This window comes from Fundulus heteroclitus, chromosome 15, assembly GCF_011125445.2.
Source record: "Fundulus heteroclitus isolate FHET01 chromosome 15, MU-UCD_Fhet_4.1, whole genome shotgun sequence".
Classification (NCBI taxonomy): Eukaryota; Metazoa; Chordata; class Actinopteri; order Cyprinodontiformes; family Fundulidae; genus Fundulus; species Fundulus heteroclitus.
This window is the reverse complement of record NC_046375.1, coordinates 7,641,428-7,713,157: the sequence shown is the minus strand read 5'-3', so window position 1 is coordinate 7,713,157 and position 71,730 is coordinate 7,641,428. Positions and strand designations below refer to the sequence as shown.

At 39.5% G+C, this 71,730-nt stretch overlaps 1 protein-coding gene across 1 annotated transcript; it reads right to left on the bottom strand.

Moving 5' to 3' along the window:
• Nucleotides 1-44,305: 44,305 nt before the first annotated feature.
• dusp10 (dual specificity phosphatase 10) lies at nt 44,306-64,114 on the bottom strand. Its single transcript, XM_012869108.3, has 4 exons — nt 63,851-64,114; nt 62,077-62,906; nt 52,603-52,971; nt 44,306-48,775 (listed from the first exon to the last, which is right to left on the bottom strand). The coding sequence occupies exons 2-4, from the start codon at nt 62,858-62,860 to the stop codon at nt 48,510-48,512; spliced, it is 1,419 nt and encodes a 472-aa protein (XP_012724562.1). The 5' UTR covers nt 62,861-62,906; nt 63,851-64,114; the 3' UTR covers nt 44,306-48,509.
• Between the last annotated feature and the right edge of the window lie 7,616 nt (nt 64,115-71,730).

Sequence of the window (71,730 nt, the reverse complement as noted above, 5' to 3'; positions counted from 1 at the left end):
TAGAAAGGACAGTTGCCTCTCCTCTTAAAGAGAAAACTAGCAGTAACTACAAGGCTTACATGCAATGCCTTGCACATACACGCATACACCATTCAAACTTTCTTCCCATTTAGTTTATTTCATAAAGTGTGTGACAGAAAAACACAAAGCGACTTTGCTGTGAAGTAGAAGGAAAATGTGAAATGGTTTCAAAATGTTAACAAATAAAAAAAAATGCCCCTTTATTTTGAGACTCCAAAAGCAAATTGCCTCCAGGAGCCTCCTAATTAGTGAATGGAGTCCACCTGTGAGTAATTTAATCTCAGCATAAATGCAGCTGCTCAGTGAAAACCTCAGAGGTTGGTGAGAGGAATATTAGTGAACAAACAGCGTCGTTAAAACCAAGAAACATCAGATGGATCTGGAATAAAGTTGTGGGGAAAAGCAGGGTTAGGTTCCATGTTTTGAACATCTCGCCGTATGCTACAAAGAGCGTATGCTACAACTGTCGGGCAAGCAGAGCATTTATCAGAATTGCAGCCAAGAGGCCTATGGCAACTCTGGAGGAGCTGCAGAGACCCACAGCTCAGGTGGGACAAACTCTTGAAAGGGAAACCTAAAGTCATGCAGTCCACAAATCCTTGGTCTCCATTGAAGAGCAGCAATAAGAAAGCTTCTGTTAAAAAAAAAAAGCCCAACAGGAGTCCCATTTTCAGTTTCTTTCAAATCCAAATGAAAAGCTGTTCAGGAAGATACTTTTAATACAATTTAACTAAGGTTGAACTGTTTTGAGAAGAAGAATAAGCAGAGCTGGTAGAGGCAAACCCAAAAGCAAACTTTGGTTGTGCAGGTACAAGGCAACAAAATGCAGTTTAGGTCTAACCAGAAGTGCAATAGCAGCAGTGCAGGATAAACAATGGTTCCATAAGTACAGGACATGGATTATTACTGAATAAATGTAGAGATATATACTACTATAGACAGAATTTTACTGATAGATTTGTCCTATGAGTTTTTTTTTGTTTTTTGTTTTTGTATTCATTATCTCTTAAAACAGATTTTTTTTAAAGAACGTTTTTTATACATCTTTATTTATTTATTATCATCATTATTATTTTTATTTTTTTTCTATTCCTTCAAATTTTTATTGTGAATATGATGTAACATGCTCCTTTATGTATCTATTTATTGTCTTATAATGGAATTTTTATAGTAGTGTTTTATGTGTGAATGCAGTGTGACGCATTGTTTGGACTATGTAGCAGCCAGAGTCTGTAACCCAAATCAAATTTCCTTTGGGACAATAAAGTTAATCTAATCTAATCTATAATATATAGACAACTAGTATTGTGAACTAAATTTACAGCTGGATATGTACCGAATATAATATACAGGTGGATATTACTATGAGTAAAGTTTTACAGATCTGTACAAAAGCATAATATACAGATGATTGTTATTATAACAGAGTTTGCATGTACTATGAATAAATGTACAGATGGCTATTACTATAGGCAGAATTGTGAGCATAATATACAGGTAGCTATTACTATAAAATGTATAAATAAAGTTTGGACAGAAGCTATTTAAATTAAAGTGCAGTGGAAGGTAATTGCATATTACAGTTAAAGTATGGTATTGCAAATGTATATGTAAACAATTGGTACTGTGAATAAACAGTCAGCAGAGCAAATCAATATTCAGTCAAGGTGAATAGTGCAAGATGCATGTAAACAGTTGTTGCAATAGTAACAGTCAGGAGTGCAGGTGAACATTACAGTCTTGTAAATAACAGAATAACAAAACTATTACCTGAGGGGGTCTGAATTAAAATGAAAAACACAATTTGCAATATTTTACTCTTTTATATTATAAAAGAATGTTTTGTTTTCCTTCCACTTCACATTTATGCACTACTTTTTGTTGGTCCATCGCATAAAAGCCCAATTAAACCCTTTAAAGTGTGTGATTGTCACATGAAAAATGTGGAAAAGTCCAATGGGATAATAATTTGCATGGAATTGTATATTTTTGGGGTATTCGCCTGAACAATCCGGTTTCATCTTTTGGTGTTATACATTTTTCAGGAGAAATCTCCTAGATGCTTTGTAGTGCTGGAAGCCCTGTAGATTGAGTCATCTTTAATATCAGTGGCTGACCATTGCTCTGCACATCCAAATCTCCTGAATCCTGTGCAGGGCGGGTGAACGGGGTGCGTTGCTGTTGAGGTATGCGTGTGAAGAGTCTTCTGAGACCACTCAGCTCCAGGCTGCCGGTTCACTGTCATATAATGGATCATTAGGGGCAAAAGGAACCAGGAAAAAATTATGCATGCGTTGAAATTTACGGCCTTTCCCTGAAACGTGTGGAACCGATTGGGGCTAGTATACAATGTTCATTTTCCCCGACCATTGCTTTTTTAATTTGGCCTGCCTGTCGAGCAGAAGATGTGCAACAGTGCGCTTTTTCGGAGAAGACGACCCGTTCGCTCGCCACAGAGCGCATTCTTTGAAAACGTCAGCGGGTGCCCTTCCCGTGCCCTAGTCTGTGGTCGGTTAAGTCCAGCTGATCCACGGAGGAGTGCCTCTGAATTTAGGAGCATGATCCTTTCTGGTCAAGCTGCAGCCTTGGGTTTTAGCGTAATTGTCACCATGCACGTTGCTTTTAAAGCTTAACCTAGCCTTAACCCCAGATCTCACTGTCTTTAGAGGCTTAAAGGCCAACCCTGGCTTTAAAAACATATCACAACAAGTTTTAGACTTGCAAATTTTCAGATGTGTTTTCTATTTCTCCTTTTTAGCCGTGGCAAACATGTTGGCTATACTTTGTGGGAAAGTTGAGCACTAAATGGGTCGCTGAGAATAATGTGGTTCAGGGTCATGCTGCCTCATGTTGGTGTTGATTTGGTGATTTTGGTAGCATCACAAGGTGCTTGAATTAAAGAATGTCTAACCAGACAACAGCCCGTATATGGGGTCAGAAATCAGAAACAAAGACACTATGTTTGACTGCCCACCACAGCTGAAAGCCTCTTTTAAAACGTGATGGAGCCTCTTGTTAAATAGCCTGCAAGTCTGTTCACTATTTTTAGTGTCACACACACTGTAAACAGTCAAGGGATATTTTCTCACATCATTGCTTCTCACTTGCGTGCCCTCTTCTCTGAAAGGATTCGGCTCATTTTCTCTGCGGCGGAGTTGCTTCGCAGTCCTCAGGTTGCTGCGGCTGTAACTGAGACGCCGCGCGGCTCCATTGCTCTGCAAATTAGGCATCGCGTTTGACGTTTGGGTTTATAAAGCACTCAGCTCAGTTATCATACCCATGCTCTTACCTGTAAGATGTAGAGGGGGGAAAAATGTATGTAAATTATTTGTTCAAATAGCCGACTTAAATCGTGATCAGAGCTCTCATTTTTTCCCGTTTCATTTTCAAGAAAGAAAACTGTCTAGGTTGGGTCCACATCCCTTTTAAGTTCTGGAGAAAAACGTTCAGAAATGCATAGCTGAAATGGATCTTTTGCAGTTGATGATTCAGTGCTGGCCATTGAAGCTCTTCCCCATCAAACTCACTCATCTATGTCTTTATGTACCTTTCTTTGTGCACTGGTGAAGTCATGAACAGGAAAGGGTCCATTCACCAACTATTCCCTGAGCATGACTCAAGCCTCAGGTTCCTTTCACTGGAACTAACGGTTCCCACAACATAATCCATTCTGCACCAAAGTTTACACTTCACAGAAATCGTTTTTACCCATGGAGCTGACCTAGACTCCTCTGTTGCCCCAAGAGAGAGACACGGTTCGTAACTCTAGAGGACGCGTCTCCAGTGCCTCAGTGTCCAGTGGTGGTGTGCTTTACTCCACTGCATTCGGTGCTTTGCATTGCAGGTGGAGAGTCGAGGCTTCAATGAAGATGCTCCACCATCTAAATCCATCCCATTAAAGCTATTCTTCAGCTAATCTGATGGCCGCATCAAGTTTAGAGTTTTGTGACCTGGAAATTGATGACCTCTGCAAACCTTGTCCCTCAGCAGCTTTTGACTCTGTTCTGGGATTCTTTGCTATTTTTTATTTTATTTTTGTGGCTGCTGTCATTCTCCTTCACTTTTACTTTTGTTATAATCCCAATAACGGTTGACCGTGAAGTACATAATGGCAGTTGTGAAATTTCACACAACAGTAAAGCTTCTCCACATGAAATTTTATGAATGGACCTGGATTTCACTGAGCTCCTCAAAGCAACCCAATTTAAAAAGAAACGTTTTTAGAAGCAGTCTCCATCCCTGGGTGCTGTATTTTATACAACCGGGCATGGAAGCTCTTGAGATACCTGAATTCAATGATTTCAGAGGGTAAGTGAATATCTTTGACAGTATTTCCTGATATCTAACACAGTTTTGTCATGATCTGTGCCTGCCTGCTTTCTGCATTCCACCACGTCCACCTGCTCTGCTATAATCAGCCTCATGTCTCACACCTGTAACCATTTCCACTGCTCCGCTGCACTCAGCTCCATGCATTGCACCTGGTTCCTTCACTGTCTAAGCACTTTGCAGCTAACTGGCAGATTACTGAATGCTCTTGCTAGTAGATGTCCAGTAAAATCCCCAAACGAATACATTGAATTGTATGGTGCTACTGGGATGAAAAAGGTAAAGGAGTATCAACAGTTTCACAGGCACTGTATTATTTTTAGTTTTCCAATTTAAACCAACATGAAGGCACTTTTAAACAGTAAAAAAAAAGCTGACTGAAATCTCAATAAAATGTCTGTCTTCAGCATAATTTACAAGCTTTCTTCTAAAAGAGTAATAAAAATGAACACATTATAACCCATGCATCGTCGATGGATGGATGGATGGATGGATGGATGGATGGATGAATGGATGGATGGATGGATGGACCTTTTTTTTTTACTTTAAATTAGCTTTTCACATTGAATTATTTTTTTTGTTGTAATTTAACACATTTGCAAAAAGTTCAAGTCTCAAATTATAAAGACTTTTGTAAGACGTATTTCCCCTTTGACAAATATTGCGAGGTTAAAGAGGAGAATGACTCTTGCCTATGCCTCACACTTTCAAGAAGACATTCATGTTTGAATCTTGGACTCTGTGTGAAAAGTAACTTTGCTCCATGTAACCAGAAACCTTGAGGCTGATATGGACAGAACCATAAAGCTATGGTAATCTCTGTGTTAAAGGAATTAGTACTTTTTTTGTGGCTCTTAGAACCTCCTTAAGTCCAGAAGCCTTCATCCTCCTAAATCTGATCTATCTGTGCCACAGTGCTTGGACTTTTCTGACGATTAAATAAAAAGTACAAAATACCATGTTTTTCTATTTTTTACATTATGGTTTTAACATAAGCCGGCTGTCATCAGTCCTTTTGTTACTTCTGGGAACTTGTCCCTTTCCTGACATGTTGGTTTCAGTTTGTTTAGGGTTTTTTTTTTACCTTTTTTATATTGCATGTCCTGTGTTTCCTGAAATATCTCTGACTCCATAGGTGATGAATACGTTTCCTTCTCTGTCAGAAAACCGCAGGTCTAAATTTGTCTCTTTGTCTTTGAGTCTGAATCCCGTCCAAAACCTCTGACGTCTGCAAGCTCCAAAGAATATTGCCCTGTCATTGTCTGAGGCAGTTGGCAAGATATTTATTACTAGCACACACACGGACACACAATAGTTTACTAATCCATCTTAAGGCCGCTTTTCATGATGACGCTCAGGAGAAAAGCCGGTTGTTTGACATTTACTTCTTAGCGTTACGTCGAATAGCAAAATAAGAGCTAGTTTGATATTGACTGAAGAATTGTAGGTCATTAGCAATGAAGGTGTATCACAACTTAAACATGTAAGAATTTAATACACTGGACTGATCTGGTAAAGACAAGAATCTCATTCTTGAAAAGATTCACAGGGAATCCCATAACTCTTTCTATATCAATGTTATTTATCTTTACTGTCACTTCTGTATCATTTTTTACAATGTCCAGATAGCATACATTTTTCCTTTAAATAAATGTAATAATTATTTATTTAATTAAGTAATAGGTTTTCTGAAATTGTTCTCTTGTTGATTTGAAATACTTTAAAGATCAAATTAACCCAATGAAACAGGAGATTTTCTCTCCTACATCTAATTTTGTCTTTAACAATCAGAATGGCAGGAGTTTCCTCCATCTCGCTGAAAGTAACAGGAGTTCTGGCCCGGACAATATCACCTCGCCTAGTCTTGTGCCGACCAACTCTCCAATGCTTTTTTTGGTAAATTTTTTATTAGTCTTAAGAGCAGCTGAAAAACAATTTTAGATCCTTGGCTCTAATTTGTCCCTAGTCCTGAAAACGTTTGAAAAATCGATCAAGAGAAAGTTAGTAAAAAACGTTGATGTGAAATTAGACTCTGCAATTTGCCTACAGGTGGGACAGAGCGCTTGAATGTGCAGTGTTAAAACTTATTGAGTTAATTTTAAACACACCAATGGCCTCGGTTCTCATGTGCACTTGCTGGTTTTAGATCGTTCCTCTGCTTTCATTATAACCCAGCCTTACGTTTTGGCTCATAAATTACTGACCGGTTTTAGCCCGTGTCCAGGGTTTGCTGGATGGGTTTCCATTTACTGGTTGACAGATCCAAGAGAATGGTCCTATTTCATATGAGACAGATTTTCTCCGGGCTGTTTTCTCTCTCACTTATTGTGGAAGATTGAGAGGATTTTCTTTTGTGACGTGACAACTCCTGCTTAAAACTGTCATTTTAGAAAAAAAAAAGTATTATTCATTAAATGGGAAGAAGTGTGTGTTCCGGATTATAGGTATCTGGGTGCTGTCATTGACAAGAAGCTGATATCCAGTGAAACTTTTGATAAGGTCGGCAATTTAGGGTGTGTAAAAATTTGATGACCAAAATCTACAATTCCATGATAGAATCTGGCCGACAAAGTTATTGGTACTGAATTGGCTGATCTAACAGAGGAGAGTCTTTAAAGAGAGTCATACAAAAGGCAAATTATATTCTCCACTTCCCTTATCATCCAATTCATGGCAAATTTGAGCTCCTACCATCTGGAAGGCGATTCAGGCAGCCTAAAGCAAGGCTCAACAGATGGAAAAACTGTTTTATTACTTAGGCCAAGATCCAGACAACTTGAAAATGTGACAGGGTATGATTACATTGTCGTTTTAGTATGATTGTTTTTAATTAATATTGGTAGTGAGGTTTTCCCTGGAACATTTGTCGTTCTTTTTTTTTTTTTTTCTCGAAGTTGTAGAGTGATTACATATGGAAATGGAGTGATTGTGTCTGTGTGTTCTTATTCTTTTCACCTGGCTGCAGGGAAAATTACCAATAATAAAGTCACACTGATACTTATACTGAAAGTATGCTTTGACTTAACAGTGCTGCAAAAAATAAAATAAAATCCCTTCACCTTTAGCTTTGTAGCAGAAACCCGAAGGTTTTGAATCTAAACTTGAAAGGTGTTAAGAACTGGTCATAGTTTCATACAAGCTACCAAAAAGTCCCAAAGTTAGATGCTGCCACCAACGTAAACTACTGTGGCTTTCAGTTTGGCTTCGTCACGCCATTACCCATTCTAACGCAAAGTTTTGAAACCCTAGATGTTTTCTTTGGACTTCTGTCTTGCAATCCTACTCCTGCTTTTAAGGCACATGGTGAATAATACCAGCGATTATTGTCACAAGTAAAAGACGACCAGTCCTTGGCAGAAATGTCTGCAGTTCCTTGCTGCTGTCAGCCTCTTGGTGTCCCCACAGATTGTTAGGAAATATGATATAACTTACCTTTCTTGTCGGAACAATTGCTGAATTTGTTCTGCATCATAGCACTATTGCTTGCAGACATATTCACAAACAGAATCAAAAAGTACACATTGTAAGACTCTGGTTACTGATCCGTGTTCAATTTAAGGATTGACTGATGTACAAAATAATGTTTTTTACTGTTGAACCCTGTAGCTTTGACCTAAAAGTAACCATCTGTATTTATGATTCAGAGCATAGTCAGGCTTAGAGATGATATTATTAGCTAATCTCATCATATCATTACAATAGGAGGATTTATAAAGTTTCCCGACTGGATGTCTCAGTCTTGGAGCAAATTTTCATTTGGCGAAACAACAGCTTAGATTTTCCTTGACGCAATGTGTGTCATATTAAAGGTGGGGAGAAAAAACTTTCAACATATTTATCATCATTTACTTCAGTTATATCTAAACCCAAGCATTTACCAGGGGTGTATACATTTTGTGACATCCAATGTATATAGTTTTATCTCAATAAATTGACACTAGTATAAAAAAATGACACATTTGATGTTATAGGATTCGTTTTAATTTACAAAAAAAATCTTTCTGTGCTGCCAATACAGAAACACAGGAAGTGTGTAGATTTAATATTATATAGAAAAATATATATATTTACCTTTAAAAATGTAATTGTTTTATTATCTGTTTAGAATAAACTAACTTGGCCAGCCAGACTGATAATGTGCAGCACTCTACATTCTGCACATTATTAATCTGGGACTGCTCCCATTGAATCTGTTCTCCAAGCTGATTGGGTGAAGCAACACCTAGTGCCCTAAGGTTTTAACCAATCACGGTATCAAATTAAAACATAAGCAGCACCGTCATGCGAAACCAGAAGAAGATAAGCTAGTAAAGGCACTTCTTGCTGTTCTTCTTTCAAAGATAAATTTGCAGATTCTGACCAAACAGATGTGATGGCAGCAGCTGTGCGTGTCTTCCTGCTCTGCCATGGTTATTTTGGTTTGGCTGTGGCCTCGTCAGCTCTTTCTTTTGTCGCACTGGTATATCCTGCTTCAAACCACAATACTGCTATGTGATTGGCCCGAACCGTTTTTTGGTTCGGACACAAACGGTTCAACATGGATTCTCGTGCGTTTGTAAACGCACAAATTACTGCGAGAATTCATCTTGCAGGCAAGATTAAGAATAAACTGCAGAATTGAAAAATAATCACCACTTTCTATCTGATCTTCACCAGAATATTTCCACTTCCTAAAACTTGTTTACATAAAATTACGTTTAAAACCACAGTATAGTTTCATAAAACCTTTATTCTGAGACTAATGAAGCCAATAAATCCTCTCTATACCCTATTGCAGCAAATGCTAAAATATCATCCTCATCAATGTTGTCTGGCATTTTAATTTCAAACTTTGCTTTGCTGCAGAATTACAAACTCTAGCAGCTGTCCTATAAGTGGCTCACCCACAGGAGATCCATGAAGGCAGTGATCATTATTAGATTTCATCCAAATCCCAATTTGGTGAGGCCATTTCATCCTGCCACAAACAGATAATCATGATGAAATCTGCCGCTCGGAGGATAACAAAGACAGGAAGATTAAATAATACATTCATCACATTCTGAGAGGCCCAGGGCCAAGTTCATGTCAAACCCATAACGAGCAAAGTATCCTCGGCCCAGCTCATTTCCCTCCATGCACGTCACTCTCTGTTGGAAATCTGCGTAGAGGATGTATTGATCTTACTGGCGCTTCCTTTCTCACAAGCTCACAAACAGAGCTTGAGTATCACAGGCAGCGCTGCAAAACAACCTCACCCCCCACCTCCAAGCCCCATAAAACAAAATAATAAACTCACTGCTTGCCAAAACAATCCAAGTACCTTTGTCTGTGCAGAGACTTCTTGTGTGCGTGCAGCTTGTCGGGCAATGCTCTGTTATTTGCTTCCTGTCACTTCAATGGATGAAAATAGCTCTCTTTTTATATGTCCACTTTGCTAAGATAAAATTGGCCATAGCGGTGATGCAACATGATTGGATAAGTTTAGTTGTTAAACTAAAAGACAGCTCAAAATCTAACAAAATATAATTTAGGAAAATTTTAAAATCCACACAAAAAAACATTTGTAAATATCCTCTATTAGGTTTGGAACAGTAATTTAAAATAAAAAGGAAACTGTTATATATCCATTGCAATGACTGACTTAGACAGCCAATTCTTTATTAAGTGTTTTAATTGTCTGAGGTAGTGTAGATTAAGTGGGATTTTGTGGAGTAGATATCAAAAGTCAGTATCATACTAGAAACAACCTCAGGTTGTTAAAACCAAAGCAAAAAAAAAAAAAAAAACATTAAAAAAAACAACTCCACCCTGAAAACTAACAACGTATGGAGCTAAACCAGTGACACAGCTTGCAATGACATCGAAAAAGAGATTTGGCATTGTAAAATCAAACATTGAAAAATTAAACTGAGAAATATTAAACACTGGAAATTCAAACACTGGAAAGTCAAACACTGAAAAGTCAAACATTAGAGAGTAAAAACTTGATATTAGTCTAATTTTTATGCTGCAGCTTTTCTTTCAATGAGAGATGTTTTCGGTGTCACTGCAGATTTCCTTCAGCTACTATGTCACTACAAGCTCATACTGTTTTGCCATCGGGGGCGGGGCTAAATTCAAGGCCCCTTCATGGGCCGTCCGTTTTTGTAGTACTCCTCGTCATCTACCTGTAGTGAACTTATGAAGGCTCCAGTTCAAGTACCGCTTCTTGATCACAAGAAAGGGTATTATTTCCATTAATACTATCTTCATTAGCTTATACAGCTAATGACTGTATTGACATTGTAGCTGAAGGAACTCTGGAAGCGACACTGCAGCATAAAATGAGAATATCATAATTTTTTACTTTCTAACAATGTTTGATTATTCAATGTCTGATTTTTTTCAATGTTTAACTTTTTCACTTTTAATTTTTCAAAGTTTAATTTGTCAGTGCCAAATCTCTTTTTCAGTGTCATTGCAAGCTGTTATTCGTTTAGTACCATTACAAAGCACTTTGTCTTTATTCAGAGTATTGTCTTTCCTAAAATATAGGTCCTCTGTCCAATTATACTTACCACTTTTTGCATGTTTAACATTGAGTAGCATTGGTAATGGACCACAAACTAACATTCTAAAGTAAAGTTAAAAAAATGTTTACACTTTTACTTGATAGACATCTGATGGCGTAAATGTTAGCTGCATTAGCTGCATTGCTGCTCACCTGGCTCAGTATGGGCATCATTCACTTGTGTTTCCTGTCCTGCACCACTTGTTTCTGTCTCATCCCCAGATTTGTTTTTATTTACTCATAAAATCTCTCAAGGCTCTGCTTCCATGCTCTCTCATTATCTTTTCTTTCAAAACAAGTTTCAGTCAAAACTCGTCTTAATGGCCAAGCCATTCTTGTGTTGGGGTGGGAGGAGTTCTGGGCCCCAATTTAATATTAAAAACATACTACATATATATAAATATTCATGTAAAGTTTGTATTAACTAAATTATTAAATGTTTTTCACATAAATAAAAATTTGAAAATATATACCTGCCTATAATCTAAGGATTAGAGCCCCAGTTCTGGGCCTCCCCTTCTTTGCTGGGCCCTGGACAGCTGACCTGTTTGTTCCCCCTTGTCAGCGGGTCTCACACCACATACGCGTACGTGGCTGTAAAAATTTTGCTTTGCGGATACCTTTCCGCGTGGACTTTGCGTGGACTAATATCAGTGCAAGTATCTGGGAGCCTTAAGACATCTGCTGATCTTAATGGATCACATTTCTGAACAAATCAACCAATTCTCTCCAAATGCCCTGCCCGTATGGTTTTACCCATGATATTTAGCCACAGCTATGACTAATTATTTCTCAGTGTCTGAGCCAAAGGAATGAAATTTAATTTGCATAGCATTAGCTTGAAGTGACATTTTCACGACATTTTGTAAAAATTATCAACCATCCCAGGATTGCAGTTTGACGGGTTTGACAGACGGTGTCTTCAGAATAAATATGTGTTTTTTTTAGGTAGAACAGTTAAACAATCAAAAGTAAAACACAAACTGAATACTTTTAGGAAAATTTTACTTTCAGCTGCTTTCATTCACTAGTGCTATGTTTTTACAAACCACTGGATGGCTTGCTGACATAAAATGTCCAAGTGCTGGTTAGGTGGACACTGAGCAGAACTTCTATTTCTTTCCACATACAGAGACAACTTTGAGAAGTACAAGTAAGATAATTTTTCAATAAAACCACGCAGCAGATTTTCTTCCCACAGTCAAAACTAATATAAGTTAGATTTTCTTTGGTAGTCAGTTTAGTTTCATTTATATTTTCTTGGCTCTGAAACAACATGGTAGTACTTTGGCTTTCTATACATTTAATACAATCAAAGATCGTAAATTTAAACCTTTTAAAAGTTCTGTTTCTTTCCAGTACTGATCACTTGCATTTATAGTGTTGACATTGTTTGCTTCTTTTCTTTCCTTTTGAAAGTCGTTATAACATAAGAAATGGATGTCAACACATAAAAATCAATAGAGCCATAAACCAAGTCAGTAAGTCTAAGTCAGTATTATTCCCAGCACATAGAAATCTTTGAGCAGCTTTGCTCCAATTGTGTTTTTTCCCCTTGTAATCAGCCAAGCTGTGCTTGATGATTGTTTGTCCTCAAACAGGAAATCTGCTTGTTATTTGCTCCTCACGAATATTACCTCGATTGCTCCTCTTCCAGTTGCACAGCCCTGATCTGAAGATATTTGGGAGTGAACCTACTTAACTGTAGCATCATCAGGAGTGTCATAATCAGAGCAGAGTTCACTTAGCCATTTTATCAACTAAAAATTCCTGAACAATCGGATCATTTCAAACTTGGTGTAATTAAGAGGGAAGCGCCCCTCCACTAGTGTAGCTGTTTGGGGCTTCATCATGTGCTGTCTCCTGTTTATAACAATCATCAGGACAAAACAATGATGCTGTGGAAGTTACAAGGACATCAGGGTTGAGCATATTTTATCTCTTCCTCTGGAATGTTTGTTAATACGTTTAATTTTGTGGACATAAATAGAAGATGCATTTTTTTTTTTTTGTCAGTTCTGCACGTCTGGGACAGTATACACTATTTGCTTCAACTCATGTTTATACCCCACAGAGCTAAAGCTAATGATATCATTCTAAAACATGTGTTATTTGTACAAGTTACAGCACATAGTCTCAGTGAACGGTCATTTTACTGCATGGATCAAATATTCCATTTGATGAGGTGTGCCTTTGATATATTGATACAACACTTCACAGTTTCTGTTCCAGATTATGTATTTGATTAATTTCTGGACATTTTCTTCAGAAAAAGCCAGAGAAGTAAAATCCTATTTGATTACAATCACAGAAAAAACGCCTGAAACATGACCCCTGGAGGGGAAGCTACAGGGATTTGAAGGGTGAGGGGGAAAGTTGATGCCCACTCGGTTACAATTTGCGTTCATTTTGCGACAGCAACTCAACGACACCTGCCAGCTGGGCTGCCTTACGCCTTTTAATAACAAAAACCTTAGAGTTCATGTGTTAGTTGAAAATAAGACATTTTCATGCACTTTGGAATCTTTGCTAATCTACTTTGCTTATCATGAAAATGTCCTCAGCAGGAGCAGGACGGCATTTCAGCTCAGCATTCAACACCATGCTTCCAGTCATGCTGGTTATGAAGCTCCACAACGTGGGATGCTCCTGGATCAGTGACTTCACCATCAACAGGTCCCTGGTGGTGAGGAGAGGGAACATTCCACTGATCCTCAACACAGGAATACCACAGGGTTGTGTCCTCAGCCCTGTTCTCTTCACTCTTTTCATCCAGGACTGCTCTGCTGTCCACCCCACAAATACGATGGGGAAGTTTGAGGACGACGCCACTGTGGTGGGTCTAATCTTGAACAATGATGAGACCCACTAGAGACATGAGGTCCGCAGTCTGATACAGTGGTGCTGCAGGAACAACCTGATTTGGATTTGGACTCAATTTAAATAGAACGAGTCCAAAGAAGGTCCAGACACATCTCCACCGATCCCATCCACCCAGGCAAAGCGCTGTTTGCCCCTCTCCGATCAGGGAAACGCTTTAGAAGCCTCAAAGCCAAAACAAATAAGCTTAGAAACAGCTTAATTCCAAGAACTGTGAGGGCTATCGCCCCCTGTTGGGAGACTGTGGTTCTACATTAAAATAATCCGCACTTATTGCCGCGGTTTCTCAGCAGAGGGCGACTTTGCTGTTGTTTACTAGTTTTCACACTCTTCTCTCAGGAATATCTATATGCCACATTTCTGTGTCCAAAAAGAAATTTCCCCACGGTAACACGCGGTGACAATAAAGAATCTTTGAATTTTTGATTTGTTGAACACAAGATTTGGTTCAGCCTGTATTGGTGCAGCATTTTCAGGCTTTCTGGCAAGGACAAAATTTCAGTTTTGTTTTTGTGACTATTAAGCATCAAATATCACAGTACGTGGGCCCTACTGATGAAATCTAGTGTGTTATCTAATATCTTTATTTAACAACTTTACTAAAAATCTAGCGACTTCTCAAGCAGATACAGGTTCTTGGTATCTGAAAACGGCAAATCTTAAATAATTTCGGGCCGGTACTGTGGGCCGGTATTGTGGCCCAGAAATTAAGAATTTTATTTTGAAATTACTGACATTAAACCAATTCTTCTTGCAGGTTGAAATTGTGAATACTAATTTCATTCCACACATGAGTTTTAAAGTTGAAAGAAAAAAGCTGTTGTTTTCCTTAAATCATAGTCAACTAGTCTAACAATTTACTTATACAGTAAAACCCCACATTATTTATAACCCTGGCAAATATATAGTTTAAAAAAGATATTTAAATTCAGTCAAAAATATATATATATGTAAATATATATATATATATATATATATATATATATATATATATATATATATATATATATATATATATATATATATATATATATATATACACATATACATTTTCTTACATGCTTATCCCCCATGGGGTCGCGAGGGGTGCTGGTGCCTCTATATATATATATATATATATATATATATATATATATATATATATATATATATATATATATAGTTTTGCCCTTCATGGACTTCTCAAACTTTCTGTGATTTATTATCTTTATTTACAGAGCACTTTCCATATTATTGGTTGCAGCACAAAGGGCTTTACAGAAGATAAGAGGAGGCAATAACAAATATTAATGGCAAAACAAAATAACAAAATTATGTAATGTACCGAAAAGCTGTAATTAACAGATGTGATGTTGGTTTAAACGACTGAGGAAACACATTTGTGTTCATGATCATCATTAAAAGGAGGAGACACTAGAGGCAGACGTTTTTTCTCGTGGCCTCTTGAAGCAGCAGGAACACTCTCTCAAACTAAGCCTCTAATTGCATTGTGGGTATTGTAGGCACCGGGTTCTGAGAAGAAAGCAATACATCTGGAACTAAAGAGCAAAAAATAGTTGTTTTATGTTGCATGAATTTTGATATTCCTATCCGTCACATGCAGACAACTTCACACGTTGGATTGATGGAGAGCACTTAACAGTTCTACTTTTTAATGATGCTGTTAAAAGGCAAAGCTGCTGTAACTTAACCCGAGCTTTTTCTCTGAGCTGTGCTCTGCCAAACAACGCCTCTCTCAGCTATTCTAAATCACAAAAAGACCAAAGTCTCGGGAGGCTTGTTGCCCAAATGAAAATGGAGTAGTGATTTATTTGCTGTCCTAATGAGCTCTAATAAAAAGAAGTGGGATCTATATAGTCTGCATAACCGACACCACTTCCACTACCCCATCTCTTGCTTACACACGCTGCCTCTGTGGCAGCAGGATCCCATCGGCTATCCAGTTACGACCTGGCTGGCCAGGGGTTCGCATTAGTGGCGTAGGAGAGCTGTGAACAGGGAGTATCACATGCTGTAATATGGAAATTCTGCTGTAATGCAGAGGCTGCGGGATTGTGAGATTACTTAACTCATTTTAGTTGACTAAATGTCACTGGTTTGCCAAAGCATGTGTGGGGGAGAGGTTGAATCCTTGCACGAAATGCTAGAACGTTGGTTTGAAGGTGGCATCCATGTATGTGTTCAGTGGGTAGTTGGGAGTGCAAGGAGGCCGCCACAGGTCGGTTTTAAGGCTCTAGTTTCATGCATCCGGGAAACAAACCCTTAAGAACGAGCACAGCACCCGGCAATCCCACGCTGGTGTCCACATGGCCGAATCCAGACGCTGATTTGTGGTTCCTGACACTTTAATTCATTGGAAAACACCAGTCAGGACCCAGGAGTTAAGTAAGTCCATTAACACTATGCAGAAGTAATGCTTTCCAGTGTGGTGCCAGCCATGCCACCCAGCGTGATGAAGTACGGAGACTTAGGGATTTCACAGTGGGTGAATATTTCCTGGAAGTTTTACACTCTGACTGCTGCCAAAGTAGACTTCAACTGCAGTATTTAACTGCCTTTATGAACTGTAAATAATCATTTTATCGTCATACACTTCACATGATCCTCCTCTTCTGGCAATGACTGCAGCCACAGTGGTGATATTATGGTATGACTGCATAAAAAGAGAAAAGGTAAAGCGGATTATGGAAAAATATAGATTCAATTTTCTCCCTAATTAAGTCATCTTTTAAGTTTTAAGGTCCCATTGGCGACAGAGTACATGATTTTATGAGCTATCTTCTGCTGTGATAGTCTCGAGTATCATGTATTCCTCTCAGTCTCTTTCTATATTTTCAACACAGTGTGAAGTCAAAGAGGCCTTTTCTCAGCTGTTGCATCCATGGAATCCATCAGTTCCCCCCACAGCCGTGTCCCAAAAAATGATTTCACTGTCATCTAATCCATTATTTAACTCAGATATGTCAGCTGAGCTGTAAATGACTCAAAACACAGCTGCTGCTGCTCCTGCTGCTGCTGCTGGGGAATGGAAAATTGGGAGCCAAATCATCTCGAGGAAAATGGGGAACTATGGGGGGGGATAAGGTGGATTCAAAAAGCAGTTCAAGCTATCTGCAGGATTTGATACGCTCTGCAATGTGGGACAGTATTATTAATTTGGGAAGGGGGTCTGTTAAATCTATCATTGCATTATTATAACAGGATTCCAAGGAACATTTACAGCCTCCACTTCAGCAGCCATGGAGGCCGAGCTGTTGTTAAAAGTCCGCTTAGCTTTAGTGCCACCTGCTGGACATTTAAAAAATAATTTTGGTAATGGGAACGCAGAGTTTCATAGTTTTTTTTATTATATAACGTCATTAAACGTTACAGTTACTTTTACTGTTATACTTAGAATAACAATAGAGTCTTGCTGATGATAAGTTATGTATTTGTTATGGGATATTTTTTCTGAATATAATTTGAATAGCAAGAATTAAAAGGAAAAGTATTTGATAACCTATTATTTCTCGTGATCCTATGAAAGAGGGATATATCTATATCTATCTCTCTCTCTCTTTATATATATATATATATATATATATATATATATATATATATATATATATATCTTTTAGTTCTGGTTGTTTGAAAGCTATTAATGTAAATTAACAAGATAAGCTATTTATTTAATTTAAATGATAGTGGAAAGAGCTTGGGAGATTTAATATAAATCAGTATTATTTATTTATTCTCACACACATATCATTTTGTGCAATTTTGTTGTGAGAGCTCCAGAGTCTCCGGTCTTTCAATGCACTCCAAACAGAAGATTTAACACCCAATGGTCTTGTGGAAGAAAACCTCAAATATTAATTTTTATCTATTTAGATTATTTAATTACATATATTATTTGTCTTTATTAAAATTTGCGTATGCTCATTTGCTTCTTGATTTGTGATATTTTACTTATTTGCAGGATGAGGTGATTATCCAGGTAAATAACAAACAATCCAGTGCCAAAAAACTAAATGTAATGTAACACTATACATGATAAACAACAAGTGATAAAAAATTAATTGGTTTTGCAATAAGGAAGACATCAAAAATATCAAAACAGAATAAAATAAAATAAAAACTCTCTAAAACATTCTGCTGTGGAGGCAGTGAGCCATTAGTAATGCTGTACACAGTTATAATGAATGAGCTGCATTAAATGATGTTGCTGACATCAGCGCACACATTGACACGATCACCATGCGTTACACCTGACCACAAACCTCTATGGCAGTTTTCTCTCTGTCATACATCTTTGCCACTTTATGTTGATGAAGCTCAAGGCCAAACCCACACGCATCGAGCTTATGCTGCTCTGCAACTGCTATTTGACCATTTTTTTCTCATTATTGCAGCCGTATGTAAAGACCTAAAGATGTAGTGAATGGCTCTTCGTATAAAGTATGTGCTGCACATTTGTGCCTAATTTCTGCCATCACAACGGCAACGTTGGTTAACATCTCAGGAATAAACAACACATGAAGACAGCTCACACGAGACTGCTCTGAATCCACGATCTGGCACTTACCTTCAGTATATTCTCCCTAACAGGATGCAGCTTTCGTTGTTGTTTGCTGTGTGTCCAAACTGTGAGGTTGTGGGGTCCTGCAAAGTGCCAGCGTAATAGCTGAGGGGGTGGGAGGGGGCACAGAAGTCTTGGAGGTCCAGGTTTCACAGCACAGCAGTCCAGATCACACATGGCCACCTCCGCTCCGCTGGGACTGGACTTTGTCACTTGAAGATTTATACTCTGCTCTATTAAAGCTTCTTTACGAGCCCAACGAGAAGCTCTGGGACGTAGCGGAGCAGAGAGAGTGGGAAACACAGAGTCCACAAAATGAAATTATGAAATCAGCGAGACACGTGGAACAAATTGTTTAATGACTGTGAAACTTGGACAAGTCATCCAATGACGGGAAACGAAATTGCCTTGTTTAAAAAAAAAAAAAACACTAGATCTGGATTTATTTCACTGATCTAACAGCCTCTCCTAAATGTGGACCAGACTGTGAAAGTGACTTCATCGATGCCATTTTTTAGACGAGCAATCATGAGGTGAACATCTTACTATAAAATGAAATGCCCTGACGAGCCCCATAGAGGAGCTTTTTTTTTTGTAGACAAATATACAGTGTTTTGCTAAAGTTTTCATTCTTTTTGAGCTTTTACACATTTTGCCAAATGCTAACCACAAACATCAATGGGTGTTTTATGTGACATACTAACACAGAGTTCTGCATAATTGTGTGGTGTAAGGAAAACAAGTCGAAATAAGAATTTGAAATCTTATTGTTAATTTGTTAAGTAAATGCTTTGTAGAACCGTCCTTTGCTGCAGTTACAGCTTCAAGTCTTTTGAGCTCTCTGCTTGGACTTTGACTAGGCCATTCTAATCTAAACCAATGAGGTCCAAAGTACCGTCTGGAGGTCATTTGGGGCGCTGGAATGATTTTGTTTGGCGCCAGACTACAATTCAGACATGATACAAATTTTGTCCCCGAGAACAGGGGATTGATATAGATGGATGCTTTAAAAAAAGTTTTTAGGTGAGGTTTTTGCTCAAAAGAAATTGTCTTAAGATATAAAACATTGAGTACAGCACAAAGTACCTGTCATTTTTTACTTGTATTTTATTTTAATGGAAAGAGCCTTTATCATGAATCATTTTTAATAAAGAACTAAAGAAAAGTGATTTTCTCTTGCGCTTTTGTCACTTTTAACTGGATGATTTTGGCCCGTTTGGTAAATGTTCCATGCAACCAAGTTAACAACCATAAATTGTAGCGCTGGCTGTATTTTTAGGGTCATTGAGCTACTGTAAGGTGAACCTCGGGCCTCAGTCTTAATTATTTTTGCAGCCTCGCACTGGTTTTCTTCCAGGATAGCCCTGTATTTAGTTTGAGCCGTTTTCCCATCTATTCTGAAAAGCTTCCCTGCTGAAATAAAATGCATCCCTGCAGCATTATGCTGCCACCACCATCTTTTACCACAAAGATAATGTGTTCAAGGCAATGTGCCCTCAGTTTTCACCACAAATAGAGAAAATGGTGGAAGAGGGGTCAAACAGGGGATCGGGGATGAGGGGGGGGGGGCTCTTTTCAAATGTGTATATTGGCCTTCAGCTTTGGTTGTTGCAAACTTTTTAAAGTCTTGTTTCAACAACAGTTTTCTTTCACCACGCAATAAGAACCATTCATGATTAATAGTTTTCCTGTCAGATTCTCCCACCTGAGCTGTAAATCTCTGCAGCTCCTCCAGAGTTACCATGGCTGTCTTTGTTGATTCCCCCAATTAATTATTCATAATATAAATTCTTAATTAATCGTTCTTAATTAATAATTCTATCCTGCCAATCAGTTTATGTGGATGACCAACTTGGGATTGCAGATTTGTCAAACTCTTATCCTTTATTGAATGACTGGGTTGCTTTCATGAAATTGGTTCCTCAAGTTTTTTTATTTAGATTACGTAATACAGGATTAATTCACATGTATGCCACACTTCTCATATTTTGATGTGCAAAGTTTTTTGAAAGCCCGGTGTCTTTAATCTTTTGCTTCACAATCAAGCACTGCTTAAAATGTCAAGTAAAATACTTCAAAAATTGTGGTTGTAATGTGAAAATATGTGCTAAAGTTAAAGGCAGTGTACAGTTGTGCAAGAGGCTGTATTTCTTGAAGAATTTTCTTTATATTATTTAAAGAGCCGGGAAGCTCCAAAGTCGGTTGCAATTGATGATAGTGCAAATGGAAAATGATCTATTTTCAAAATATCCACATGGCAGAATGTGAAACAAGTACAGAATATTAACATGCAAGAAAACTCAGAAGATTTTTTTTTCTTATTGTTTTACCCACAGAGCTTTATATTGAAGCTGTATTCCTCTTTTTAAAGTGCTTATTGTTGTCTCCAAGAAATGTCCATGATGACAGGGAGCTCTAAAGCCTGCCCGATCTTTAACACAGATGTGATCTGTACCAAAGCATGTGATGCCTTACATACTGTATTACAGATCACATAATTTCCCCTAATTTATTTCACCATCTGACTTACATATGATAAAATCACGTGTACAGTGAGATGAGTCAGCCTCACGGGAGTTTGGACGTCTTGAATGTTTGTGTCATGATGCACCAGTGAAGTTTAATTTATGTACGTCTTCTGTGGACGCTAAAAGCCAGAAGGATCCACTTCCTCATAAAATCACCCGGGGAGCTTTCACAACTCGATTTTCCATCCTGTCCGGTTCTCTCTCAGAGGTGCTGTACATCTCTGTCATCACGTGCTGAAGAGGAGAAAGTGCTTCTTCATCACCGGACAAGAACCAAACAGGAAGCTCCGATTTACACTGATACGCAGGCTGTTTTGCTAGTTTTATACTACTAAAAGTAATTTAATGTAAATCACATTTATCTCAAGTAGTTTTTTTTTTTTTACTGTAAAATAAGGGAGATTACTTGAGTTGTCTCTCTTCTGGGCCATGCAGCCGTTGGACGTGGTATGCAACTCAAGCTATAAGAAAAAATCCAACGGCAGAGCAGTATAAATGCTAATTTCATGCGAGATAGGATTTAAAATGTGTACTTGTAACTTTAAAGAGCAAAAAACTTAATGGTTTAAAAAATATTGTTTATTATTTTTTTATTTTAGGGAGGGTTAGATTAAGTTTAGATTTTTTATTTCTTTAAAGAAAAAAATAACTATTTTGGAGCTGAAATCCTCACCCTAAAAGACTTCCGGAAAATATGATGAACAAAGCACACAGAATAGAGTAATGCTTATTAAATCATGTTGTGTTAAATCTGCAAAAAGGAGCGTAAGAGCTCTGTTGAAAAGTCAGAACTGTGTAGGATTATTTTCCTAAACAACTCTGTGTGTGTGTGTGTGTGTGTGTGTGTGTGTGTGTGTGTGTGTGTGTGTGTGTGTGTGTGTGTGTGTGTGTGTGTGTGTGTGTGTGTGTGTGTGTGTGCAGTTTCTCGTACGTACACCTTTAATTTAATTTAGTAAATAACCCATTTCTTGTCTATTATATATTTTGGAGCATTTAATTTTGCAAATGTTGGCTTGAATATTTTTTATCTAAAGTAGTAATGGTAACATTCGCATTTTTGTAAGATGCTGATACCTAAATCCTAAAAGATGTTTAAGACACAGAAATTGTTTAAATACACAACATAATTCTTTCAACACAATTTTATGAAGTAAGCCTGCTAAAATACAGGCGAGGTTGAACAAGTTGTTTTTGTCTCACTCAAACTTTTCTTTTTTTTTTATGGATTTTTATCATTTATATTCTGTGAGTCCATGCTTCATTAGGTGATGACCATAATCTCTATATAAAGGTTTTATGTCTGCAAACTGAATCATATTGCTAATGAATGTTAAAAAAAAGATAGAATTACACTGCATGAGAACTTATTTCAGTTGATTATTCTAACTTGACTATTCAGGCTTTATCTTTTATTTACCCATTATTTACTCATTCATTTAATAACACTTTTTGGTTAATGAATTACGCATTTGTGTTTTAACTTTTCCTTTAAACATCACGAAAAATCCACTAAAGAAACACTTGAAAGAGGGAAATTAAGACCAAACGTTTTTGCTCAGTGTGCAGTTTTTCTGTTGTACACACGAGGGCGACATTCCTGCTGCCAAACTAACAATTGACCTGTTGTTGCCTTTTCTGTGAAGGAGATTAATGACTGGTTTATAAATTTAACATGCGTCGCTGCTGCCCATCTGACGGAAGGATAAGCGGACACGAGCTGCATAAATATATGGATGAGGCATCTGGTGAGGAGGTGTTCTCTCTCCGCCTCCTCCTCCTTTCTTGTACTCCCCTGTTCCCGCCATCCCTTCTTCCTTTTGATGCCAGCCACCTGCATTATGACAAAAAATCTGCATCTCCGCCAAATAAGCATGCAAACTGTTGAGCTTTTTTTTTAGGCTGTTTGTCCAGAGCAGCCGAGGAGACGTGTTTCGTGACATGTAGTCACGTCCGGCACGCATTTTCGCAAACTTTCAGCCTCCGTCTGACACTGCTGAGTCACAGCATCTAAAGATAGATGCCCATTTGCAGCAGCAGCAGCAGCCTGGGTCAAGAAGTGCACGCCTGAGGTGAATCTGAAGTCAACGCAGCAGAGTTAAAAAGTTCACTGGTCTGTTTTACAATGCAAAAAGGAGGCATACGGCTGTCTTGTCTTTCCAGCTCAGCCCCCCTGAGAAATGGTGTTTCTGTGAGTAATAAAGCTGTCCCATAACCCCATAACCTCTGCAATATTCATGATCCAAAGTTTAGGCCTTGCAAGACAGCTTGATAAGTGTTGGACCTGAGAGCGTTCCCAAGTTCAAGCATAACAAGTGCGTTGTCTACCTGGGTTACCATGGACCGAGTTTGTCCAGACTTCCAGCAGCCCTCATCAGCTTGTTAAAACACACTCCTCATTGGTTCAGAGCGGGCGTTCACAGTAGGCTTTTTTTTTGGATGTTTACTGACATCACAGTCTTGGCAGAGTCCATAATAGGCATTGGTTCATCTCAACATTACGACCTGTTTATATAAAGGCGGGGGGGAATGACACTTTTATTGCCTGGTGCGGCATCCCTCCGTCCTGTCGCGTCCTGGTCTGCTTCGCGTTGTCCTGCCATCATCAGCGGTGAACTTCGCGGAGGAAGAAACGTCTGTGAGAGCAAGAGAGGCAAATATACACAGATAACCCAGAGGAGTGGGGTATCTGGATGGTGACAGTCCTAATGCAGTGTCTCATAAACATTCATGAATCAGAGCGAGGGGCTATTATAACTGCTGTTGTTAACACATCAGGGTAGCTTGAGGAAGGGATCTGTCCATGTGGGGAGTCACACTTTTTCCTCCAGCTTAGGCAGTTAACAAAATGCCTTAACCTTCAAAGCCAATAAAACTGTTTCTGAGGATAGTGTCTCTTGACTAGATTATGGTTTGTGATCCAGATTTATAATTTCAGTGTGTTTCCGTTACAATCCCTTGTAAAAAATATTCACCCCCTTGCTTTTTTTTTTTTACCCTTTTTTTTCTACATTCCAACCTGTGACGTTAACAGTTTTTAATCTTATTTTATGTGATGAGCTGTACAAAATGACGAAGAATTTAGTGAAGTGAAATGAGAAAATATATTCATAAAAACACCTCATAATTTATAGAAAAATAAAAAAAAGAGTGAAAATTAGCATGTGCATATGTTGCCACGTCTATGCTATGAAGCCGCCAATAGTTTTTGTACATCTAATTAGCTTCAAAAAGTCATATAATTAGTGAAATTAAGTGCACCCGTGAGCAATGTAAAGCTACGTTTACATGGACAAAAGTAATCGGAATAAAGGGCCGATCGGTTTTGAACCTTTCTGTTCAAAACAATAAAGGAGCTCAAAATTGTTGCTTACTCAGTAACGTTTCATTCGTAATTAGAACCTGGTGCAAGCCTGGGTGCTCAGAAGACAAACTGGTTTAATACTGCTTTGTTTACTATTTTGTCGTTGTTTAGCAAAGACGGAAGTACTTCTTCTGAACGCCAGGTGCCTATACATGCACATTATAATCGGATTAATTGACTGTGTGCCCCTATAAACGGTACAATCTGATTGTTTAATATGAATGCATCTTAATCCGATCGGGAAATTTTGTTCATGTAAACATAGCTTAAGCATCAAATGATCTGTCAGTATAAACACACCTTTTCTGAAAGGCCCAGAGGCTGAAGCAAGTGGGATCTCACCATGAAGACCGAGGAGCTCTCTAAACAAGTCAGGGACAAAGTTGTTGAGAAGTACAAGTCAGGGTGGGCTTATAAAGAAAATCCAAATCTTTGAAGTTTTCCCTGGAGCACCATCAAATCCTTCCTCTTCAAAGGGAAAGCACATGGTACCACAACACACCTACCAAGAGAGGACCGCCGACCTAAACTCACAGACCAGACAAGGAGTGCATTAATAAGAGAGACAGAGAGGCCAAAGATAACTCAGGTTGGTCGATCAACCTGATCTACAGAGGATCTAAGTTTGAATGAATCCTCCCCAGAGCCACTGGGCGTTGCTGACTCGCTCAGCTCCATTGTTTCTTCTTGTTTACACTTACCAAATTTGGTCTGTGAGAGTTTCCAAAATATCTGTTTTCTAAATGCTTTGTCATTTTTTTTTATAGGTTAACTCACAACATTTCAGGGCAATGATGACGCATTTTGAATTCATTTTAAAGTTACACATTAAACACGTTACTTCCTTGTGTGACATCATGGGAAAAAGAAAAGAAAACAGCCAAGATGTCAGAGAGAGATCTGTGGACCTCTACAATTTTGTTTATCCTTGGATCCAATTTACAGATGCCTAAATGTCCAACAATCCTCTGTTCCAACAATTACGTTACACACTAGTCATTGGAATGCTTTCTGTAGGGTGACAAGTTCTTTATCCCAGGAATTAACATTTTATTGGTATAAAATGTTTGGATCAGCTGCAGAACAAAAGCATAGGACAATCAATTGGTTGTTTTTAGCCAATCATGGAATCAAATGAAAATGCAAACACCAGGCGTGATGAAAAACCACAACAGGCTATGCTAGTCAAGGCACTTCCTGCTGTTCTACTTTCAAAGAAGAAATGTGCATTCTGACAAAACAGATGTGATAACAGCAGCTACTCATGCGTCCTCCTGCGCTGCCAGGTTTATTTTGCTTTGGCTGTGGGATCAGCAGCCATTGCTTTCCTCACAGCTGGTATGTCCCACCTTAAAGCACGATACTGCAACGTGATTGGCCCGAACCATTTTTGGTTAGGAAATTGTTTTGTATGCCAGACAGTGAAAAAAGAAAGGTCATGCGTCTTTTAATATAGTGTGTAAATATCTGGTTTTAACCGTGTTTTAATATTGCTCCTTTGCATTCACACTGGTTAATGGCATTATAAACCCAATGAGACAGTCTGATTAATCCAGTGACTGCAGAATAGCACTAAAGGCAGCACTGGTACCACCAGTAGTACTTGGACCACTGTGAGAACTAAACAACAGTGCACCTTTGGGATGTGATGGAAGAGAGGGTTGGCATCACAAGGTGCAGCCGACGAGATAGTTTACATTAATGAGATATTTTGTATGCCTTGTACATTGGAAATGTGATTGGTCTGAACGATCATACTACAGAAACGAAGATGGTGCCTTGTCTTTTCACATTCAGCTATATGCCAATATCCCATCCAAAGATGGATGTCTTGGGTTTTAAAATCAAAACTACATTAAATTAATATTGTTCTTTAAAATTCAGCAGGATGAGCGCGCTTCAGAACCACAAGATGTCTAAAATGAAAATAGCTGCACTACCTTTGCAGTGCTGTCGTGCTTTTTGCAGAGTGAAATCAAGTAATGTATGTATTTTTATTGAATTGTTGAATTAGTTATGCACACATTCTTTCCCAAAATGATAAACCTCTTCTCATGTTGATTTTTTTTAAACTCCCCAAACCATCTTTAACAATTGCAGATGATAAATAATTTAAAATAATACAGTTTGGTTGCTTAAAATCAGAAAAAAAAGTGTCATTTTTATTACTGATCTGCATAAAAATACAATCCACAACGCCCACCAGCTGTGATCTCATCAAATCAAGTTCAACGCTGGGACCAATATCAGGGCATCAAATTAATTAAGAAGCCAATCTTGTACTCCCCATGTGGGTTTTTCACATGCCTTTTAATTAGTATAAGCAGAACTGAGGGCTGGGATTTAAAGTCAACTGAACTGGAGTCACAGCAGAAAATTAATGTATTTCTTTTTGTTTTAACAATAAAAGGAAGCGTTGGAGCAGTGTTCCTCTTGCGTCCACCAGAGTGCAGCACTCTCCTCTCTTATGTCTTTACAGCCTAATTGTGGCTGGAGGGAGAACTTCAGCAGCCCTTCTGAGAAGCTAAGTTATTTTATCACAGTCTGAGCTATTTATAAAAGCCCTGACTCAGCTTCGCTGATGTGTTCACTCTGAACTAAAGAGATCCTAAAGGAGCAAAGGCTGCTTGAAGTCATTAGGAGATTGACCCCCCTCTCCCCCCGTTCCCTCAGGGTCAGCCCCAAAGTTCCTCACGTCTACACAACTGATTATTCAGAGCTCGATCGTTGTAGCAGCAGTAATCAGAGTTTTTCATTCACATGTGTAGCCAATAATGGTGTTCATTGGTCTTTGTCCTGTTTTTGAGTGAGTCAGAGGGAGGCCTCTCTGTCCATAGCCTTGATAAAGCCACAAATGAGAAGTCTTTGGTGTCCTTTCCCTCAAGGTTGCTTCTCTTTTTTGACTTTTTTTTCTGTCCTTTAAGGCATTAGCATACAGAATATATATATATTTTTAGGTTGCTTCTTTTTATACAATAATACATTTGATTCTTCATGTTTGATATTGAAGTCCTTGGGCCCCAGATTTTCCTAATGTTGCTCCTGCGTATTTGTAATTGAGGGCACATAGATCGTTCCACTGTACTAATAGATGAATTAGCTGACCATACATGTAGGTTAAATAAAAAACCCTTAACTAATGTGGGACAAATATGAACCGCTTAGGGTAAAATGAAAACAATCAGGGCCTTGCAAAAAAATTTTTTACAACCTTAAAATTTGGCGTATTTTAATAGAATTTTCCATGACATACCAACACAGAGAGTGCAATGTTGTAAAGTTATGAAAGCGCTAAATAAAGTTGAGTTGCTTTATCTCAGTCTAGATGCAGGTGTTGTGTGAAGGCCTCACAAGTTTGCTGGGGAACATTAAGGAACAAACAGACCAACCATTGAACATCTGAGGCCTGTTTAATCAACCATCTGAAAACTAAAAGTGTCATAAATTGACACGCCATGCAAAGAGAGGTGTGATGGATCAGACATAGGCAGGACAACAGGTGTTTGAAATAGGGAAAAAATTCTTAGATTTAATGTGGTCAAAATAATTAACAAAGGCTCAAACATCGAAGATTGAATAAATCAAATAGTGAATAACTCAACTGAGGTCAACAGAACACCAACTGAGCTCAAACAAAAACTGACCTACAGACAAAGAACAAAGGCTGCTTAAATAGGGGCGGAGTAACCTAAACTCGACACACAAGGGTGGTAGAAGGAACAAAATACAAACTCAACAAAAGTAAAATCAAACAAGTAAAGCAAAGAAAACCTCAACTTTGCCCTAATTAATAGGTAAACCTGAAAGTGACTTCCAATCAATTAAGTAAAGCTTAAATAAATTGAGTCCCCCCTCAGTGCTTTGTTGATGTAGTAGGTTCCAAGCTTTTAAAATGGCTTCCAACCCCTCCAGCTGGTCCTTTGTCTGCCGAACCTCCAACACAAAACAAGTGTAAGTAAACCATTCAAGCATTTAACTTGTGATTTATGAATTAATATAACACTAACTCTGTTTTGTGGTGGTAGGAGTATCCACCACAAGAGGTTTAATGAAAGAAGAATCCAAAAGGCCAGTGGTTACTGTGGAGGAGCTGCAGAGATCCACAGCTCAAATGAGAATGACAAGACAATGACAATGGTTGCCAGAACATTTAAATTTTAAACACAGCCACAGGTCATGTGTTGGGGAGAGCATCATGCTGTGGTGTTGCTATTCTTGGGTATGGACAGGAAAGGAAGTCAGCATTATCAGGAAGACCAATGGAGACAAGACACAGGACAATCCTGGAAAAAAATATGTTAGCGGCTTTTAAAGCAGCACTTTGTAGGCTTTCGCCACTAGGTGGCACTAGACCTGTATTTTTTTAAGGTTTGCGCCACTGAAGGCCATCGGCAACGCTACATATTCTGAAATCTGATAGCGGACCAGTTAGGACCAGCAGATTGAGAAGTCATAAAGACAAGGCCACATTCAACCCTCTAGATTATACCCGTTGTCTCCCGTTGAAACGGAGAGGACGAGGAGGAGTCAGGGGGAGAGGGAGAGGGAGGGGGAGCCCAAGGAGCCGTGGAAGAGAATGTCGTGGCAGACAACAGGCTTGATCATCTGATTATGAAAGGCTGCAGGAACTTCAACAGAGGAGAGGAACTGACATGTCGGTTTGTGAACTACTTCCTGTGTTTTGTAATAATAACCATGGCCATGACAAACTTTGACTCAAGATGACAAAAGTAGAAGCATCTAAGGTTAGCTTGTATGTTTAACGACACTGTATGTCACATGACCCATTCAGAGCAGGATCCGCACCGCTCAAGTTACATTGTTGGGTTTGGGAGAAGTGTAGCCCCAACTGAGCATCCGCACGTGCAAAGACGTGAAAAAACATTTAATATATCTCAAATTAAGCTAATACCTGGGTCAAAACGTACACAGCGCTGCTTTAATGACTTGAGGCTGAGGTTCCCCGTCTTGCAGGACAAATATCATACAGCCAATGGCAGTTCTACACCAAATTTAGGGGGGGGCAGGTAGGGGCCAGTGTTTTTTTAATGGGGCACAGAACAAAAGATTGGGGGAAAAACTAAACAGGTCAATATTTCATCGTTTAACATATTAAGTGAGCCAAAGAGCCAATTGTGGCTCTGGAACTGCAAGTTGCAGACGTCTCACCCTGTCTCATTATGGCTGGAGCTAAAGGTGAAACAGCTTAATTTTTAAATTGTTAGTGTAAAACTGTAAAGGTAAAAAATACAATTGGTCCAAGTGACCAATCAGTTACGGTATCTTTGTCAGCGCATATCATCTTAAGAAATTTATTTCATATAAATAGACAAGGACCCATCACCCATCTCTTAAGAGAAAAAACACCAAATGTTGCTGCGTGAATTAAATGACATATTTGCAAGCATTTACTGACAAGAACAAAAGTTACAGACTGGGTTAAAAAAAAAACAAAGGCAAACAAGGAAAACACCTAATCTACTGATCGGAGCTTAAAAGGCTTTCACTGGAATGATAAATGAACCTCCGGCCACCTATCATTCAACCAAATCAGTCCTTAAGAGCTGTGAGATTTTCTCCCAACCCATTGTGGGAAAGTCTCCTTGCCTTTCTGTTTATCTGTTCTGATTATCTATTTAGCTCTCAAAGGACGCGGAAAGGAAGGAAAGGCAGTAATCCATCCAATAATCTGTGACCTTGAAGGTCTAAAACCAACAATCACACCTGGGGTTGTGCAGGATGACAGAAACAAGGCAGACACAACTGACAAACACAAACTGGGTTTTCATCTCTCGAGCTTGGAGAACCGGTGATGAAACGGTGTCTCTAGCTTGAAGCTCCTATCCGTCAGCAAAGTAATCGATCAGCACCGGACACATGCTGTACCGGATGGTATCGCACTGGATCGTATTTCCTACGCCACCTTAACTAAGCCTCATCCCTATGGAAGTGTCCAGATGTGGGTAGAGTACCTAAAACTTTTTACTTAAAGCACTTCACAACATATTTTTACTGATGTAAAGGTAAAACATACCCATCCAAGAAATAACTCAACTAAGAGCAAAAATCATTTGGTAAAAAAAAATATATATATTGGTAAAGCTGCTACTCAAATAATGAGTAACTGATTATAACACTTAATATTCAAAATGATATAGTCATACAAAATATAAAGTGGTGCGCAAATTCTGGTATTTTAAAGCCCGTGAAATTGGACACTCTCTCTCTATCCCGTTCAGGACTTACAAGCTTCTGTGTTACATTAACGCACAGTTTAGTGAGTGTATATTGCTTCTGTATATATATCCTTTTTACTTTTTATTTTACTGTATTCTTATTTTTTGTCTGCACCATCAACACCAAGTCAAATTCCTTGTAAGTGCAAACCTACTTGGTTATTGGTTTATTCTAAAATAAATTTTTAAAACTTTTCCAAATCAAAATTTTCTACATAAAACATGAAAACATTCTTACAGTAGGCGATGTATGTCAGAATATGGTGTTTCCAGCAACAATATCTGCTGTCTACTGATTTATACATGATACCCAAACATTTAAACAACGAAGATTGTGTCTCAATAAAACATAAGCTGTAGGTGTTGCTTTAAATCCTAAATCACTGTCGACGTTTTACTTGAAATTTCAAAATATACGCACATCGAACCCTTTAGATCGAACACATTTTATGTAAATTCTTATCCAACAAATACGACTCGCGTTTTAATGACTTGTGTGTTTGGGTGACACACTAACACATATGGTGCAAACTGACTAGAATCAACAGGACTGAAAGGAGCTGAAACGTGTCAGTGTGAAACTTCTTGTTCATGGAGCGTTAACTCAGAACCACCACAGATGGCCGTCACGTGGCGACAACATCTGTTCTCCTAGATGAGACAGACGAGAAGACTGCAGCACGCAGACGCTGGCGCAATAAGCATTAATATTAGAGGATGCATGATGCCCTCCTTATCAAGTGAAGTGGACGTTATCATAATCAGTTCATTATTTATTGCATTTCTTAGATGATAATTAATTTGTCACCTTTTTTTTCCACCCTGGATTGGAGATTTGCTTGACTGATGATGATCAAACTGTTTTTTGTTGTTGTTGTTTTTTTTGGTTTGTCAAATTTATGTCACAAAATAAAAGGTTTTCTTCAATTATGCAAATCAATTTTTCAATTATATACTGAAGACCCAGAACCTGCTGGAGGGTCTATATATACCGTCTGACATGGGAGCGCCTTGGGGTTCCCCAGAATGAGCTGGAGGATGTCAGTAGGGGGGAAAGATGTCTGGGTTTCTCTCCTGGACCTGTTGCACCAGCAAGCCGATCTCGGACGGATGGATGGATGGATGGATGGATGGATGGATGGATGGATGGATGGATGGATGGATGGATGGATGGATGGATGGATGCAGTGGCGGTTCTAGACCCAATTTACCAGGGGGGGCCAAGGTGGGCCAGTGTTTTTTTCACAGGGGCACATAAAAGAATGAAATCATAAAACAGGGAAATATTTAATCGCTTAATAATATGAAGTGAGACACTTGTGGCTCTGGTACTGCAGGTTTCAGATCCATGATCTAGCAGATAAAAACTGTGATCCTAGCTCAATACAGCTGAAGCTAAAAGTAAAACACCTTGATTTTTAAACCCTTGTTAGGGTGAAATTGTAAAGGTAAAAAAATAAATAAAAATTGGCCAAAGTGACAAATCAGGTATGGTTTCTTCACCAATGCATATAATCGTAAGAAGTTTATTTAATTTATGTCTTTAGTACAGGGGCCATAACAGGGCCATGACCATTTCTATAGGAGCATTGGCCCCTGTTGGCCCCTGTCTGGAGCCGCCCATGGATGGATGGATGGATGGATGGATGGATGGATGGATGGATGGATGGATGGATTAAACTCTGACTTCATCTTTGTTTACTCTGTAACGACATGTTGAACTAGGATGGATTAGATTAAAATAATTGAGGGTGTACTTTTCTTTCATTGTGACTGTTAAAAGTATGAAATCATGTAATGGATAAGCAAGAAGATGTATAAAATTGGAAAGAAAAAATTCAAATCACAAATTGTTGCTCTTATAACAATAATAATTATTATTATTGTAGTTGCCATTATTATTATGTCCCTCTGTGTGTGCAAATAACTAAGATGTAGCCCAGAATCTGCACCTGTGTGTAAACCTCTGACTCACATCCAGTATAAAAGAAGAGAGCAGCTCTCGTGTCTATTCAAGGACTTTGGCTCAAAGGGTCTCGAGTTACCATGGAAAAAATGCCCCTCTGTCCCACCAACCAAAAATGAGTCCCTGCAGCAACCTAATCCCATAACCTGCATGCCTCAGCGCATGAACGACATGTCAGCAAGTCCTCTCCCCCAAAAACTGGATTTGTCTCCATCAAAACGGCGCACAGACCACAAATTTGTGCCCCCTAGAAGTTGCGTCAGAGCTGAAGCTGGAAAAGGTGCACAGAAGGGAGGACTTTCGTCGTCCTGATGGTTTTAAGGCTTGGTGATATTTTAGACTGCGTGACTGAATTCCACGGCCAGTTTAATAAACTCTGCAGCTGTTGTTTGCAAAAAGGCACCAAGGAAACGGCGGTAATTGATGGAGCTATTGGGTTACACTCACTGCATATGAAACCTCCCATGGCTGAGAAAAGTCAAGGCTACAAATTCAAGCTCAAAGCCCCACCATGTGCAAACCGAACCCGGCGTGTTGCCACAGGTCCGCTTGACTTATTGATCGGCTGTCTATGTGTGAGACATGCCGAACGAAAGGTCACAATCTACCGCAGATCTTTCTGCTTACTGTTCGTTGTGCTTCAAGTGTCAAATGTGTCAAAGTCCACGTTTGAACCCTTTTTACATGAAATTATACAAGAAGAAAAATACTGAAAGTTGTTGTCATAGAGAACTGGGTAGGTAAATGTGAGACTCGATTATCCATCAAAGTTGGTCAGCTCTTCCACAATGTGTGGCTTTGACTACTTGGGCGAGCACTTGGCAGATAAGCACTCCTGGTAAAAACGGGGTCTAAATTATTGTTTTGGCTTGCAGAGCCCCCCCACGGTGCAACACAATAGGTGGGCTGAATGTGTCATGATGACTGCGGTGGGGGGTTTCCCAGGGTGAAAAAAAGCAGATGGAAAGATGAGGAGGAAGAAGGAGGGGGGGGGGTAATTTCACTCTTTCTCTTCCTGGCGGTAAGAAGAGAGGGGGGATACTGAGCAGGACTAGACAGCTCTCGTGATCCCTCCAGTACACATACGGACCAAACTGTCGTACTGGGTTACTTTCACAAGTCGGACTTTGAAGGAGGCTTTAAGAGCCGTCTGGAGGGTGCTAAATTCTTCTTGTACTGAAATTAAATATGAAATTAAAATGTGATTTATTTATTTTTCCCCCATGAAACCTATACAAAGTGATGAACCATCCTTTCTGTGTTCATAACAACATAATCATAGTCAAGACAAACGCAAAAGCCATGTCATTTACTGACGTTAAGCAAAAAGTGAAGAGCTGTGGTTCAAGAAAATGAAAAAGCAGCCTCCTAACAACCGTCTCCATAGCTACTTGTGTGGATCTGGATTTGGCTCTACTTTGTGCTGTATTCGTTATTTTATCAGTGCACAATGTTACCGAATTTTTTTGAATTAACCTTGTAAAAGGAAGAACACATAAATCTAAAAAAATTTGAAGAGAAAAGCTATGAGCCTCAGCACATAGCAGTGAAAAAAATACAACAGTGAGAAATCTGCAGACAGAGGTGCTCCTCTGATGCTTCAGGTTCACTGCTTCTCACGCAGTCGACCATCTGCTTTTAGTGTCCGATTGCTAAAAAAGAAAAAGGAGTAGGACTCCTCATTGTTATTGCCTCTCCCTGTTCTCTTTGTTTCTCATCCTTATTTTTTGTGTTTTATTTGAATTCATTTTTATTTTTTGCCAAAGAGACATAATTTCCCCGTTTGAGGACTGGCGACCTCAGCTTGCTAAGGTAACAAAGAACAGGAGTGTCTGAGCTTGGTTGCAATACTTTGTTCAAAAATAGTTTTTATTTGAATTAGCATGTAAAATAAGGGCCCATTTTACAAAAAATACATTAAAAATACAAAATCCAGTTTTCAAATTATAATTTAACTTCTTATAGGATAGGCTACCCAGACCAGCCTGGCCCTTTGTGAAAAGGTAAACACCCTCTGAACCTATTAGACTGTGCCACCCTTGGCAACAGCAGCTGCTACCTAGGGTTTGTGATGACTGGCAATGAGATTTTAAATCGCTGTAGAGGAATTTTGGACCACTCTTCTGTGCAGAATAGTTTTTATTCAGCCTCTTTGGAGGGTTTTAGAGCATAAACAACCTGTTTAGGTTAATACAGATTAAGGTCGGGACTTTGATTAGGTCACTCCAAAATCTATATTTTGTTTTTACAAATTTTTTATCGAGCAATTCAGTGATGTGCTTGCTGTTGTGCTTCAGGTACTTGGCCTGCTGCATAAATTAAGTATGAACGAACATTATGAACAGATGGCAAGAAATTCTCCTTCAAGGTTTTCTGCATAGAGCAGACTTCTCGAATCCATCATTCTCTAAGTCCTGAAGAGAAAAAGCAGCCCCATACCATCACACTACAACCGCCATGCTTGACTCTCAGTAATTGGATCCAAAGCAAAAACAAAAAAGGGGGAAATGGACTATGGGGGGGGGGGGGGAATCAGAGCAAGACAGATAACATTAAGCAAATACGGAAAATGATTAATTTAACACAAACCTGCAGACTAACACAAACAAAGCTAGATTAAAAAGACTGCAACATTTCTGGCGAATATAAAGCAGGTCTTTGTGTAATTTTTGTTCTTTAAGGGTTTTTTGTTTGTTTGTTTTTTGCAGAGTCTCTTTCTTATTGTTGAATCTTGAATAGTGACCTCCCATAATTCAGTTGAATTAGCTGCGTGCGGCGACATTTAACATAAGACGACAGACTGCATGTCAGTGTTGCACGGCTGCGCGTAGGTGTGTCTCAAAATAAAGAAGCGTAGCCAAAAAGGGTGCGTCCGTTCTCTACCCATCTAAAACCGGCTGCTCTGAGCCGGGCTGTGAAAACACGGTTTAGAAAAAGACAACAACACGCTACCTAATCTCTGTGGTATTTTTACACGCATTACATCAAGGGATCCGGTAATTGTGTCAGCTGTTAAAAAAAAGGGACCAATAGGATTAAACCGGAAGCCTTACAGGGGATTTATATCTATTCTGTTTGGGTCTATATGTCTTTTTAAAATTTTAATTAGTAATTTCTTTTTTTATGTTGACAAATTATGTCATTGCAGGTAAAATAAAAACTCTTGTTCTTTCAAAAGAAGCTGCAAAATCACGTCGTTATGTCATGCCTTCAAGAGAAAAATCCGTTGATCGCGGTTAGTGAAATAACAAACCTTCCTGGTTTTAAGGTTTTACAAAGTGACTGAAATGACTAATTAAACATTGAAACTGTTCATGGCCAGCTCCAAATTTTCCCTAACATTTTTTTTTTTGTGATGCTACAATTCAACGCCCCTACAAGGTCACAAGCACCCGTCATTTTCTCCAAACGCACCGAACGACGGTCCCGCTGACGTCAGACTTTGCTAAGGAGACAATACCGGCTCAAGGCCTACCTTCCCACTCGCTTTACCGGTGCTTCAAGCGTTTCACATTCGCCACCGGGTGACGTCGGCTATAAAACCTTCGTGACTTCTCGTCGCCTGTGGCCAAACGGTGACGCATCGCTTTCGACGCTGCAAATAAGAATGTCGCAGAGCTCCGGCGATGTGATGATGTTTGGTAGCTGCCGAAGGTCTCCTGCCGAGCTGCTTGGGCATCATTCCAAACACAAAGACAAAGATGATAACTCGCGTCTACAGAAGGAAACACAGATACAGAAAATCTGTTCATCTACAACCACGTCTGCCTCAGGGTTCACGTGTGGTGAAGTTTGTCTAAAAAGGTGCCAAACTGTTGCTTCGGCTTCTTCTTGTGTTTCTTTAGTTGTTTGTTGTCGTCTTTGGTTAGACCTCTCAGCCTGAGGTTGGCGTGATGAATTTGCACTGAGCTCGTTTGACTGCATTCACACCCGCGTGGATCACTTCAGCACATTCCCAAACACAAAACGCAGAAATGAAACCAGTTTTACTGGGGTGGAAATAAATATTTGATCCCCTGTTTGTTTTTCCAACTTACAAACAAAAGAGGAGTCTCCATTTTAGGGTTGTTCCCTTTTAAGTGGGAGTGGTGGGATAGTTGTTGGAGCAGAGTGGTTACATCCTGGAGAGGCCACAAGTTTCCTGGTTCAGACCCATTCAGGGGCCCCGAAACAGACCTTTGGCCCCGATTGCTTCCCTGGTGCCAAACAACAGCAGCCCACGGTTCTCTGAAGGGGAAGGGTTAAATGCTTTGTTTGGAATGTATGTTGCAGTGATAAATGAAGATTATTATTACGTTATTACTAATGTGCTCAAACAAAACATGAGCATAAATTTAAGAAAACGTCATGTATATAATACCATTTTTCTTATTAATTTATGATTGATCATTTCGTATCTTATGATTGTGTATAGCACTTTGATCCTGTGGGTGTTTGAAGTACTTTTGAAATAAAATTGGTATGGTAGGTAAAAGTTAACTGTTGGTTTGCAAGCCATTAAGATAAATAGGGATTTGATCACTTGCCACACAACCGGTATCAGGACCCTACTGACTATTTATGAGCAGATGTTTCACACAAATCAGTTCCTCTTTCACACATTAACAACATTGGAGTAATTTTTGAGAAGTGGAAGAAATACAAAAAACAATCTGGAGCGCCCTGCAACATCTGGGCTCAAAGGGCAAAAATGATCATAACAAAGTTGAGACATCTGAAGGCATTTGGATACCAGCATCCATGAAGACAATTTGTAGACAGATATTTTGCATTAAAAAGCATATATACAAGGCCATCTCAGGTTTTCCAGTGAACATAGAAATGATTCAGGGACGGCTTGGGTCAGGTGAGACCAAAAGTTTTTGTAGGGGGGAAAAATCAGATTATTACCCAGAGAACATTGTGTCCACTTTCAAACATGAAAGTGGAAACTTTACGCTTTGGAACAGTTTCTCTACAAGGAACTAAAGCAATGGCCCTCAATCCTGGTCCTGGCCCTGTCGACACTATCCCACCATGTGGATCAGTGTGGTCAGGTTGGCACGAGCGGGGGAATAAACAGGGTTGGTACCAATGAACAAAAAAATTTAAGGTCAAGCAGTTTTGAGGTCCTCAGTTTCCGTATCCTTTTTATTTTGAATTCAAAAAAGTCCAAAAAGTGTAAGTGCATTCAAAAAGTGCATGGAGGTTATGTCATGGTTTTTAAGGGTTTGGCACACATGCAGAGAGCAGTTTAAGATGTTTATTTACAGGCACGGAGGTACACGAAGATGGAGGCTCACTACGTTTGGGAAACCTAGCCGGGGTGAGTAATGGAGGACGGATTCAGTGGAGCTCATCTCTGAGGTGGAGCCAGGTGACTGAGCGACAGGTGAGCGGGTAGATGGGACTTGGCGGAGGTCCGAGCAGCACCGAAGCAGGAGGCGGTGGCAGTAAGCAGCTGGAGGAACCAGGGAGGCTGCAGAAGGGGAACTCTTGTCCGGCTTGGTAACACCAAGGGGGCTCGAGGGGAGTGCCAGAGCAAAATCTGAGCGAAGAGGTTCCTGGGACTTGACTTGAGACTTTAGAATTCGGAAGAGCGTCCAGAGAGCGATCCAGTGCATGAAGCGATCACAATGTTTTAACACTCTGGCGTCTTCCAGCTGACTGAAACCTGCTTTTAAGCTCTAGCCCGGAGCTGCCGAACGAGCCGCAGGTGCGCGCCACGCCCACCTGTCAACTGCAATCACCTGTGAAGAGAAGAGCAGAGAGCAGGCAGTGCAGACAGCAAGCTGCACAGCACTGCCTGCAGAATCCTGACGGGTTAAGGTTTTAAGGTTTTACCTAGTAGTAGCTGACCAGCAGGTGACACTCCAAACTCCACTCCTTCATGAATCCACAAGATGGCTTTTTAAAGGGACCACATTCAACTAGGTAAAACCACTTAAAACCACCAGGGGTGTACAAACATTCGTTCTTTTAAAACCAATGTAAAATTCCTCCATAAAAACCCACCAAAAAATATGTAGAAATAAACCGACCAATTAAATGAACAAAATCCCTGCCTTCTTCATTCTTGGTCTGGCCCGGAAGGTTTCAAATAGGTGTCGTGTCTCTGGGGGATCCTTTTGTAAGACACAAGAAGAAGGTTAGAAAAACAAACACATTACACCACTCTAAAACCCTTTAAAACATACCACATACACTACACACTAACACTTAAAAGATATTACCAAAATCACATTTATAATTCTTATTTCTGCAGGCCAGAGCCCTGATGTGCAAATTAGTAAATAACTTTAAAGTGCAGTGTGCTATCAAAAGTGCTGCGTGCATGTTCCACTGTTTCAGGTAAGCTCTATGCGTCTACTTCACCAGTAACGAACCGGGTCATCGTTACAGGCCCTCTATCCTCAATGTTTGAGATGAGTCTCAGCTCCAGAACAACAGATTTCTGCTATCTCTTCAGCATGCTTTCGAGTGCTGCAGAAGGCTTTTAATCAAACATCCAATCAAATCGGGCGTGACGCTGCAGGGGAACACCTAAAACATGCAGGACATTGCGGCCTAGGGTGGGAAAAATCTAGGGTGGGAAAAATACAGATGGGTCATGGATGAGTCTTCTACCATGATAATATTGTGATATTAACATATATTGCTAAGACAACAATGGGGTGACAGTAGAAGAAGCAAATTAAGGTCATGAAGTGACCATGGAACTCAGCAGGCCTGAGTCTAGAGCGTGTTCAGCTTGCTCATGAAAGCTCCTCAACCAGTTTCTGTGTCATCATGCATGACCTAAAATTTAGATTGGATCTCTCTGAGTAATATTTCACTTTTTCTAAAAACGCTTTATGACATTTTTTCTGCATTCAAATAAAATGTAGAGACTATCATTCTGACTGTAAGTAAGCAAACATGCAAATGATCATGGGAGCAAATACACCCCCCCCCCACACACACACACACACACACTCTATTAGCTAATAAAAAATGTTATTTGCAACTGCCCACAACAGCATAAAAGCCAAAACTGTTTGAGAACCACAAAAGAAACACATGTAGAGGTCATTCCTTATCGTTCTTTCTTCAGAATTTGACTGAAATTGAGCTGTTCTCACGTCCTGCTTGAATACTTTTTTGTGTAAAATAAACATTAGTTCAGCTGACAGCAACTGATCCATTATCAATCTTGTGCTCATTTTTGCATAAGGTTACCTAAAAACTGATACTAAAGACTTACTGCTTATTTTGAAAGTCCAACTTACTCTTCTGTTCAGCACTGGTTTAGGCCCAATTAAAACCCTTATCTTGTATCAACCTGGTGCATAATTAATTAAAGTGAGAAAAACCAATCTACAGCCATGGACTTAGGGTAATTCTAAGCAGGTTTTATCACGTAACCTGTGCAAAAGTCGTGTCTATATTCAGGGACGCACCTGGATAAATTGCCTTGAAAATCAAAGCCAACTAAATGTGCATTTGAGACATTTTGACTATAATGTCTATAATGGCTCTGTGAGTCATGATAGAAGTTAGCTATACTTAACGAAATGAACAACGCGTGTCATGTTCATTTTGCACGTGACGTGTGGACGAGGGATTGTAACCTTGAAACATCAGATTAAACTCCGAACCCAGCATCTCCGTGCAGAAACTGTGCAACATATGGCTCTGCGTTGCTGCACTGCGTGCTGACCTGTTTCTCGTGCCGCCGTCGGTGTGTGTGTTTTGTAAAGCGCAACAGCACATGACAGGCGAACGGGAGAGTCCAACGCGTGCCGCAACCAATTACACATCGCCCCGCGAGATCTTGTAGACTCAGCAGCTGCGGATGACAGCATTTTTATCTCTTCTGCGTGCAGAGCCGGTGACGTTGTTTGATATCAGCTTGAACATGCTTCTTCATAGAGGTTGTCTCTTACAGCTGCTTGCTCCTTTATCTGCTCCCTACGTGCGTCTTCCTATTTGCAGAGGTAGCTTCATTTCTCTTGCGTCAGGCAAACTTTTATCATCCTTCACGGCGTCCTCTGTCAGACTGGCCTTCTCTTGTCTCCGCACAACCCACTCCATGCCTTACCGTTTCCCTTTGTGTGCCTGCAGTCTGTCTGTCTTTGCGCCAAGTTTGATGTTCCTTTGCTTAAACAGCAGAAAAGCCCAGGCTAGAACATGTTTGCGACACAAGTGCATCACAACGAGCAGAATATTATGTGTTCGATTGCTTTTTTTTCCCACAATCAGTGAATTAATCAGTCGCACGGCGGCACCTCAATGCATGTAGGTATCCAGGAGTAATCAAGAAGACTTGCTGAAGTAAGTTCAAACCGAACATCAGAAGGGTGTGGGAAAAAAAATCAGATGAGTATTTCAGAAACTGCTGATCTAATTAGATTTTTTTTTTTTTTCATGCACAGCCATGTCTCATGTTTACAGAGAACGGTCCAAAAGAACTGAGTAAATATCTAATGAGCAGCAGATAATCTGGAGACACAAGCCGTGCTGATGTCAGGGGTGAATAGGCAGACTCTGTTTTTAAAAATGACAATAATAGAGACAAAAGCAGATATGATATGTTAAGGAGTGGCGAAAATGCGTTGAAAACAGATTTGTCACTGCTTGTTTTGGCCCTTGCGCTCACGTTCCTGTCCATCATGCCTCATGGATCATCAGAGTCACATTCTGGCTCAAACATATAAGGGTGAACGCTTTGCCGCATGAGCGCTTCCACGGTCTGAGCTGTATTTCTCAGGTAAAAGGTCCGTCTGCCTGGATAAAAATCATGTTGAAAATCCCTCGTACAGCATATTGTTTTGCTAAAGACCTCGAATCACCCTGAAGCTCAGATCTGTGTGTAAACTCTCGTTGTTTATACATCTATTCTGGCCATCTTATGACCTCCATGTTATATCGGGTAAAGTTCACAATGCAGAGATATAAACTGTTTTTGTTTTATTTGGCTTGCATTAAAAAAAAAAAATAAAAAAAAAGCTTTGTATTACGGTGGGATCTTCTCAGGTCAGAACTGTCGTTGCCTGCTGTATTTTATTTTGTTTTCTAAATTGTTCAGCCATATAATTAATTAAGGAAATTCTTTGACAAGCAGCTTTAACAATCATGTAAAGCACTTTGCATTGTCTCTGTACTGAATTGTGCTATATAAATAAATTTGCCTTGCCTTGCCTTGCCTTTAACAATAAGGTTTCTTTATCAGAATACTTTAATTCCATTAAAAAGTGAATGTGTGGACAATGTCAGGAGCATCACCTGCAGGATAGCTAATTATTTTAGCTCCAGTCCCTATCAGGACATTTTCAGTCTGGTCTGGTCAGTGGCAGTGAAATGTACCAAACTTATGTGAAAAGGCAGATTCCTAAAGGTCCATTTCCCTCTCTACCCTTGTCTTTTTTATTAAATAGTGTCCTCTCAAGCCTAAAATGAGCTTACCGGTTAGAACATGTTGAACACGAGAAGCCTCGTCTTATGCTGTCGTGACTTTTAATAAAGTCTCGGTAAGCCTTTGTGTGTCTTTGCTTTGATAGTAAGCAGCGCAGCGGCCCCCAGGCCTAGAGGTCCTCTCTGCTTTATTTCACTGCCTCCCCCCTGACTGGGAAGTATGTACACATTTTGATGTGTGTGTGTGCAGAAAAAGGCAGGTCCTCCTCTCCGGGCGTTTTTTGCCTAATACGTCCATGCAGAGCTGGCCAGAGAGCGGTGCGCGGAGGCACAAAGATCAGGGCTATTCTGGTCCTGCCAGCCTGCCCAGTGCTGATAGGAAAGGATTAATGAGGCGGGGCACTCATCGCTTGTAATTAGACACAACGCTAAAACTATTTTTGAGCTTGTTCCTAAGGAGAGATCCTGACCCCTGGGCCATCCCGCTCAAACACCCTCGATGCCACGCTAGCCATGAGGCAACAGAACGCCTGCAAGGTGGAGTAAATATAGTCCCATAACCGGAGTAGTTATGTGACACATGGTTGAATGGAGGCAAGTGTGGATAATTAACAACTTTGGCTGCCTACTCTGCAGGCTCAAATGTCCAAATGCTCACAGATGCTAGGTTTTAAAATAAACACTGGAAGGGCTGCATTGTTATGAAGTCGAATGACAGGAAGTGTCTTAAATCTGCTTCTTCCTTCTGTTGTAGTTGGTTTTCATCTTATTGGCCACCAGTTTGGATTGGTCATCAGATTATTTGAAGGAGTTTGGTCACACCAGACTCACGCCAACTTAACCATGGGCCGGCCTGCCTGCGCCACGGCTACGGTAACACAGGGCTAGACCTACACAAATCGCATCGCTGCTCTGTGTGCAACAGAAAACTATTTGCTGAAATTAACTCTTTGTTGCTTTGAGGACCGAAAAGCAACCCCCTTTATGCACAGGCTTCTTTTAGGGATTTTCTTTTTACTATCCGCCCGGTGGAATGGGGTCTCAGCTGGGAAAAAGCGAACATATCTACAAATTGTCATAGCCAGGATGCAGGCAGGCCAAAACAATCGGTGAGCTTTTCAGTATCCACTTTACATACTAATTTATTTTCTACAATCTCAGGGAGAAGCCTTGTCATTGCATACCTTCTGAATCATACTACTATATGCGCAAAGAGAACTGCAACAGGCACAAAATTATAGCACAAAAGGGTAACCTTTTGTGCTAGGATCTGGAAAAACTAATCCATGCATTCATCTTTAGTTAAATTGATTACTGCAACGGTGTTTTCACAGGTCTGCCTAAAAAGTGGATCAGACAGCTGCAGCTGATCCAGAACGCTGCTGCCCGTGTCCTCACTAAGACTAAGAAAGTAGAACACATCACCCCAGTTCTAAAGTCCTTACACTGGCTCCCTGTATCTCAGAGAATAGACTTTAAAATACTTCTGTTAGTCTATAAATCCCTGAATGGCTCAGCACCTAAATACATTACAGACTTGTTATCAGTGTATCAACCCTCCAGACCACTCAGGACCACTCAGGTCCAGTCTACTCTGCATACCTAGAACACAAACTAAACACGGAGAAGCAGCATTTAGTTCATATGCTCCGCTTATCTGGAACAAACTTCAAGAAAACTGTAAAAGTGCGGAAAGCCTAAATCAAGAATAAAAACACATTTGTTTAGGATTGCCTTTGACTGTTCTAGTTAAACTGTTTTAAATGTTCTTCTTTGTTTCTACATTTTATTCCTACTTGCTTTTATTCTGTTTTATTTTCCTATATTTTAATCATGTAAAGCACTTTGCATTGTCCCTGTACTGAATTGTGCTATACAAATAAATTTGCCTTGCCTTGCCTTGGTGGATCACTGCATTTGAGCCAAAAACACCATTATCTGTATTCACCTATGCTCGGCGTGATAAGATGATGAAAACAGGCTTTTCCCCTCCACAGTGGGGCTGAAACTGATGGTGGGGGAGCAAAAGTCTCTCATATTTATAAAACCATTGTTATAAAGCATTCTTCTGAAGGTCCAAAGACATTTGAATGATCCTAGAGATCCGGGAGACTCTCAGCCTGGTGTAAGGGGGATATTTCACATACTTTTAAAAAGATTAATTCCAGCCAATTTACATGTATTAAGCAGACAAAAGAGGCCAGAAAAACAAAAACAGTGCATTTTCTTTTGTAATGTTTATTACTCTTTAGCTGTAGGCTAAACCTTAATTAACAAGAGGTATCAGCTATGGTCAAATAAAAATTAGCAAATGTTTTGTCCTTCCTTTTCATTTAAGTATCCAATACATCAGCACCTATTGGCCCTGTTCTTATTTCTGAGAACCATCTGAATGTTGTTGTTGTTTTTGTTAATGAGGTAAGAATATCCTTTTCAAAATATTTTTTTTTCTACTTTAGCAAGAGGAAGCAGCTAAGAAAGAAGCAGGAACTGCCTAGAAAACAGGCCTCCAGGACACCACACCAAATTTGAAGCCTCCCTCTTTATTTCAAAGCTCACAAGTAGGGATTACAAAATTACAGTGCTTCAGTTACAACAGTTCAAGGAGGAGAGATGACAGACCAGTCGAGGAATTTTGAGCAAGTCATGCAAAAAAGGTGTGGGAGAAGGCCTCCAGTATAGTAGCACCCTTTGTGGAAAACAAAAATCCATCTCTCAGTAAGTCAGTGCAAAAATAGTAATGAATATATGCATACAAAGAAAATAGATATATATATGTATATGCATTTATATACCGTAAATACTTGACTGTAGACTACAGACACAGAGAAATATACAGTGACTCTTAAAAGAGCGAAGCCCAAATCCACCAGAGCGTCCAAGCCCAAAGCAGAGAGACTCTTAAACAAGTCCAAGTCGTGAAGAGGCCACATTGAACGTGACAGATTGATATTGTCTTAATTCAGAACCTTGTCTCCAAATAAATGGGAGCAGATGCCTTTTGGAGTCAGTCAAGGTGTGACCTCCACAGAGGGAACAGTGTACGAAAGACGGAGAGCACCATAAGGCCCCTTTAAGAGCAGGAGCACACAGCATGCTTTATCTCCAGAAAGGGAGTAAAGTCAGATTTTTTTCAGTCAGAGGGATCAATAAAAAAAAAAGCCATTTGCTACTGAAAGTTGCAGGACCAGCAGGTTGAATGAAAGCATCCATTTTTCTCATGTTATGTTGGCTCAGACCTATTGTAAGCCATCTATAGTTTTTTTTTACATAACAATGCATAAGACGCACATCTTATGGTAATTAACATATATTGTTTAATCATGGAGCACCAGTAGACACAAGTGACGACAGCAACAAAAAAAAAAGGTCCGACTTACTTTTTTTTTTTTTTTTTTTAAACCTTCTTTCTAAAAAGAAAATCCAAGATCTCACAACAGAAAAACAATTTCATGACTTTTTGGAAACATCTCGTGACAATCTCATTTTGCATAGCATGATTTTTTTCACAGGAGGGATTTTGCTTTAACCAAGTTGTTGTTGCAGATCTCTGTCTTCAAGCCATCCTGAGCAGACAGTGTGCGTACGTACTTGTATCATCTCTCTTCCTACCGACAAACAACAGATGATCATCTCTAAACTATTGGATTCCTATTGAAAGATGAGATGGATGATGCAGTGGGCGTACTGCATAACAGATGATGGATTTGGCATCTTGACAAAGTTATAGTTAGCCCTGTGCTTCATTTTATGCCTCGCAATGGACAGCTGAACAGAGACCAGGAGCACGAGGAACATAAACAGAGTCGGGGCAGTGTGTGTGAAGAGGCTGCTTCAGTTCAGCTTTGGATTCACTCTAAAATACAGATTTTGTTTGGCTTTCCCTTCAGTGGAAAGACTGGCCGTCGTTGTTTTTTGGAAGGATTTTTAACAGCTCAATTAGATCAAAGTAGCATGTTTTGGAGCCCGAACACAAAGGCTTCACACAACACTGATCACAAGTATATTAAATGCTCAGTTTTTAAACAATGCACACATATAATTTAAAAAACGTGTTTACAGTTTGTGCTCTGTTTTATACACATGCTTAAAATGGCATAAGATGTCCCATTTAATGTACTCTAATCGATATAACAAAATCAGTACATCAATAACTCAGAGAACTTGGTTGCAGGGCACAAAAAGATACTTTGGTTAGGCTATTATCCTAGCATGGAAATTGATTTTGTTTGCAAAATACTCTACAAAGCAAAAATAAAATCTTGGTTTTCAACAGATCAGCTGTTGTATTGTGGATTTAAAGCATGTTAAATCCACCAGCATGGCTGCATAGTCTGAAGCAATGACAGTAGATCAGCGTCACATCTAAGCAGATGACGGAGGGGCGTATAGTGGAGTTTCCAGAGTACATTTCTGACTAGTTTGCTGCAGAAGGGACAACCACTGGTTCATTGTGTTTTACTAATATACTGTATTCATATTCCACTGCCAGAAAAAAACTCTGAATTTACTGGTATTCTATGTAAAGATTTGTAGAATTGTTCTAACAATAAAATATTATAATATCAGTTAATCAAAAGTGAACTTTTGAGGTAAGATTTGTTTTTGCCTTCATTACCATCCTCCTTACTGTGTACGGTGGCAAGATAAGCCTCGGCCAGCTTTATTCGTCACAACTACGGTTTTTCTAAATGTGTTAACTGTTGCTCTGAATGGCCTCGTTTGAAATTCCAGGCACAAAAACTCACATGCCTCTCTTAAATGTCATGTTCTCTTGTATTTCTAGTTTTGAGTCGCTAAGACAAATGGGCCTATGTGTCATTTACTTATACACCTTACACATAGTTCAAAATAAAAGTTCCTTGGCACTTTGATCAACTTAAAAAAAAGAAAAGTATACATCAAAAAGGCTTTACCTACATTATTTTGTTAAATTGTTAGGTACCAGAAACTGTTGCAGCGGTGGTCTTGATAAAACCAGTCGTGACTTAACATTGGATCTTCTTCCTTGCATAATAAATGTACTAAAATTTAAATGTTGGATTGTTTTGAAACATTTTCAGTGTAAGATTTTGCTACCAATACATGAGGAGAATTTGTTATAAGGGTGTTTTTCTAGACACCATCACAAGAGGTAGCAAAATGGGGAAGGGGCTGTATGTCACATGTTTATTTAACATTTAACAGGAGAAACATAGAAAACGTTTGTGTGTTTCGCCCAAATTCCATTTAATGTCAAATTGACTTTTTAACATTGTCTTGTTTGATCAGAAAATAATTACCAAAATGACATTTGTCTAATAAGGATCAACCACAGCATCAGGGAAGTTTGTCTCTGTGATATCCTTGCAAAATGCAAAACAAAACGAAAAAAACGAAAGCCCAAAATTTTATTTCCTTATGTGACGTTTGGTCAGTTATTAGTGCTTTTTTTTTTTTTTTTTTGCATGGCATTCTTTTGTTGTTGTTCTTCTTTTTTTGCCAAATGCAGATGGATTAAGGCATCGATAGAGGCACTGAAGCAGCACGTGACAGCAGCAAGCAGCTCAGAACAACTCCATTTCAAGGTTACGCCGCTATGCTGTACCACTGCTGTCCCAATAAACAGAACCCCGTAACAGGACATTTGTGTTTATGCGAAGTACACACCTCCGTGTTGCTACCATAGAACTTGGCTGAGTAATAGCCGGGAACGTGGGGCATTGCCAAGAAGATTGGATGCGAGCGGACACAAGACGGTGCACGGCGCTGTACAGTGCAACAGAGCTGGCTAATGGAGGAAGTGGAGCAAAAACAAACAGAGGAGACAGAAGCAGGCAGTGAAAATCCTCTCTTGTGTTACATTAAACATCAGCAGTAGCCCTGTTTTACAATATTCCCCGATTATTTCAGCGCTCGCTCTACTCCTCCACCAGCAGCCATGCATAAAAAGAGCTCTTATGGCTGTCTGGTAGTACGCGTATTGCTAAAAATATACGCGGACGCACGAATGGCAAAGCCAACACACTGAAGCGAGCACAGAAGATATGAAGTTATGCTTCGGCAAACAAAATCCCATAAGCTGCACTTAAAGTAAAATCTTCTTCTTTTTTTTTTTCCTTCCTCCTCTGGTTCTCAGCGCCAAATCTTACAGCATGACTGTATGCACCATAAACATATATAGAGCTGAACACTTGTTACACTTAAAATCAAGATGGTTTTTCAGCAAAGAGCTGGAATTGTTTTTTCTTGATCATTACCAATATATACACATATAAGATCAAGGTTGCATTCAGCGGTAATTATTGCACAGTGAGCCTTTGGTGGCTCGTCATGGTCATCTCCTTAAAACCCCTGTATAAAAATAGAACAACAAGATTAACACGTCAAACATGTCCTTATCTTTTATCTTTTATTATTATTTATTTATAGACAGGCACTGCTGTGGCCAACCCTGCCTGAGTCTGCAAACTGTGTGCCTCAGTCCCTTTTTATATGTGACTGTGCCGAAGCACAATCGAATATTTTCCCCCTTCTTCCCCTCCTGATTTGCCTCCTCCTCCTCCTCCTTCTCCTCCTGACTTTTCCGTCTCTCATCACCATCAACCAAGAGGTCATGACCTCAAGAGACTCCAAGATGAAGCCAAGGAGATTTTTAAAAAAATATATACCAAATCACTCGTTCACCCTAACCAGTTCATACAGCAGCGTGAGTCACGGCAAAGACCGTTGGGTCGAGCGGCTCGTCTAGACGACCGTTTCCACGCCGATCAGCTTCGGCGTGAGGATCCGTGGCGTTACTCCGTTGTTGAGGTCCTCCTCAAACTCCAGCAGCTGGCCCATGAAGTTGAGGTTCGGGGAGATGATGGGCCTCTTGCTTTTGACGAACTTGTAGGCGTCGGTCATGGTCATCCAGCTGTGCTTCATCAGGTAGGCGATCACGATGGTGGCGGATCGCGACACGCCCGCCTGGCAGTGGATCAGGAGGCCCATACCTGCTTGATGTGCTTCCTCTGAGGAAAGGAACATGGACAGAAATCAAAGCACGGCAAAACAGATGGTTTATTCTCTGTGAGGAAGTTCAGTCATCCGGCAACTTCCTTCATAGCCGTGCATAAGATCGGTTCTAGATCATTGCCGTTCATTAGCCGCATTTTGAAGTTCTGCATTGAGATGGACAGATGGAAACATAAATCAAACTTCCTCTGTTTTGACCTTTCAAAGAAGTAATGGCATAATTAATACTGAATAACCAGAGGAGAAGTATTATAAATAGCATCCGCCTGTATTGTCAGGACAACTGTAATGTTTTCAAAACAGCATTTGTTATTCATTTAACAATTTGCACCCGTTTTCCATGTCGGTGCTTCTTTATTTCATCCCTTCATACTCCCACTTCATACCCACAAAAATTGTATACCATTGTATGATAGCTTTTCACTTAAAGTAGCTTGTTAACCAGTGCGTGTAGAGGTAGAACTGAGGTGCGTAGATTAGCCAAAAATTGTACTAAAGTAAGAATTAGTGTTGCACCGATACCGATACCAGTATCGGATGGGGCTCCGATCCAGCACTAAAATGGTGGTATCGGCATCGGTGAGTACCAACAAATAGGGCACCTTATAGAGAGAGCACCATTTTGATGTTTGTATGTCACTTGAACGCAGCCTTCTCTCTCCCGACTAGTATTATACATGTTATATAAGTTCATGAAAGTAGCATTATTTTGCCATTTGAGAGCCAAAACTCAGGGTTTAAAAGAGATTATTCAGTTATTAATGTAATTTTACTGTCTTACTGTTGCACTCCTATTATACATGTTATAATTTCATGAATGTTGCACTATTTTGGCCTTTGAAAGCCAAAAGTTTATTCAACTATTGTCACCCATTCCAGGTAGGCAATAAAAAGTTCTACTACCCTGAGTAGTATGCAGTTCTTCATATATACACACACATCAATTTCAAACAGATGGTATTGGTATCGGTCAATACTGCACAGCCAGGTATCGGTATCGGGGCCAAAAAATGACATCGGCGCAACACTAGTAAGAATAGCACTACTTCCACATAGTTTTACTCTAAAAAGTACTTTTTACTAAAAGTAAAAAGGTTTAGCTAAGAAATTACTCAAGTAAGGGTAAGAAAGTATTCAGTCAGAAGGCTACTCAAGTACTGAGTAACTAATGATAACAACAAATGATGTAATTGAACAGATAGAAATACAAGGTTATGTGGAAATTCTGGCATTTTTAAAGACAAAAGAAACACTTATCTGAATATGTTTTTTTCAACATTAAACTTGAATGCAACACTAGCAGTTAATGTATATACAGCATGTTAGAACAGTTACAAAGTACTTCCAATGACAATATCTACTGTTTACTGTATGTCCATTTTACCTCCAAATGAGCTCAGCAGATAGAAAATAACATTAAAATAACAAAGCTTGTGTACAAATAAGAAGTCTCACTTTAATATGAACTCTAGGTTTTTGTCTCTCTGGTGCATTTTTTGTTAAAAAAGTATGTTATTTATTCATGAAGTTACTCGCCAGAGCCAGAAATTTTACTCAAGTAAGAGTAGCGATATTTTGAGTAATAATATGCCTCAAGTAAAAGTAAAAAAGTACAGTGCAGTAAAACTACTCCATAAAGTACATTTTCTTTAAAAAGTTACTCAGGTCAATGTAACTAGTTACTATCCATCTCTGATTAACTTAACAGTAAGATGGAGATTTTTTTTAGATCCCATGCCTTTCTGATAATTTCAAAGAAACCATAATTGTATTTTATGTAAGCATTATTTAAAATTTTCCAACCAGCTGACGGTCGGTACACAGCAACAGGTGGGGTAGGGGCAGCACTTTTAAACCAATTTTTTTTTAAATCTTAGTTTATTGGATCATGGCTAATTGCCAAAAGCTCGTCTCATTGATAGCTCACACTGCAGCCAATAATAGTCTGTTTACTTGAAATTTTGAGTTTTAAACTTTAAAATTTGCTCATGAGTCAGTCCCAGGGTTACAAACAGTTTCTTTTTCAGGTACACTGACATAAAGTCTTCGGTTTTATACAACAGGAAGTAACACTGGAAAAAATGACTTCTGTTGACTCTACTGCTGCTTTGTTTGCTTTAGGCTGTTAATGGAGAAGTACCTGATTTCCACTGACATCTCAAACTTCACAGCATTGAAGGGTTGGAAATAACCTCATGACAAGAAAAAAAAAACTGGAGGTATTTCTCATAACCAGGAATAAAAACATAAAACAAAAAGAAACATTTAAATTCATAACGGAATGTGCCAAAGAACTGTTTTCAAATTGGCATCCTGTGATTTTCTTTTTGTTCATTTATTGTCATGACCTCACACTACTTTAATTATGTATAGTTAGAGAACTAGTTCATAAAAAAGGAAACAAATAAAAAAAATTTGGAGAAGTAACAGCCAGATCGGTTGGAGAAGCCCTCATCCGCACTTACTTCATCCGTTTTCTGTATATAATTATCGAAAAGTTAAACAAAAGATTTATGGTATAAGGTTTATGTAGTTTTGCAGGTTGCCACACAGCTTCTACGCATGGGCGTGTTACTGTGATGAAAGTAAATTTTAAAACTGTTTCAAAACTACTACAAACTTTTTTTCATATAGTAATGAGCCATGTAATGACTTTTCCTGTTTGTCGTTGCACACTGACGGTCAGTTGGCTGAAAAAAGGCTACAAGCTTTTGTTCCACTCGTTTACAACAGAGAGAAAAAAGATAAAACTCATATTTGAATCCACAAAATCATCAGGCAATAATGCTGCGGTAATTTAAGTGATCTTATTATTAAGGGGACCCTATTAAACAAATCTGTGTTTAAGAAATGAAATTAGATCATGAAATATATTTGTTTTAAATTCAGTGTAATGTTTTCACTCGAGGGCTACACCTAAACTCTTCAGCAGGAATGGGGAAAAAAGGCTCAGCACCATCTTTTTTCTCAAGGCAACGGGGAGTATTTAACAGATAATTCTTTGTGTCAACACAAACTGCATTATTGACCCGCTGCAAACACAAAATAAATCAGTACTGGTGCAATTATGAATCACCTAACTGGCTCTTGCGTAAACCATGAACTTGGAGGGGCTTATTGTTTAGCTCCTCTGTGATATCAAGCTGTTTAGCAAGCAACACAAAAACACAACTTGATTTTTGAGGAAAACAGACTAATAAACGTGTCGTTTTGGCTTTTAACAGATTCAGGTAATTTACTTTAAACATAAAGGACTTGGCTTTATATTTTGTAGCTACTACATCTGATAAAAGGTCCAAAAATAAAACGATAAATGTTTACAAAGATAGACCAGTGGGTTCTGACCTTTTCAGATTCATACAACGGCATTGTTCATTCTGGGATGACCTTTCAGATATGTAAGAGTTATTATCAGTTCCACCGCCACTTAGCTGTCACATGGTTTAATTTCAAACGTGTACTTGGAATGGTATAAAAACGTCTACAAGGCCTACAAAAATGAATCAGATGAGGATGTGTTGGGTTATTTTCAGGAGGGGAAAAAAAACAATTTAATACTAGATTGAAGTTAAACTTTCTGTTTCAGCAGCTTCTTACAGCAGTATGTAGGAGTGTGTGGCTAAAAGCACAATCCAGTGATGATTCATGACTTGTTTTTTTCTCCCCCACCTTACAACCTTCTTTTTAACCTTTAGTTATTTCCATAATTATTTTTGTTATGAGCAACAAATAGCTTTCTGTTATCTAATTTTTCTGTTTTGCACCCTCTTGGGTATATTTATACCCAGTTCGTGATGGTAAAGGTTTTTCAAGACGTCCCTACCGATGAATTCAAACGCCTCCTCGAAGTACTGCCGCAGGTTCTGCTTGTTGCTGTCGGTGGCGGGCAGGCGCTTGTAGTTGAACAGGCCGGTGTCATAGTGGTAAAGAGGCAGGTGGGTGGTGACGTTGAGGATGTAGCCGATGTTCGTGCGCTGCAGCAGGTGGAGGTCCTGAGCGTCCTGCTCGTTCCCAAGGTAGAGGAAGGGCAGGATGGGGGTCAGCTCTGCGTTCTCGATGTCCGGGGTGGAGGGCAGAGAGTGAGGTAGAGGCCCCGTCAGGCCGGCGGACGCGCCCGTGTCCAAGCCCTCGTGGAGGTGGAGCGAGTGCTCGCACAGGTTTTCGTGGCTCTGCCTGAAGCAGCTAAGGCCTCCTGCAAACGCACAAAAAAAAACAACTGCGATCATATTTTTCCCCCAAGCACTTAGAAAACTGTCCGGCGTTTATTAATTTTAGATTCAATTTAAGTGGAGTGACAAGTTTTTGTGTGATATTAAAACACCACAATATATTTCCCCTAGTTATAAAGCTGATTGCCTTTTGCCACGAGGGCCACAATTGTAAAACTGAAAGCACTCGAGAGCCACAAAAATCATTTTTTTATTATTTTTTTTTAAGTTTAAGAATAACGTGTCTTCAGTCTGGTTAATAAGTGAGAATGGATTTCTGTTGTACCTGCATTTTTTATTCTAAGATAATTAGTTTTTGTCTATGAAAACATCTGTGATTAATGTTTTACTCTATTTATTTAAAAAAAAATGGACAAACTTAGCTTGCCTAAAATGTTAAAAATTTAACATAATCTTCTTTGTCCATGAAAACATCGCCCTAAAAGATAGAAAGTGTGCTACAGGACTGATTAGCTCCATTGTTGCATTGTGGTTGGGGGGGGGGGGTGTCCTCATTGCTCAGAGGGCCACAAATGGTACCCGGGCTGCACTTTGGACACCTTTGGTTTAAAGCATAACACCCTGCATCTATTTTGTGGACTCTTAATTTGAAATAAGAACGTAAGTAATTCTTGGGTGTGCGTGCAGGGAGCCAGGCATTTTCGTCTTGGAGAGTCCTCAAAGGTTGCCGGTTTGAAATTCAGCCTGTCACTCTGGATCGCTGTGCAAGACCCTTGACCACAGATTGCTCTCTGTATTCCACTCAGCCTACTGCTCCTTAAGGGATTGTCAGGATCTCCGGGGGGGGGTGATTACTTATGGTAGCTCCCTGGGGACCCTGAAGTTTGAGTATGTGTACTGTTGTTTTGTTCACCCTTAGATCCTCGTTTCGCCACCTGTTTAGCTTTGTGTTTTTTCTATACTATTTCAGTAGTTCTGTTAGCGCTGCTTCTGTTGTTTTGTTAAGTTCATCCTTAGGTCCTCGTGTTATCGTATGTTAGTTTTCTGTTCAGCATTTATGTTTATCGTATATTTGGGTATTGGTTAGATTAGGCCCGGTCTGGTTAGTTATGTCCTTTATTTGTTCTGTCGTCTGTTAGGTCTGTCCCTTCTTAGTATTAGTTTATTTAAAGATCCTCATTTGTGTTACATGTTTTCTGTTACTGTAGTTACGTCCTTATTATTTGATTAGTTCTGTTAGATCCTTATTTTATGCCTGCCTTCCTTTAGCTCAGTTCCTGTTCAGACATTCTCATGATTAGGTTCAGGCCCTGTTTTAGTTTACTTCTGTTATTAGTCTCCTATCTGTTAGACCTGTTCCTTCTTAGTTACTTTGATTCTTTCCCCCCATGTCAGACCTATTAGCTTATGGCGTGTTCCTTTTGCCTCGGAGATCGGGACAAACGAGTCGCAGATGGCGTCATCTCCGCCTTTTTGCGTTCCAGTTTCCCTTGTCGGACAGTAAGAAAGAAAATGGACGCTCGCACTGTTGTCAAAACAATAACAATGACATTGACGCTGTTCTAGGCGGTATTTTGTGCTAATAAACAAAGGTGAGACACCCCGTCTGATGAACACTGAAAGGTAGCACCTATATGACTGACTTAATGTTACATAATAATAGATAGCTGCTAAAAACGGTCAGAGTACGAGGTTTTACTCAGTGCTGTTGTGAGTAGCAGCCATCATGACTACAGAAATCGGGTATCATCCCGTTGCACCGAGTTTCTGACTCATAATACCAACTTTAGGCGCCGTTCCCGTTACATTTTCCGACCACCAAAGGCAAATGGAACACACTATTATTCTCCGTTAGATTCGGTTCTCCCTCTGCTCCAGCCAGTTTCCCACAGCTGATTGTTTCACTCAGTTCACCTGTGCCTAATTATCCACCCGTTGTTTCCCTCCATCTCTTCCCCTTTAATGTCAGTCCTTCTTGTCAGACATATCGTCAGGTCCTCCGTCTTCATCCGTGCCCCTGCTCCCGGTCACTGTTTCCCTGTCAGCCTGTTCGCCTCGTATATTAAACCTGCAAGTCTTGTTTATTCGTTTAATAAATCACCTTCTACTCAACATGCGCCTCCCGAGCTATTTTCTGCGTTCCGGTCCAGCCACAACTCTGACAGGGGAGGGTTAAACGCTGAGACAAATTTCCCTTCTGTGGGGCTACAAATTTAAATATTTATTTATATTTTATTTTATTAAGGTTGCCTTGCAAAATACCTGTTTATCAAAAATCTGACAACCCTCAGTTACATAACTGTAAGAGACCCCCACCACTTTTAGTTTATTTCAATACGCCGGTCCTCTTTGTGTTTAAAACACCGTGATTCATGTTATTTTTACTCTATTTATATATATATTTAAAAAAAAAAACAATGTACAATCTTAGCTTCCCCAATATGTTAAAAACGTGTCTCATTTTGTTCTTATAATCCCAATATGTGTATCAGATCCTCTTTGGAGCTAAATGTATCACACTCTATTAAATTATGCTCAGTCTTTTTTTTTTATTTAAACTTAATCTCATAGTTTTATCTGCTCAAACAGTGTTTGGAGCTAGCACAGCGTGGGTTAAAGGTTTAATTCCCACAGGAAGAATCTAGGCCAAAAATACATAGTCTGACCAACACAGGGCTCGTGTTACAACTGAGTAGGACTACAAAACTTTGCATACATACATACGGTATCTGATAAAACCAATAGGCTTTCACAAGCTCTGAAGCCAGAAAACGACACTCATATTTTGTACTGACTTGAACGCCTCCGTTTATATTTTAATTTAAATTTAGAAGGATCTCTACAGTCAGCTCAAATAAACTAATGCGCTGGAAAACGGGCCCTCTCAGCGCTAAACAGACTTCTCACGTGCACTTCTCCAAATAACTGGTTTGCACCTGTTTGCTACAACGATGCCACAGGCCAAAGTTTCCCTTCAACACTGCAGGGATGGGGTCCAAGTATCAGTTTGTGTATTGTTCACAATGCAAGGGCTGACGACATGCGGCGTGAGGTCATCCCACAGCCTTACAACTTCCCCATGGGGGGGAAGCAGGTGGGAATCTCCACAGAAAGTTGTTGTTTTCATAAAACAGACAGATTGTTAACCATTACCAAAGACATCAGCCTAAACATGGCATTAAGTTGGCCAAGCCCACACTATAATATGGGATAATTACTCTTTGGTAAATAAAAGAAAGGGAAGTGATTACAGGAGCTGTGGCCAAACCAAGAAGACATTAGAGAACAGGGAATTTTTACTTAGACTGAAAGCATTTCCTTCTTTGTTTCATTTTTAGGCTCTGAGCAGCCACAGAGCTGAGAGTTTCGATTACCATCATGATTATCTTCAAACAAGTGAGTTAGAATTAAAATAAACTTAAAGTTAAAGTCAGGTGTTAAAAACCGCACCTAATATAGTCTATTATAGTCTGTTTTCCTTTTCAAAATGGCTCATTTTGTAGTAACACTAATATAACCTAGACATATTTAGCTTAACCCTGAATATTTAAATACACGGCTAAAAATACAGCAGCTCAATTGCAGTTTGGTGATTTCTTGCATTTAGTTCTCGTTTGGTCTGTACGAGCTAGCTCTTGAGAGTTCAATTAATCCAGTTAGTAAGTGAACTTGCTTATATTTGTAGAAATACTTAAACAAATCATTCACAGGCTATTTGTATAAGCTTTCATTTGAGTGATACAGAGCATTCATGGACAATATGTATGTATCTAAAGCAGTGGCAATAATTATTTATTAACATTATTTTATCTTTTCATTTTTGTTTGGTTTAGTTTAATGTTTTAATTTTTAAATTTCTTGTTTTACATATTTTTTGTGCTGATTACACCAACCTTTTTTATTATTTTTACAATAGGCTGCACTCCAATTAAGAAATTTAAAAATCCTTTACATGGTAAATCTAAAATTCGCCTAGATACAACTTGTGTTAAAAAAAACAAAAAAAAAAACAAAAAAAAACAATAGGCCTTTGCAGCGCTTCGCTGCTCGGGCCTAAAAACTGTTTTAATTCTTGTCAACTGGCGGCTCCCGGGCCACTTTTGGACTGCGAGTTCACTTAATCTGGCCCACAGAATATAACGTATTAGTTAATTTTAATCCAGTCTGATACAAGAATCCTCTGTATCCCAGGAAAGAAATGTATATTGAACTGCAAAAAAAAAAAAAAAAAAAAAAGCCAATAACAATTCATATTGTTTTCGGCTTTTATAAAATGAAATCTTGAAGTAAATTTTTACAGCGGATGTTTTGCACTTCTCTCAAATGAAAGTGAAGCAATTTTTTTGTGTTTCTGGTACTTTCCTTAAAGCTTATTGTGTTCTAGTTCCGTTTAGAACTTAGTTTATTTTCACTTACTTATTTAATCTGGTATTCACCATAAATTTACGATAGGAAAAGGAAAAAAAACTCTATAGTTCAATGGTTCGCAAATACTCCCCCAAAAACAGAGTTGTCAGTCAAAAATGAAACAGCATAAGATAACATTACATCAGCAAAGCAATGTACAAATACATCCATCTATTTGGCAATTCTTGTAAAGATGTGTAAAAATCACCAATGTAAGGGAAATAGGAGGCCATGGATTCCTGAAGATCCTCAACAGTGGGATTAACTGTAAATCACTAAAATGTTTATTTGTATTATTGATGTGGGCACTATGGCTGCAGCCTGGGAGACACCAGGAGCCCTGGAGGAAAAAAAAAACTTTTGATTGCTTATTTATTGATGAATGCGCATGATGCTATATACCATGGCCTAATTAGACTTAAGTTGGTATCTAATTTGAGGCTTCGCCGTCCACACTTAAATACAAGACAAGGTGATTTATTTTAAGGGATCTGTTATTTTGAATCAGTCAAACCTGTGAGACATGAGCGCATCCCCCTAGTTTTATGCCCTTTACACTGGCATCCTGTCCATTCTAGAAATGATTCTAAACCTTGATTGTTTGTTTTTATAGCTCTTAACGACCGGGCCCCATCTTATTTGTCTGAACTGTTACGTCTTTCTGTACATGGCAGATCCCTGAGCCCATCAAATCAACTTTTATTAGATCAACTAGACGTACACTGCAAAAACGGATCTAAAAATAAGTAAAATGTTCTTAAAATTTGTGTTTTTTGTCCTAGATTTGAGCAGGTAAATAATATTATCTGCCAATGGAATGAGTATTTTGACCCCTAAAATAACATAATTAGACATCCTGCACTTGAAATAAGATAATGGAAATGAGTTGTTCCTATTTTAAATGCAAAAATCTTATTCCATTGGCAGATCATCTTATTTACTTGCTCAAATCAAGGACAGATACGCTCATTTTAGGAAAATATTACTTATTTTTAGTTCTGTTTTTGCAGTGTAAGCATTGGGGTGACCGGGGATTTTTAGTGGCAGCACCTTTAAAACCAACTTTCTTTAGACCTTCGCTCCACCACAGACCCAGTCATCTTTAAATCTAAGCTTAAGAGTTTTTTGTTTTTTTTTCAGGCAGGCTTTTAAGACCAAGTAATATGATGGTATTTTATCTATGATTTTCATTTTCCTGTTGCCTGCTTTTTCAGTTGCATGCTTTTTTAATGCATTGTAACCTTACTGTTAAATACTTTGGTCACTTTGGTTGGTTATTTTAAACCGCTATATAAATTAACAAATGAGTGAATGAATTGCATATTGATTATTTAAACACAATTTGAGGTCAATGTTGACACAAAGAAGACTATTTTCGATACTTTTACTAATATAGGGATATTGGGTTGAGATAACTACATTTTAAGTATGTGTTAAGTTACAGAAACAGCTTAATGTCAGCAAGTGTAAGTTTTATTGTGTGGGGGGTGTGAAAGAGGTACCCGCCCACACACAAGAACCACCACTGATTAGGAGCATCAATAATCATGGTACAGATGATTTGTTGTTTTTTTAAAAAACAATTTCAATATTTTGGGGGGTTTTCCCCTCACTGAATAAAAGTATTTACATTCAAATTTGGATTTTTATAACTCTATGAAGTAAAGTATGAATTTAAGGGATTTTTTTTACACATCTTCAGTGTAGGTTTCCAAGCTGGAAACATGGCTGGTCTAAGACCGATCACCTCTCTGTCGAATAAAATTCTGACCTAAATTTTTCTTGACCGCCCCCAGCCTTATTATAGCGCAGCAGTTGAAAAGCAGACCTGACTCTTTGGTGTCCAACAATGTTAACCTCAAACTTATTTTAAGCACAACTTTTCTTTTTTCTTTTTTTTCAGTTTCTACTTAACATGTCCACCAGGCGCCACAGCGAGCGCCTATTTATCATCTGTTGCAACATGACAACCGCATCTTTTGTTTCAGTCCGGCCCAAAAACAACAGAAACATTAACCGAGGCCAGAATTTTCAGAGCGAGCGCCCTTCGCAAGAGGTGAAATCTGTCCAGCGTCACGGGCTGCCAAAGAGAAAACTTGAGACGTGTCTCTGTCCCTTGGCTGAGTCAACGTCTTGATTCCAGTTTAAAAACGAATAATTGCTTCCTCTCCCAGGGCTCCTCCCACTGATCACCTGCTGCGTCTGAAGCTCACCGACATCCTCCCAAAACAAGCAATGAGCTGTTTATGGCTATTAAAGATGGATTGAACAAAATCCATATCTGCTTTTAACTGCAGCAGGAAAGGAAGTCACCATGTTTACCCGTAAATCCTGATGATCATTTGCTGGTATTTGAGCAATTAATTGAGTATGTGTAAAGAAACCAGCATGCAATGTGCTTTTTTTTTTTTTTTTTACCTTTAACCTTTTAAAATCATTTTAGGAAGTAAAAACTATTTATCATCACAACCTTATTGGTGAACTATAAGCCACTTCCTTGCACTGTGTTCTAATTTTATTTTTGTAATGTCATTGTTTGAACGTGTGTCTATGTATTTTGATGATATTGTATTTTGTGATCTTGTGTTGTTGTTTTTTTTTTTTTTTTCCTGCCTCAGGACGACAGATGTAAATTAGCAACTATGCTATAATCTGTCTTATTTACAATCTGTACAGTAGTATAAGATTGTTCATTATGTGCACTGTCCTGATTAAATAAATAAATCTATCTATCTATTTATGATTTATAATATAGGATGTCATCAAATACGCACTTTTAAAGAATGTAGGAAACTGGCTGTCACTGTTATAAAAACAAAAAGGTCTTTAAATGGCAATATGTATTCAAACCAGATGAAGAAAAAGTAAGACAGTCTGCCTGTTCCTCCCACTGAGGCAAGCTTCAGACAGACACCGGAGCAAACCGGAGAGAAGCCTTGCTTCATCAAAGTCCACAGAAGGACCGGGGGGTGGAGGGGGGACCAGGTTATAAAAGACATGAAGAGAAAGGATCAAGGTGCTCTGATCTAACAGCTACATGGTGACTGCGGGGCATTATGAAAAACACTCCCAGCCAAGCCCCCAACGCGGCACACTGCTCCAGCTTCGAAAACACGCGAGCACACCAAAGATAGAAAACATGGCAGCCACCCAAAGACTCCCATCTCAACAGATTGCCTTATTTACTAACAGCTGCTTCTCACTTCATGCAAAACGCTTAATGTTTGCCATATAGAGAGAGGCTAAAGAGGGTAAGCATGTGTTAATATATGAAGAGGACGCAGGCAGGCCGTGCATCAGGCACACGCAGGTTAAAAAGTTACAGCTTTTTAAAAAAAAATAGGTTTTTTTTCACGAGCCGAGAGAAAGTGCCGGACCCAATACAGTCTTCTGCTACTGCATGAACTGTAGAGTGGCATTCCACTCCACTCTTCCCCAGCTGTTAGTTACTGCACACTGCTTGTCAGCTAGCTCAAAGATGGCCACTACACTTGTCATTCACTTGCAAAAAAAAAAAAAAAAAAAATTAGGATGTTAGGGAATATTTCCAGTAAAAAAAAAATACATGGACAATCATGGTTCGGACACTAACAGTGTTCAATTTATCAACATGACGCAGCTTTCAAACTACGAGCAGCATGTGTGTAAAGAGGCTAACTATATTATAGCTACTATTAGTGGTCGATGAGGGTAGAAGTATGTTTAATATCTGAGTATGCCACCCACCGCTTTTTTTTATGGCTGTACTCTAAGCTGATAAGGGATGAGCAGTCGTCTGTAAAGCAGCAGACAGCAGGCTAGTTACAGACAACTTGATATCATCTTGTTATACTTTAAGTGTACGTCAAATATTTTACATAGTAAGAACGCAGAAACACAACATTTTGTGACTTTTTAATGTCAATTGTGTATTAGCGAAAGAATTGAAATATTAATAAATAACAAACGTTCAAGATAGCATTATTACGATCAATATATCCTATTATTTTTTTGTCCTTTTAACAACATGCTGTTCAATTAATACTTAAATCTTAATTTATTCACAGTGTGGAGCACAGATTAATGCAGCGCTTCGCCTCGTCCACCCGGTGCTACGCACTGCCGGTCAGCTGGCTGACAGAAGGCTAACGTGTTGTTGTTTTTTTTGCTGTGCTTACAGAAAAGACCAATTTGGCTGTTTGGACATCTTCCCAGGTGCAAAAGACACGGACACTTAAGGTGTGGAAACTAAAGAGGCCACACCCGTCAAACTTTATAAGGTAGTGCTGTTTAAAAGCTACATTTGGCAGACTACGGACCCGTTGGTATGTTGCTTTAAATAAAAGCCATTAGATCATGTTATGCATTATTGTTTTCATCTATGTGCAAAGTTTCTGATTCAGAGAAAATGTCATTTTTAGTCAAGGTTATACAATGGGAACCTCATTCTATCCAATGCCTGTAGCATAGCTATGATTACTGGTTGAACGCCTGCTGAATGTGCCGCTGTAACTTGCTATGACTTTTGAGAGGAAGTATCGGGTATGCAGAAAGAGAAAGGTCAGAGCTTACCGAACTTCCAGAAATTATTTCTACCTCTGCTCTTTGCCACAAACCTTTCACATCCGAGCAATTCTACAACTGTGAGATCTCTAAAGCAGCGCATTTCCTCTGGCATAAAACCAAATCCCATAAAACGTTGTTGTGTCTTTTGCTTTTTATCACGTCTGACTCCCTTTTACCTTTGAGTACAATGGGATCCTTGCCCTCCCTCCTCAGCGATTCCAGGACCACGTGCAGAGGCTGCGCAGACGTCAGCCTGTTGGGGTCTGTGGTACTCTCGTCGTAAACCACAATCTCTTTGGAAAAAATGCCCTTAAAGGGGTCCTTCCCCTCGCGGCAGGAGATGAGGTCCAGCACAGTGATCTTGCCCTGCTGCAGCCGGCGCCGGCTGATCTTGTCGGAGCAGTTGATGTGCACCGCCCCGCGGATGTGGCTCTTGTTGTACTCCAAGAAGGGTCGGCAGTCGATGATGACGGGGACGGGGCCGACAGGGTGCCCCATGGGGCAGCAGGTCATCCGCTTGGCCAGCTCATTGGGGTGGATGACCCTCAGGGTGGCTGAGGGCTTCAGCTGGCCCTGGGTCAGGCTGGGCGTGCTGAGCACTTCATGCTTGCTGACCATGGAGGCGGGCGGCCCGGCATAGCTGAGGTTGGGGCTGCTGGCGCTCACCTGGCTGTGGCTTAGGCTCTGGCTGTCCTTCTCATAGGTAGTCACAGAACAGCAGCTGGCACTGCTGCATCCACACGACAACGAGCGCGTGGAGCCCTTGGATGAGGGCATATACGTCACAAGATTGGCCGTCGCCCGGATCTTCACCACGGTGGTGCTGATGACTGTGTCGCTGCTGCTGCTGGTGGTGATGGAGTCCAGGTAGCTGGTGTCCAGGCGCAGTTGGAGTTCCTGAGGTCGGATCGGCCTTGGCAGCGCCACCACAATTCTGTCGTCGAGGGGAGATGGAGGCATGGGGAGGCCGAGGGCTGGACGTCTACGGAGAACTCAGCAAGCCGCTCTGCGAAGACAGGGTCGAGAAACAGCGCGTGAAAGGCTCTGATCGAGGCAGACAGCTCAACCTCTTCACCGACAGAGCAACGTGCAAGCTGCAAATGTGACCAGCGGAGCCAAATATTAGCACCGTCAACACCTGCAGGGCTACACCCATGATAAAAAAAAAGAACATTTAGGAGTGACAGAGTGACCACTAATAATAAACAGCGAGCTCATCAGGAGGTGTCCTGCAACTAAATCACTGTGGGAGAAATAAATATGAATCATCGTCCAGACTGTACATCTCATATGTGTGTGTGTGCTGCTGAATTTTTCATGCCAACTCTGCTCTGTCTGCTCCAAAGCTTTTAGAACAAGAGAAGAAAACGCTGCATCAACGCCATGCTGCAGTTTTGTCTCTCACCCAAATGGAAAGTCGGTGTAGGCTATTAGGGGAGGGGGGGGGGGGTAAAAGGGATGGTAATTCATTCCTGATGAAAAGGGGGTTCAATAAGCATGTCTTCCCGGCATATTATGTAAAAGACACCCGCCTAGAGCTTCGCCAGTCCCGACCACTGCCTGTGCAGGTTGAGCAGAGAAAGAAGCAGTGATCATTCATGACCAAAATTCATTGAAGAAACCGGCAGGGGAACGTGCCGAGAATGTGATAAGGCAGTTATGAGGAGAGCCGCAGACTAAAAGGAAAATCCAATTTCACAGCAGCACGTCCAAGAAAAATAAAAACACATTCAGATGCGAAGGCTGATTTTAAAGGCAGAGGTTGTAACTTTGACTCAATAAAGGAATAAAAAGCCCAAGAAAACGCATAGGCTATCTGAAATAGTAAAAAAAAAAAAATGTCATAATAAAACACTCCTTTGATATTCAGTTTCATTATTTATAATCGGTCCACGTCTGTGCGTTTTGACTACAACTTGCGCCACTGATAACTTGTATTTTTGCGCTTACCGGTGAGTGTCAGGGTTGACAGTAGACTGATTTATTATCTCCCCTCGCTGACAGCGCCTCCTCCATTCAGTCCGTCCTGGTCTTGTTGTGAATCGGCAACATTTTTTATTATTAGTAGTAGTAGTAGTACTTTTACCCTGCTCCCCTACATATAATACTGAAGGAAGCCTGCCAGCCTACAGAAGTCGCGCAGAGATATTGACGCGACTGCGAGCCAATGCGCGTCTCCTTTAATATGAAAAGCGCTTTCAATGCGTACAGTGAGGTCCGGCCTTGCGGTGGGAGGGGCCTCGCAGAGCTGCGTCCCTCCGTCGAGAGGCGGGGCCCAGTCGCAGACAGGAGGTGGGATGATGTCACTGGCAACCAATCACAAGGCTCTCCGGGAAGCTTGAGGAAGAGGACGCGGGGCGTTCAGGTGCGGCTCGTAAACCCCTCATACACACGCCACAACGGGTCGTTGTTGTAAGTGAAACGCATTTTTTCCCCTGTTTGTTTGTTTGTTTTCTGTTATCTGAAAGGAAAGTGAAAGCAACTCTTATACGCTTCCATAAGTAATGCATACTTTTCCTTAAATAATCTCGCAGAAATACATATTGACTGTTATCACCGTTAAGATCATAAAAAAAAGAATAATTAATTTTTTCTAAAATAGTTGAAAACGTCCCTCTTAAGCAGAAACATTTTTTTCAAGCTGGGTTTCTGTCTTACCACTTCTTTCAAGTAAACCACATAATGGTTAAACAGATAACGTGTGTACATATTAGCCTACTCGATGCCCAAAAGGCAGATGGTTTCTTCCTCAACACTCTGCCATAAAGGCCAAGATTAGTTGTTAACTCAAACTCTTAACAGATTCTCCCACCTGACTTGTTGTTTCCAGAGTTAAAAAAGACCCAATGTGACTTTCTTTGATAACTGTTTTAGAACCTAACTCTAACCTAACTTTAAATTTCCCCATTCCTGCTGCGATCCTTGATCTTCATGATGGTCTTTTTTTCACTGATGCTCTCTGACAAACCTCTTAGCTGTTCACAAAGCAGTAACACAGAGATTAAATTAAACACAATTGAACTCCTTTTACTGACTGACTTTTGGGTCCACTGGGTTTTATTTTAGGATTTTCTAAATATTCAAAATAAGGACACACTCATTATGTGTTAATGCATTACGTACAATTCCCATGGAAAAAAGTGAGGTTTGTTGCTGTAACAAAACAAAAAAAATAAAGAAGTTCATTTTTTATAAATGTTTATACAAGGAACTATGGCTATGATGTTTATTCTCGGTGTGTTACAGTAATATGCTAACAAAAATAAACCCTTCCAGCTTTCCACCCACTGTACTGGCTTTGTTTCAAGGCTGTGAAAGAGAAAATGGCCAAATAAATGCTCCTTAAATGTAACTGGGAACCAACAATTTGTGAACACAACAGACTTGACTTAAATTGTAATACTCAAAACTGTGAAAGATTGGGAGTAACATTGGAAAACTCTCATAATGGTACAGAGCTTTACTCTGGTAGCCAATGATCAGCATCTAATGGAAACTACTAAGCTATAAATACCAAACGCTCACTTGTTTCTACTTTTGACACTTGCTTAAACAGCATGTGATGGCTCATACTTCCCCATAAGTGCTAATCAGATGGTTGATTCACTTCAGAAACCTCAGCCACATTCCACTACACCTTTTAGAGTAGGGGTTAGTACAGTGTGTTGCAAAAGTATTCGCCCCCTTTACTGTTTGTCTTGTTTTGTTGTGTCACAACCCAGAAATAAGATGGATTGTTTGAGAGTGTGCACCATTTTATTTACAGGCCCTGTCTGCAACTTTGAAGGTGTATTTTTTTTTTTATTGTAATGCAAACAACAAAATAACAGAAAACTTCAGTGTGTATAGCTGTTCACCCCCCTAAGGCCAGTGCTTTGTAGAGACTAATTTTTGCAGCAATTACTGCTGTGAGTTGCTTTGGGTAAAGCTGTATAAGCTTGTCACTTTTTGCCACTGGGGTTTTTGTCCATTAATCAAGGCTAAACTGCTCCAGCTCCTTCATGTTGGATGGTTTTTGCTTGTGAACAGAGATCTTCACATTTAATCCGTTGAATTGGGGCGTGGAATTTGACCAGACCAATCCAAACTACTCAAGTGTTGCTTTAGCAGTGTGTTTCGGATCATTGTCTTGTGTAATGTGAACCTCCGTCCCATCCCAGTCTCAAATTAAAGGCAGACGGACACTTGTTCTGCTCAAGAATGTCCCTGTATATAGTACCATCCATCGTTTTCATCATTTCCCAGTTCCTGCTGCTGAGAAAAATCCCCACAGCATGATGCTGCCGCCACCATGCTTCACTGTGGGGTTGGTGTTCTTGCAGCTGAAAAGTTTCATTCTAGTCTCACTGACTAGAGATTCTTCCTCCGTACATTTGGGGAGTTGTTTACATGCCTTTTGCCAAGCTTAAAACATGGCTTCTTATTTTTAACATTAAGTGATGGCTTTTCTTTGGCCAAGAAGCCCAATACACTCTTAATGGATCATTGTGATCCTGCAGTCTTTGCTGTAGAGCTCTACTACTCTTTGCCCGGTCTGTGGGTTGTGGTGGGAGGCCCTCTCTTGGCAGGTTTGTTGTTCACCATTTGAAGATGATGGCTTTGATGGTTCTCCAGGGGAACATAAAAAATTTGGATATTTTTTTTAACCCTACCCTGACTTGTACTTTTCAAAAACTTTGTCCCTGACTTGTTTAGGGAGAAACTTGGTCTTCATGGTGTGATGTCTATTGCTTAGCAGCCTCTGGGGCCTTTTAGAAAAGGTCTGTTTATACTGACTGATCATGTGACACTTAGATTGCACACAGGTGGGCTTCATTTCACTAACAATGTGACTTTTGAAGGCATTTGGTTGCGCCAGAACTTTTTGGGGGATTCATGTTTTTTAGGGAATTTTGTTCTTTATATATATTCATTTCATTAACTTAGACTATTTTGTGCAAATCAAGCAAAATAAGATTTGTTTTAAAAAAATGTGCAATATACACAGGAATGTAACAGTAAAGGTCCAAAGGGGGTGAATACTTTTGCAAGGCACTGTAAGGAGTGGTCACTTGTCCAAAAAAATCCAAGTCCTTCGGAAATTTAAAAACAAATGTGGTCACCTAATGCAGGAATTAATTTCAGGGGAATTTTGCAGACCATCTTTCCTACAAAACTGATTCCATCCTGGTCTCAAAGACACCTAAAATATATCTAAAAAATATATCTAAACACTCTCATTGGGTATTGAGCCAACTTCTGGTCAGGCAACCTCAAAATGGTATTTTGGTTTCAAATTTTACCTCAGAAGATTCATTAAATTTTCTCCTTCAGCTGTACAAGAGAAGATCCCTGACAAAATAGCTGTACCGCGGACAACATTCACCTTCACCGGATTGTATCTTTAATAAAGTTAAGTCATCATCCCACTCAAGCGTATTTTAATGTTGCAACAGAGCTATTTAACGCCGTGAACTGAATGTCCTCTATGCTGCTCGGTCATGGACACGTTGTTTGTTCAATGATTTGCATCTGGTTGAGTCATGAACAGAATTTTTAACCTGATGTCTTAAGCTTTGCTGCAAACATTTTTCAAACCCTGATGAGCATTTCATATTGTGATCTCAATTGAATGCATGTTTCTAGAGCGGGGTTGCCAAGTATCTGAACAACAACAAAAAAATGTGTTCACACTGATAAAGCATTGACTCTTTTGGAGTGCTGTTTAACATATTCCAGTTTTATTCAAATCGCCCCGTCTGAAACTTGTTTTAACCTTGTGCTAACCCACATTTCCATTCAAATTACTTTTCACAGTAACCACTCTTTTTAGCTCAGCGGTCCACAAACATTTTATTGTTTGGAAGCCATGTGACACAAACTAACTTTCTATTATTAAACTGGGGGACGATCCGTCTCTCCAAACATTGGCCATCCATGAACATCTGAATCACAGTCTTTATTTAGACCATAAAAGTGGTAAGCAAACCATTCCCAGCCCTCGGAAGTCCAACTCTATAATTTACAACATGAATAACAATGAAAGGTTTATATATTGCAATACAAAGTGACATACTACAAGCATGCATTTCTGCCTTAATTTTAATGTGGCTTGAAGGTAATGCAATTTTGACAGATCCAGTTTATGTGAAAAGTAGACCAATGTAAATCGTTTTTTTATGCAGAAATGTTGGCCTGTTGAAATGTATCTCCAAGTACTGTACAGTATATCCACTCAGGACTTTTTTTTACACCAATTACCCCATCAGTAAAAGATGTAATTGGCATGGTGTAGATCAGCCTGTGGTTCCAATAGCCCAAGTTGCTTTATCAGTGACCTTCATCTTGTCTGTATTGTTTGTACTGGTGTCTCTCATCTTCCTTATCATAATAAAACACTATTATTGTATTTGCATAATACCCCTTATGCAAATACAACAGATACAAACGTTTGTTCCTCCCATTGTCATTGAAACTTGTTAATGAGCGCATGGTTTGGGATGGGAAGATTAATAGGGGAAGGGCAAGGACATGTAGGAAGCTACATCCATAGTCTCTAATGATCTAGAGCAGCTAACTGAGAGGGCAGTGGTGCATGAAATTATTTTCCTTTTATATGTTGATTAGCATTGTTTTAATATGACCTTTTGTTGAACTGAGATTGATGAACAGATGGTGCTATTGACTATTCATCATTTTACTGAGACTTCTTCTATTGCCGTTTGAGATGTGGTATAATGCAGCTGTTCCTTGTATCCAAGAAAAAATTTCTCCCAAGGGAGACAAATAACAATATTTTGACTTTGACATAATACTCAACAGATTCTCCATGGGGTTTAGGTCACTCCATTTTGCTGTCCAGTCCCATCGATACTGTCGTCATTACACCAATCAATCCAAGTGGGCCAACAGCAGCAGATGGCTCCTTGATTCTTTTACCTTTTGCTTGGAAATCTTTTTTTAACCACACATTTTCCTTCACTTTAACTTTCTGAATGCTTGGAAACAGCCCGCTGTGATCACCCACCTTCTTTAACAGCAACCTTTTGTGGCTTAACTTCCTTGTGGAAGATCTGATGGTCAACTGTCAAGTCCACGGTCCCGATTATGTAGGCCAGAACATCAAATTTCTGTTTGAATGGATATCAATTTAATTTTTATTTAATCTACGCATAGACATTGAAATTCAGGCCTATTTAGTCAGTTTGATCATCCGTTACAATCTTTCAAACTACTAATTCGTACTCCCATTTCGTGCCCACTTTAATGTCATCCCAGCTTTGTTCCTTTCCATTAGCCCCAAACATTTTTACCAATGTACTCAACCATCATTCTCTTGACAGTTAAGTATTTTTGATAAATTATTATTAAACTGTTTAAATAACAAATATAATTAAAGTTACTTTTATACTATTTTCTATGGTTGGTTGTTGCCAGTCTGCTTCTATAAAATTAAGGATTATAACACCTAGGCAAACTAAAATCATTGCAAATAAACCGGTGCTAACTGAGTCACAGAGTTACATATCCTTAAACTAGACCATAACTAGGTTATAGGGAATAGTTTTTAATCATCTGTTGGATACAAAACATCCCACAGTAGAATACAAACAGCCCTGTGATCAGTGTGAGGGGTTCTGCTCCTGCTCCAGGAGACGCTCCTGTGGGTTCCCTGAAAGGAGGAGATCTGAAAAGACCCAAAATGCAAAAGTCTGAGAGGATGCAAAGGGCAAAGAGCCTCCACCCATTTTCTTGTCGAAAAGCACACAAAGTAAGGGTGATTATACTTTTAGGTTGCTGTGTCAGTGTGGTTGAGCTATGCATGTCATATTTTCACGTCATATCCTCATGTCGCCACGTCTTATTTTTTTAGTTTGAGTCACACTTATATGGTAGACACCATAAATCTATTTCTTCTCCTCACTTACTCATTCAAAAAAGTCCCAAAATACCAAGTGACCTTTTGTGATACACCTCGCGTGATAAGCAAAGGGATAATATCATAATTTGCTGTGTTCCTACAGTTCAAAGCATGAAGAAGCAAAACACAGTGCATCCCCTGTGTAAGACAACACAAGTGACCTGTATGCAGGACAGGCAGAACATATTATTAGTTGTAATAAGTAGGTGTCTTTTGGCAAGAGGCCTGTCGAGCAAGTGCCAAGTTGGCTGACTGCACAGGCCCATATGATGGGACCAGGGTTACAGCAAAAGGGTCCCGCTGGCTTCAGTCCCCAAAAATAATCCCCAGCAGTCCATTTATCCCCTCTGGCAACCTGAAACAACGTCAGGTATGTGTTATCACTTCTATTATTAGGTTACTGTGCAGTTATTTATAAGTGGACACAGCTGATCGGAGATGATTGGATTCCTGGAGACTCCTGTTTCGCCACGTGTCAAAGAGCAAGAGAACAAACAGAAGAAGAGACTTAACTTGTTTTATGATATTATTAGAATGCAGCCTCCTAACATTTCCATTTATGACTTATTAGGAGGAGACAACTATCAAACATAGACCAGTTGTATTTCCTACTATGGTCTCTACACAATATGAAAAAAATCTGGAAAAGTGAAGAAAGTGATGTACTTTCAAGGTCTGGGTAAACATTGGAGGGGAAAAACAGTCATATTTCAAGACTTCCCAATGCCATTGTTTAAAAGTCGTATCCATATGTTTTACATCTCTATTATCTTTTTTATGTAGTGTTTAAATGGACTTAAAAGGGGCCAAGAACTCTGGGAATTGGAGTTTGAACAAGTGTATAGATGTGAAACATATAATCCCTGTCCTATTTCATTCTTTATTTTTTCAGGTGCCTCTGAGTTGTCTGTGTATAAGTGCATTCATCGCTTACCGCAACATCGCAAAAATATATTTAAAAAAAATTAACTACTTCATAAAAACCATCCTTAATGATCTAATATTTGTTTTTTCACTTTGGGTAAAATGCTATCCAGGATGAATAGTAGGGATACACTGAAGCGGGAACTTTAATTGTAGGGCCTAAAAAGTTTGGCCTAGCACCTGCATCATAAATAAAAAGTAGTAAATAGGAACTTTGCTGTTTCACACGTGTTCGTCGTGTCCAGATAAGGTTTACTGGGTATTTAGCACTCTTGGCGCCTGAGGAAAGCAGCTTCTGGAGGACACAGTATTTGTTCACAGTTCAGGAATGTTTCATCTTCTTACAGATGCTGAGATTAAATAGCGCATGGGAATATGATGCTGCTTGTTGTCTCATAGTCCAGCCAAAGGGCAATCCTAATCTCATAGCTGAATTTGTGCTGCAAATTTAAGGCACAAATCTCTAATTTGTTGTCTGTGTGGAAGGACGATCCAGCTGAGTTAGTTAGTCGCAGAGTTGGATCGAGGTTTGATATTAAAACCAAAACACACCAGTCTCTTTGGGACACATGTTTCATTTCAGCTATAAATATTTCATCCTAACTTCTGAGCAATCAGGCAGTGGTATGAAACCACTGCCTGATTGCTGTTTGTGTGCATTAGTTAGGATTTATGGTTGTCTAAAGGCTCGTTTTCTGCCAGCCACCACATTTCCCTGGAGAAGTTTCTAAATACCTTTAACCCACAAAAGACAATGTTTTTGCATCAAAATATTTGGCTTTTGGTGAAAGACTCCTACAGGTTTCAACCAAAGCGAGAGATTCGATCAAAGTCCTGGAGTGTCTGTAGATGGAGGATTAATCTTATGACACCTACCCACCTACTGTTGTGCCATGATAGACAGGAAGAGCTCAAAAGTCTTTCCTCTTCATAAAACAAACAGACGAATGGTTAAATGGTGCTGGAATGTCTTGAGTTCTGAAGCTGAGTGGGTTATTGTGTACTT

Bases quoted from the DNA above. Each gene is read 5' to 3' on its own strand.
- dusp10 (XM_012869108.3), bottom strand. From the start codon at position 62,860: ATGCCTCCATCTCCCCTCGACGACAGAATTGTGGTGGCGCTGCCAAGG. The intron at 52,972-62,076 runs GTAAAAGGGAGT...GTGCGTTTGCAG, and splicing joins GGATCCCATTGTACTCAAAG to GAGGCCTTAGCTGCTTCAGG. The intron at 48,776-52,602 runs GTAGGGACGTCT...TCCTTTCCTCAG, and splicing joins GGAGGCGTTTGAATTCATCG to AGGAAGCACATCAAGCAGGT.